At 40.7% G+C, this 61,126-nt stretch overlaps 8 protein-coding genes across 8 annotated transcripts; 7 read left to right on the plus strand and 1 right to left on the minus strand.

The window, feature by feature from the left end:
- Positions 1 to 4,409: 4,409 nt before the first annotated feature.
- LOC117478793 (tripartite motif-containing protein 16-like) lies at positions 4,410 to 6,586 on the plus strand. Its single transcript, XM_034125698.1, has one exon. The coding sequence runs from the start codon at positions 4,410 to 4,412 to the stop codon at positions 6,087 to 6,089; it is 1,680 nt and encodes a 559-aa protein (XP_033981589.1). The 3' UTR covers positions 6,090 to 6,586.
- Positions 6,587 to 18,725: 12,139 nt separating this feature from the next.
- LOC117478791 (tripartite motif-containing protein 16-like) lies at positions 18,726 to 20,707 on the plus strand. The gene has a single exon (XM_034125696.1). The coding sequence runs from the start codon at positions 18,756 to 18,758 to the stop codon at positions 20,451 to 20,453; it is 1,698 nt and encodes a 565-aa protein (XP_033981587.1). The 5' UTR covers positions 18,726 to 18,755; the 3' UTR covers positions 20,454 to 20,707.
- A 785-nt stretch (positions 20,708 to 21,492) lies between these two features.
- On the plus strand, positions 21,493 to 26,416 carry LOC117478800 (serine/threonine-protein kinase Nek6). The gene is made up of 8 exons (XM_034125705.1): positions 21,493 to 21,574; positions 21,763 to 21,825; positions 22,930 to 22,977; positions 23,415 to 23,523; positions 24,171 to 24,278; positions 24,453 to 24,547; positions 24,935 to 25,048; positions 25,244 to 26,416. Exons 1-8 carry the CDS (start codon positions 21,533 to 21,535, stop codon positions 25,352 to 25,354), a joined length of 690 nt encoding a protein of 229 aa, XP_033981596.1. The 5' UTR covers positions 21,493 to 21,532; the 3' UTR covers positions 25,355 to 26,416.
- A 2,370-nt stretch (positions 26,417 to 28,786) lies between these two features.
- On the plus strand, positions 28,787 to 31,114 carry LOC117478794 (tripartite motif-containing protein 16-like). The gene has a single exon (XM_034125699.1). It carries the CDS (start codon positions 28,894 to 28,896, stop codon positions 30,550 to 30,552), a length of 1,659 nt encoding a protein of 552 aa, XP_033981590.1. The 5' UTR covers positions 28,787 to 28,893; the 3' UTR covers positions 30,553 to 31,114.
- A 4,113-nt stretch (positions 31,115 to 35,227) lies between these two features.
- Positions 35,228 to 37,676, minus strand: LOC117478790 (zinc finger BED domain-containing protein 1-like). The gene is made up of 2 exons (XM_034125695.1): positions 36,294 to 37,676; positions 35,228 to 36,091 (listed from the first exon to the last, which is right to left on the minus strand). The coding sequence occupies exons 1-2, from the start codon at positions 37,523 to 37,525 to the stop codon at positions 35,428 to 35,430; spliced, it is 1,896 nt and encodes a 631-aa protein (XP_033981586.1). The 5' UTR covers positions 37,526 to 37,676; the 3' UTR covers positions 35,228 to 35,427.
- Positions 37,677 to 41,600: 3,924 nt separating this feature from the next.
- On the plus strand, positions 41,601 to 43,873 carry LOC117478801 (serine/threonine-protein kinase Nek6-like). The gene is made up of 5 exons (XM_034125706.1): positions 41,601 to 41,615; positions 42,217 to 42,324; positions 42,495 to 42,589; positions 42,976 to 43,089; positions 43,285 to 43,873. The coding sequence occupies exons 1-5, from the start codon at positions 41,606 to 41,608 to the stop codon at positions 43,393 to 43,395; spliced, it is 438 nt and encodes a 145-aa protein (XP_033981597.1). The 5' UTR covers positions 41,601 to 41,605; the 3' UTR covers positions 43,396 to 43,873.
- A 2,888-nt stretch (positions 43,874 to 46,761) lies between these two features.
- LOC117478728 (tripartite motif-containing protein 16-like) lies at positions 46,762 to 48,477 on the plus strand. Its single transcript, XM_034125630.1, has one exon. The coding sequence runs from the start codon at positions 46,762 to 46,764 to the stop codon at positions 48,427 to 48,429; it is 1,668 nt and encodes a 555-aa protein (XP_033981521.1). The 3' UTR covers positions 48,430 to 48,477.
- Positions 48,478 to 58,111: 9,634 nt separating this feature from the next.
- On the plus strand, positions 58,112 to 60,015 carry LOC117478730 (tripartite motif-containing protein 16-like). Its single transcript, XM_034125631.1, has one exon. It carries the CDS (start codon positions 58,112 to 58,114, stop codon positions 59,762 to 59,764), a length of 1,653 nt encoding a protein of 550 aa, XP_033981522.1. The 3' UTR covers positions 59,765 to 60,015.
- The last annotated feature ends 1,111 nt before the right edge of the window (positions 60,016 to 61,126 follow it).

A 61,126-nucleotide genomic window follows, 5' to 3' on the forward strand; every position in this document is an offset into this window, starting at 1 on the left:
GGTGCTATTAATGACCAGAAACACATTATCAACAGTTGTTATATCCCACATGCAGTTCACTGTAAAGCCACTTGGTGGAGGTGTTGGTTCATAAAACATGAACAGTTTTAAGAAAGAAAAAAACAAAGACCAGTTCTGAGAATACAAATATATACTGAATACTGAAATAAATAATATTTTCCACACTGAAGATTATGGAGGTATTGATCAGTCTTCTCATATTTTTAAGCCTCGATTTCTCCTTCCCTCTAATCAAATGGACCCCCCGGGTCCATTTGATTCTATATGTCAAGAGCCCCACCAAAGAAAAAGGCCACCAGCCGCAACTGCTGAAGTCATTTGAGGAACTCTTCTACTTCTTAAACTCACCGTGTGTCCATCATTGTTGCTGAGAGCTGATTGCTCATGTCTTCACTGCACAGAGATCAGCTGTCAATCAAACATGATGGGAGGTGCTTTAACATCTTCTCATGAGTTGTTCTGTGTCGTGTTAAATGATCATATAATCATTTAAAACATATAGTCTTATACTCTGATTGCCTTTTACTCTGTTCAATTGTATTTGTAGTCTTGTATGTGTTTAACAGAGACGTGTGTTCATGATTTAAAAATGTGTTGAATATGGATATGGATGTATTTGTGTGTCGTTGTTTCTCTTGTAAAGTGAGTCTTTAGAGAGAAAGCACCAGAGCTTCTTTCATTGGAGATATTTGATTCTAAAGGTTTTTAATTTGTAACTAAGTCTAAATGTGTTGAATGCATAAATGAAAGTTTGAATAATGCAACACAAAACAAATAAAAGAAAAGTCATAAAAAAGAAAAGCTAACAGGTCGAGTGCCACATTTACACGTCTGTATATATTTTAATCTTGTTAATAAAAGAAATAAGAGGACAAAAGTGAAAATCTCCGTCTCATGCTTTCTCTAACCCTTGTGTTGTGTTCGAAAGCTGTTACCGTTCATGGTGTTCGCGGGTACATTTTGACCCATGATTTATCTCAGTCCAAAACACAAAAAAGAAATGACTATCATCCAATATTGTTTTAACTACAACATAACTAACTTATTATGCATTCATAACCGTACAATCCTGTTGTAATTTAATGTTATGGCCCAAAACACATTACACCACATATTGCACACGTGCATGTGTGAGTTCAGGTTCAAGTGTTAGTGTACGTATTCTTTGAGAAAGGTGGAGTTCCCGTGGGGGGGGGCAGAGGGAGGGGAGACCAGGTGAATGTTGCGAACAATTATTGTTACAGTGGAAGAAGGGGGTGGGGGAGGGGCGTCTAAAGTCAAAGATGAATTTTGATTGGGTCAAATTTGAACCCGAGTGACCCACAACAATTATGTTGGGTCTCCCCAGACCCCAACACCAAATTATACACTTTTCTTTTTAGAGACCTTCAGACTTGGCTAAAATTGTCCAAATCAGTTTTGTAGTGTTTATATATCTCTCGGCCATAGCCTCTTGACAGTCCTAATGTCAGAAATTATAAGAGTCGTATCCGTAATTGAGCTATCTGTTGTGATGTCTGAATGAAGTTTCTGCATTGTAAAACATGTGAGGAGAGAAGGTGAAAACTGTCAATTACTATGACAAGTTTCAACAAATGTACATGTCTGCTTTGCTTTAATATTTTCCTCTGACAACTCCAAGTGTTACATTTTTTTCACTGTATTCCCGCTTCTTTAGTTCCCAGTTGAGATGTTTACCAGGTTTTGTCCTTAAAAAGCAACATATTGACAGATTATGATCCTTGAACGTTGAAGCCCAACTGTTAAGATTTGAATGATATCAGTACAGGTGGCTTTAGCTCAAGGGGTAACTGGATGTCTATCAACCTGAAGGTCAGTGGTTCAATTCCCTCTCATATCTTATGGAACTAACGAGGCTGTGGTAATTGTGCTTTAAAAAACTGAAATGATAAACAGAAGTAAGGTAAAGTTAGAAAGAAATCGATGCTTAGCCTTAAGTCCTGGCTCCAGATGTGCTGGTAGACTTAGGTTTTTCTGGAACAAAACAAAATAGTTTGCTCCCGGGGTACTACTTCCGGTCCGGATGTCTGTTTTGTTTTTTTATTAGTTTTGTATCTGGTTTCATAATTTCATAATGCCCTGAGATGTAATTCATTTAATAATCACTAACTTATCAATACTGATTTTTTCTTTTGAGTGATAAATCAGAATTCTTACTTAAATCTCAGATCTATGAAAACAAATCCTGAATGTTTTCAGTGAAAGTCAGAAATCTGAAATGTTTTTAAACTTTTTTTCAGATTTTCTATTTTTTTTAAAGAAAATCTCAGAAATCTGACTTTTCCTTAAAATATATTTTATTTATTTTCATGAAAACCTTCAGGATTTGTTTTCATAGATCTGAGATTTAAGTAAGAATTCTGATTTATTACTCAAAAGAAAAAATCAGTATTGGGACTGATCAAATCTTTTTTCAGCCAGCGATACCTGTCACGGGGCTTGGTGTGTTTATTTGGTTGGGGCTCGATGTCCACATAATCACTGACTGGGCGGCCATTGGGTTCAGATAAGAGATAAGATAGAACTTTATTGATCTCAATTTGGGACATTGTTGTGTTGCAGCAGCATAAAAGACATGGCATACAATACAAATGAAAACAGACTAGAACTAAACAAGAAAGTAGAAAATATACATGTTGAATTTACAAATGAACAATAACAAAAGCCAAATATAAAGCAAGTTATTATATATACATAAGTATGTGAGGGATGGATTGTTGTTGGTTTTCTTTGTCCACAGGCATCTTCATCTGCCTCTTCTTCACTCATAGCAGTGTCCTCTGATTCCATCTCAAATCACTTCCTCCTTTTTGGATCACATCCTGCACACTGAATCCAGGACCTCTCTTTGCTGCTGGCATTCTGAAATGGAAAAAGTCATTAATAAATATGTATCAATAATACATATGCTTATTATAATGTAATAGATTACCTGAAGGAATAGATAGGCAGGTTGAACAAGTGTTCATTCTGTCTGGCTTAGCCTATTATCACACTAAAAGGAATGCCTACACCCACACATGCAGGTAAACCAGTTCAACAAGTCACACAATGCTGTCTGGATAATGCTAACAGGCTAATTATCATACTAAAAGGGATACATCCAAATGTCCCAAAACATTTCAGAAAGAACTGTTTCTGCCAGAACCAGGGAAGAGTTAAATGTATTTTTGTAACTAATTAACTGATAAGATACAAGTAGAGTTTATAATATAGCTACAGATATAATTTCACATACTGCTATCAGAAATAATGTATTCATTTATTCAATTCTGGTGTTAATTCAACATCTTAACAGAGGACACATTTAGAACTTAGTTATAGTGAATTATCAAAGACATTCTATTTTTCTATTAGTGTTTTATTCCATATAAGAAGGTAGCCAGGGCCGGTCATTAAAGGAGGCGATCCAGGAAGCCTTCGCTCTCTCAGACCTGCTGCTGACTCCAGAGCCTCTTTGTGGTCTCTGAGAGATTTGGTCATTATTCTGTCTTCTTGTTTTTAGTATTGTTAAATGTATGTCAGTTTATGCTGCTATATACTTCTACTACACTACATTTTAGAAGACAGTATTGTACTTTTTACTTCACTGCATTCATTTCACAGCTTTTACTAGTTAGATATAGATTAGTAGATCATTCAAATAAATATAAATCAATTATTAAATACACTTTGACAGATATTTATAGGATAAGATATCCAGCAGCAGGACATCAAGTTATTCAAATGATCTCTACATTTACTAACTGTGATAAAACACATCAATAATCATTATAGTAACCCAGTAACTCAATATATATATACGATTCTGAAAAGGGCCATAATGCATAAGGAGTACTTTTACTTTTGGTACTAAGTATATGTTGATTCCAATGCTTTTGTACTTTTACTTGTAACAGAGTATTTTTACCCCGTAGTATTTCTACTTTTGCTTTAGTAGAATATCTGAGTACTTCTTACACCACTGCCACCATGAGTGTGGAGCTGTGTGCTACAAAAGCCTGAAGTTAAAACAAATATTTTACAGCTGAAGACTGTTTTCAAATGTAGAGCAGGTTGTGAGCGAGGCTCCGTTTGTAAATGAGGAGACAGTTCAGAGTGTCTGCTCCTCCTCCTGGAATGAGTCAGAGTTTGATAAGCCCTCCCTCTTCTTCCTGCTCTCAGACACAGCCAGCTCCACTCTGTACTTCCTGGTTCCTCCCCTTCAGATCCACACTGAGGAGGAGGGGTGTAACCAACATGTGGGTAAAGCACAAGAGCTGATAGGCCACATTCACAGCACACACACATGCTGTTCAGATCACAGCTCACATAGTTTCAGCTCTCAGGATGTGAAACTCAGACACTCGCTGCTACTGAGAGGTGAAATGGCGCAGAAAGGAGTTCAGCTGGACCGGGAATTCTTATCTTGTCCCATCTGTCTGGATCTACTGAAGGATCCGGTGACCACTACCTGTGGACACAGCTACTGCATGAAGTGTATTAAAGGCTTCTGGGACGGAGAGGATGAGAAGAAGATCCACAGCTGCCCTCAGTGTAGGCAGAGCTTCACACCGAGGCCTGTCCTGCTGAAAAACACCATGTTAGCAGCTTTAGTGGAGGAGCTGAAGAAGACTGGACTCCAAGCTGCTCCTGCTGATCTCTGCTATGCTGGAGCTGAAGATGTGGCCTGTGATGTCTGCACTGGGAGGAAACTGAGAGCCTGTAAGTCCTGCCTCATGTGTCTTATATCTTACTGTGAGAAACACCTCCAGCCTCATTATGACGTAGCTCAATTAAAAAAACACAAGCTGGTGGAGCCCTCCAAGAAGCTCCAGGAGAACATCTGCTCTCGTCACGACGAGGTGATGAAGCTGTTCTGCCGCACTGATCAGCAGTGTATCTGTTATATCTGCTCTGTGGAAGAACACAAAGGCCACGACACGGTGTCAGCTGCAGCAGAGAGGACTGAGAGGCAGAGAGAGCTGGAGGGGAGTCGACTAAACGTCCAGCAGAGAATCCAGGACAGAGAGAAGGAGGTGACGCTGCTTCAGCAGGAGGTGGAGGCCGTCAATGGCTCTGCTGATAAAGCAGTGGAGGACAGTGAGAAGATGTTCACTGAGCTCATCCGTCTCATGGAGAAAAGAAGCTCTGATGTGAAGCAGCAGGTCAGATCCCAGCAGAAGAGAGAAGTGAGTCGAGTCAAAGAGCTTCAGGAGAAGCTGGAGCAGGAGATCTCTGAGCTGAAGAGGAGAGACGCTGAGCTGAAGCTGCTGTCTCACACAGAGGATCACAACCAGTTTCTGCACAGCTACCCCTCACTGTCAGCCCTCAGTGAACCTACACACTCATCCAGCATCAACATCCGTCCTCTGAGCTACTTTGAGGACGTGACGGAGGCCCTGTCAGCAGTCAGAGACAAACTACAGGACGTCCTGAGAGAGGAATGGACAAACGTCTCATCGACTGAAGTGGAGGTTTTACTGTTAGCAGCAGAGCCCACCACCAGAGCTGGGTTCTTACAATATTCACAGGAAGTCACTCTGGATCCAAACACAGCAGAGACACGGCTGGTATTATCTGAGGGGAGCAGAAAAGCAACAGTCATGCAACAACAACAGTCTTATTCTAGTCACCCAGACAGATTCACTGGATGTTCTCAGGTCCTGAGTAGAGAGAGTCTGACTGGACGTTGTTACTGGGAGGTGGAGCGGAGAGGGGGAGGAGTTTTTGGGGCAGGAGTTTTTGTAGCAGTCGCATACAAGAATATCATCAGAGCAGGGAATGAATGTGTATTTGGACTCAATGACAAATCTTGGTCCTTATATTGCGTCCACAACAGTTATTCATTTCTTTACAACAATATCAGCACTCCCGTCTCAGGTCCTCCGTCCTCCAGAGTAGGAGTGTACCTGGATCACAGAGCAGGTGTTCTGTCCTTCTACAGCATCATCTCTGAAACCATGACTCTCCTCCACAGAGTGCAGACCACATTCACTCAGCCGCTACATGCTGGAGTTCGGGTTTGTGGTATTGGAGCCACAGCTGAGTTTTTTAAACTGAAATAGCCTGAAGTCATTTGAGGAACTCTTCTACTTCTTAAACTCACCGTGTGTCCATCATTGTTGCTGAGAGCTGATTGCTCATGTCTTCACTGCACAGAGATCAGCTGTCAATCAAACATTATGGGATGTGCTTTAACATCTTCTCACGAGTTGTTCTGTGTCGTGTTAAATGATCATATAATCATTTAAAACATATAGTCTTATACTCTGATTGCCTTTTACTCTGTTCAATTGTATTTGTAGTCTTGTATGTGTTTAACAGAGACGTGTGTTCATGATTTAAAAATGTGTTGAATATGGATATTGATGTATTTGTGTGTCGTTGTTTCTCTTGTAAAGTGAGTCTTTAGAGAGAAAGCACCAGAGCTTCTTTCATTGGAGATATTTGATTCTAAAGGTTTTTAATTTGTAACTAAGTCTAAATGTGTTGAATGCATAAATGAAAGTTTGAATAATGCAACAAAACAAATGAAAAGAAAAGTCATAAAAAAGAAAAGCCAACAGGTCGAGTGCCACATGTCTGTATATTTTGTAATGTTGGGGTTTTTCTTGTTAATAAAAGAACTAAAAGGACAAAAGTGAAAATCTCTGTCTTTTGCTTTTTTTAATTATAAATATATAAATTATTTTTCTGAAACAAGATATTTTCATGTTTTTATACATATTTTATTTATTTGTAGGATTAAGAAAAATCAGATGAAACCAGAGCTGAAAAAGGTGAACTTGTACAATCTGAAAAAGGCATCTCTTGCTAAGATCAATAATGGAGCCTGAGGCTGGTGAGCCGTTTCTCCAGCAGCAGCAGTTTGATGTCAGACCGGTCCGACCGGAACAGGAAGGAACTCCTGCGTCACGTTGGAAACCTTAAAGTCACACAGGGAACATTGAGCTTCTGTTCTTCTGTGGGTTTGTTTTGAGTCTAATGTAAGAGTATAAAGTGAGGTGTGTGTGTGTGTGTGTGTGTGTGTGTGTGTGTGTGTGTGTGTGTGTGTGTGTGTGTGTGTGTGTGTGTGTGTGTGTGTGTGTGTGTGTGTGTGTGTGTGTGTGTGTGTGAAACTCACCTTGTAGGCTACACTCAAAACACTACAACAGATCAGCTGGTCAAATAGTTTAATCCTACAGACGGTGTATGTAAAGGAACTTAATAGGTGGGTGCATTATTTGTAGAAAAGTGACTTTGTACCACTCACTCTAATTGGGGCAGATTTGTTTCTGCAGAAATATAAACACATTTCAAACACATTAAGAAGGCAAATCATTCCACAAATTGACTCTTGACAAGGCACACGTGTTAATTGAAAACCGGGGAGGACCTCATGAAGCTGACTGAGAGAAGCCAAGAGTGTGCAAAGCGTTCATCGAGGCAAAAGGGGGCTACTTTGAAGAATAGAAAATAAAAATCATATTCTGGATTTTTTTAACACTTTTTTGTTAACTAGATAATTCCATATGTGTTCTTTCATAGTTTTGATGTCTTCAGTATTAATTTACAAAGTAGAAAACAATAAACATTAAAGGTCCCATGTCATGCTTCTCTGGTTATTACCCGTCCCCTTGTGTGTTATGAAGGTTTTTCTTCATGTAAACCGTCTGCAGAGTCAAAAACCCTCAAAGTACATCCTGTAGCGAGTAAAACTCTAACACAGTCTATGCTGCCCCAGAACGCCTCGTTGGAGATTTCTCATGTTCCATTGTTTACTTCCTGGGTACTGTGACGTGGGGATACCCAGAGGCCACACCCTCTGCCAGCCTTTCACGAAACAAAGCTTCCCAAACCCTTCCCTTTCAGCGATTCATGCCGGATATGTACAGCGTAGGGCACTGAAGAACGATGCTGTTCCTACTTTGTTTGGACCAGCGGGAGATTCGGGTACACAACCTGTAAGTATTCATTGTTGTTTGTGTATTTATGATGTTTAAAACAAATAAGGTATCTACCACGACTGTTTAAATGGGTAAACGTTTTTCGGGCTGCTAAGTTGGGATGGCGGAGAAATGCTCTCCGCAGACCCATGCTCACAGCGTTATAAACCTTTTTCTTACTCAATATCAAGCCACACTTATTGTTTTTACTTCGGCTGTGAGTGTGTGTGTGCTCAGGATGAGTTTCGCTTGTTCTAGCTGTATTGATATGTATAAATTAGGGCTGTCAAGTTAACGCGTTAAAAAAAAATGAACGCCACTAATTATTTGAACGCGATTAACGCATGTGTATTTTTTGTCCTCGGCCGCCCGCCCCGTAGTTTCAGAGTGCATCAAGTTTAAAATACCATCTACAAGCTGATGCTGACAGCCCCGCTCTTGCCGCCCGCTTGTGGCAGACCACACTTCCACGCTCACCGTCACCGGCAGGCCCGGACTGGCCATCGGGAGGACCGGGAGGGTGTGTGTATGTGTGGGGCGAGCGAGGCACACCTTACGTGTTGTTGTTGTTGTTAGCATCTGGTGCTAGCTAGCTGCGCTAACGGATATAAGGTGCTGTTTCAATGAAAACAGAGGACATTTCGCCGAGCACTTGACTTTATGCAGGTAGCCAGACAGTGGGACATTGTACGAAAAGTCAGCACACTCAGCACGGATAGTGCGCGCAACATGATTGCAGCGTCCAGGCAGCTCCCGTTTGTGCATATATGCCTTGAGCTGCACATAGCTCCAACGATCCATCACAGTGTCTCCACATTCTCTCACTTTTCTACAAATAATGCATCCACCTATGAAGTTCCTTTACATACACCGTCTGTAGGATTAAACTATTTGACCAGCTGATTTGTTGTAGTGTTTGGAGTGTAGCCTACAAGGTGAGTTTCACACACACACACACACACACACACACACACACACACACACACACACACACACACACACACACACACACACACACACACACACACACACACACACACACATACACACACACACACACTTTGTATTGTATTATTGTAGGAGAGAGGTTCCAGGTTGAATTGAGACGAATATTTGTAATGTTCAGGTTGTTGTGTTTAATATTCATGAGAATATTTGTCATTGTTCAAATGATAATAAACAAACATATAAAGCATATTTGTCCACTCATATGTTGATAAGAGTATTAAAAACTTGAAAAATATCCCTCTAAGGTACATTTAGAACAGATAAAAAATGTGCGATTAATTTGCGATTAATCGCGATTAACTATGGACAATCATGCGATTAATCGCGATTAAATATTTTAATCGACTGACAGCCCTAGTATAAATCTATTTTAGAAGACCTCAACAATGGAATTATGATCAGTAGAAATGGCCATGACATGGGCCCTTTAATAAACTGCAGTAGTAGTACTATAAGGAAGTTATATTTTTGGCTAACAAATTTCAGGAAATGTGGGAAACAGCTGTCCCAATGAAAAGTTAGAGATATCTTGAAAATTATAGTTGTAATCGTGAATTAATAAATGATGGCGCTCCATATATGACAGATTTTTGTAGACAAAGGATACTGGCCTATGCTGAAATATCAAAGTCTCTGCAGAGCACGACACATGGCCAAAAAGACTGAGACCAAATGACCTTTGACCCTGACTGACAGTGTTACTTGAGAAAAGCACTAGCCGCGTTCACACCAAGTACTTTGCCGTACTTAGTGCCCTGGCACTCAGTGCCCCGGCACTTATTACCCCAGGGCACTTAGTACAGATCGCGTTCACACCGGAATAAGTTCCCTGAGGGAAGATTACGCAAATGAGCCGCTGACGTCACTTCGTCTTCTTCTGCTTTGGGTTTACTGGCAGGCCGCAAACAACTTCACGGTGTATACTGCCACCCGAAGTCCCCGGAGTTGGGGACTGGCTTCAGTAGAAGCTGCTGGGACTCCCAGCAGCTTCTACTGAAGCCTTCCGAGTAAATCGCCAGAACGCCGACACCTCCTCATCTCCACCGCTCCGATGCATTTTGTGTTGCCATAAGTTAGTCTCTCTGCGTTTGTGCGCTGGGCGAATGCTAATGCTAATAATGCTAATGCGAGGATAATAAAATGGCGGCTCTACAAAACATTTCAGAGTTGTACGGGGCGTGGTTTGCAATTCGCCCAGCCAATCAGAACTGGGGCACTTTTTTCCTCCAGGAAAGTACCATCTCTCAGCAGGCACTAAAAATGGGGGTAAAAGTTCCTTTAAAAAGGGGGAGTGTGTGTATAATGTATTATATCAACATGGCTGTCAAATTCACAATCTACATTTTTCATTTAGGGACTGAAAGAAACCTGCCGCCCCAACTCGGATGTTCAATCTGACCATTGATTGACAGTTTTAGAATTAACCTGCTCCATGTCTATAAGGCACTGTTTGATGAATGTTGACATGTTTCTAAATATTGATTGAATTATAACAGGTAACGCAGATGCAGAAGCAGTGGCCAAGGGGCTTCTGTGAGAGATGTAAGTCCAGAATGGGAATACCAAAGACGTTGACCTGTGATGATGAAACAATTTTGTAATGTGGATATTTTAACAGATATTAGAGTAAGTGGGGTTTGACATGTAGAACGAACATATTACAGTTAAGTTAAGTTAAGTTAAGCTAAAACATAGTAATGTAATGAGACAGAATTTAATTTAGACAACATCCTTCAGCCATAGACTTTATTTTTTAGGTCATTATGGGGATAGAAATTAACACAAGACTAGTTTCACAAGGGCAATTTAAATTCATAATAGAAAGACATTTGATGACAGTATGTTGGAATTCTGTATTCATTTTTTCAGCTTGATAATATCTAAGCACTGACAGGTAGAAGCAGTATTTCCAGGTGCAATCCATGCACTTTGACAGTATCATGATTTTAGTTGTTATTGAATCCATAACATTAGTGTGTTTCTTTACCAGAAAGTGTAGTTCATTATTATATTTAGATTTTAAATAGGATTTCAAGGATTTGATTTAAGAATAACACAGATGCTTGTCAGAAATTCAGATGTTGGAGTTTTATTTTGTTGGCATAGTCCAACTATTAAGATTCTGAAGCTGCACTGGCAAATAGGAGGTCTAAAATGAATTTAGAAAACATTAACATTAGAATTAATAAGCACACCATTTATAATTTACAGAGATTCATAAATTACACCAGAGACGCAGTAAAAAGAAAAATAGATGTAGATTAGATTCACACACAGCTTCGCTCACACAGCAAGGAAGCAACATTATGGTTTTCCACTATATCTGAAGAAACGGTAGAAAAAACTAATTACGTATGATGGTGCCAGAGTAGGGAGGGACTTCCACAGGCCGGCCGAATGCTGATAAAAATAAATAGTTCAACTTAGAAGTTGTCTGTCTTTTCTGGAATTCTGAACCCAACACGCTCCTTCCTGTGTCTGTTTAGCCACGGAGGCTGTCACTGCTCAGGAGGATTTCTGTTAACCTCAACTCATATCTCTCTGCATGAAAATGTAAGCTTTGCTCTAAATACTCTAAATGTTGAATATGGATATGGATGTATTTGTGTGTTGTTTCTCTTGTAAAGTGAGTCTTTAGAGAGAAAGCACCAGAGCTTCTTTCATTGGAGATATTTGATTCTAAAGGTTTTTAATTTGTAACTAAGTCTAAATGTGTTGAATGCATAAATGAAAGTTTGAATTATGCAACAAAACAAATTATAAGAAAAGTCATAAAAAAGAAAAGCTAACAGGTCGAGTGCCACATTTACACGTCTGTATATATTTTAATCTTGTTAATAAAAGAACTAAGAGGACAAAAGTGAAAATCTCCGTCTCATGCTTTCTCTAACCCTTGTGTTGTGTTCGAAAGCTGTTACCGTTCATGGTGTTCACGGGTACATTTTGACCCATGATTTATTTCAGTCCAAAACACACAGAATAAATGACTATCATCCAATATTGTTTTAACTACATGATAACTAACTTATTATGCATTCATAACCGTACAATCCTGTTGTAATTTAATGTTATGGCCCAAAACACATTACACCACATATTGCACACGTGCATGTGTGAGTTCAGGTTCAAGTGTTAGTGCACATATTCTTTGAGAAAGGTGGAGTTCCCGTGGGGGGATGGGGGCAGAGGGAGGGGAGACCAGGTGCATGTTGCGAAAGATTATTGTGACAGTGGATGAAGGGGGCGGGGGAGGGGCGTCTAAAGTCAAAGATGAATTTTGATTGGGCCAAATTTGACCCCGAGTGACCCACAACAATTCTGCTGGGTCTCCCCCAGACCCCAACACCAAATTATACACTTTTTTTTATAGAGACCTTCAGACTTGGCTAAAACTGTCCAAATCAGTTTTGTAGTGTTTATATATCTGTTGTGGAGGATATCATGAAGCCTCGTTCAGATAGAGCGTAGTTATTAAAAAATGAAACTTGAAACGGGTCACGGGAGACCCGAACACAACATATATAAATTATTTTTCTGAAACAAGTTATTTGCCAGAAGGGTTAAAGGTGGATTGTTAAATGCATAAGGACTTGTTAATGAATCATTGATCAGTTTCTCTTAAAGGAAATCACACAGACGTCAGCAGTCTGCTTCAGGACGTCCTTCTGAAATGTCACATGCATGCACCCTTGATGTGGACCATGTGCTTGATGCTAATTATTTGATTTAGGGGATGGGGCTCAATCCTGATCAGAACTTAATTATTACTTTTAAATGATTAGTTAAGATAAGGTTTGAACATAAAGAGTGAGAGTCTGCTTACGTGTTTTTGTTTCTTTGAGTATAATGCAGATTAAAGTCTGACCAATGCTAGTGTTTAGTTGGACTCAAGATTCATAGCAAGCTGAACTTTTTACAGTGTAAGAAAGAAGTCAAAGAATACATTTATTGAATCTTTGTCACTGCAGATCTTTGCGATGATGGATGCCAAGGCCAGTCAGGACTGCATCAAGGAGAGAGATGAAGGTAAAGTTGATCCATCATTGTGTTCAGGGGGTCAGTGAGAGCACCATAACAGGTTTCCAGCATTAAGGGAAACATAGGATAACTAGTGTATGAGCATCACTTTGAGTTCAGCTCTACTTCTTCTTGTGGGAGCTGCTGCATGCTGTGTTAGCATGAAAACATGTGTGTCTCCTGTTTGCCCACTGCAGCAGCTGAATCACCCCAATGTGATCAAATACCTGGACTCTTTCATTGAAGACAACGAGCTCAACATCGTTCTGGAGCTGGAGGATGCTGGAGATCTGTCCCAGATGATAAAGGTCAGATCACAGACTCACCTCAGATCAAACAAGAACAGTGACCCTAACTCAACTCATTTTACATGCAGCATCAAATGTACTGGTTTGAAAGGTTGAGTCTTTTATGCTGATTCAATTTCATGATTCTACTCAAAATATGTGAGATGAGAGCAATACTTTGTTTTGGCCTGGTTCCCATATGCTACACATAGCATCTTCAAGTCTATATATCAATATTCCAATTACTTGTATATAGACTAGTCTTGCACTATTTAACAGAGATGGTCAAACTAAAGTAGAGACATGGCAGAAATCCTACAATGAAGCGGGACATTGAAGTGTTCTCCTGAGAGAGGGTTATCAAGAAAAGAAAGCGAGCGGCCCCATTGAGGGAGTTTACGGAGCAGAGTAAAAGACACAGAAAGACAGAAGCACAATAACAAGTGTATTTAGGTGTTTTGTTTGTAAATAACCGACGGTGTCAAGAGGAAGTAAAGTCCCCTGGTTTGTCCCCTATACTCTAACGCCAGGCAGGCATTTGGTGTGATCACCGTAGCCATATGAGGCCGGAGGGCTTTCCTTTGCTTCCAGCTGTCAGATTGTAAACAAAGTCACGTGACTGGGGGCAGATGACAGCGCTGACAAGGTGTGTTTCCTGCAGCGAGACGCTACAATACTAATTGTGGGCTTATCATGTTGATTCGGCCACAATAGAAAACAAAAAAAACTCTCGCTCTCTCCGGAGGAGCAGGTCAAACAAAAATGGCAAACGGGCTGTTGCCTGGGCAACATTAGCCCGTACCTGTGCACGTCCCTGAATTTAATGTTATGGCCCAAAACACATTACACCACATATTGCACACGTGCATGTGTGAGTTCAGGTTCAAGTGTTAGTGCACATATTCTTTGAGAAAGGTGGAGTTCCCGTGGGGGGAGGGGGGCAGAGGTAGGGGAGACCAGGAAAGATTACTGTTACAGTGGATGAAGGGGGTGGGGGAGGGGTGTCTAAAGTCAAAGATGAATCTTGATTGGGCCAAATTTGACCCCGAGAGACCCAAAACAATTCTGCTGGGTCTCCCCAGACCCCAACACCAAATTAAACATTTTTTTTTTAGAGACCTTCAGACTTGACTAAAATTGTCAAAATCAGTTTTGTAGTGTTTATATATCTGTTGTGGAGGATATCATGAAGCCTCGTTCAGATACAAAAAACTAGAGCGTAGTTATTAAAAAATTAAACTTGAAACGGTTCATGGGAGACCCGAACACAACATATAAACATATATATAAATTATTTGTCTGAAACAAGATATTTTCATGTTTTTATATATATTTTATTTATTTGTAGGATTAAGAAAAATCAGATGAATTCAGATGTTACGTTATTTGTAGCTAATAGCTCTTTTAGTAAACCCTGCTCATGTCTCGTCAGGTTGGTGTAGATTTCTCTTCATCTGCATGTGTTTGGGCACATTGCTGTTCATATGTTTCATCGTTTTTGAAGCTGCAGCACGTTACTCCTATAGGGCCTTTCTCATTTCTCTCATTTCCCCTCCTCGACTCCTCGACTCCTCGCTCCTCCGGTAGTGACCCGGAAATGGATTTCAGCCATGTTGAAGGACATCTCATTTCTCTAAATGCACTTGGAGGACCGAGGATGTGATGCTGTGAAAGTCATTTTGAGGTAATAACGTAAAAGAATATGTTAAACAATGTCTATATTTACTGAACAGTGCCTCATCACACACAATACCTGAACTCTGTGCGGATATAATAAATATATTGCAGACCCAGATTGTTTATACCTTAATTTTTTGTATCTATTGTACTTTTTATTGCAACATGACATTGAGCTGAGTGGTATCATTGTCAAGTGCTGCCTCTTTTGTATTTGTGGTAATATGTCTGGGTAGATTTGGCGGAAGAAGCACACTTCACTTCAGAGCCCTCAAGAGCCAGATGTAAATGTTTATTAGCCTCAAAAATGTTATTGTTTAATTTCCTACGACCAAAAGTGTTTGTAATGAATGCAGGGCTGGAACCCACAACATAACTGGCTATAAGACATCAACACTACCTCTCGGCCATAGCCTCTTGACAGTCCTAATGTCAGAAATTATAAGAGTCATATCCGTAATTGAGCTATCTGTTATGATGTCTGAATGAAGTTTCTGCATTGTAAAACGTGTGAGGAGAGAAGGGGAAAACTGTCAATTACTATCACAAGTTTCAACAAATGTACGTGTCTGCTTTGCTTTAATATTTTCCTCTGACAACTCCCAAGTGTTACATTTTTTACACTGTATTCCCGCTTCTTTAGTTCCCAGTTGAGATGTTTACCAGGTTTTGTCCTTAAAAAGCAACATATTGACAGATTATGATCCTTGAACGTTGAAGCCCAACTGTTAAGATTTGAATGATATCAGTACAGGTGGCTTTAGCTCAAGGGGTAACTGGATGTCTATCAACCTGAAGGTCAGTGGTTCAATTCCCTCTCGTATCTTATGGAACTAACGAGGCTGTGGTTATTGTGCTTTAAAAAACTGAAATTATAAACAGAAGTAAGGTAAAGTTAGAAAGAAATCGATGCTTAGCCTTAAGTCCTGGCTCCAGATGTGCTGGTAGACTTAGGTTCTTCTGGAACAAAACAAAATAGTTTGCTCCCGGAGTACTACTTCCGGTCCGGATGTCTGATGTCTGTTTTGTTTTTTTATTAGTTTTGTATCTGGTTTCATAATTTCATAATGCCCTGAGATGTAATTCATTTAATAATCACTAATTTATCAATACTGATTTTTTCTTTTGAGTGATAAATCAGAATTCCTACTTAAATCTCAGATCTATGAAAACAAATCCTGAAGGTTTTCAGTGAAAGTCAGAAATCTGATAATTTTTTTTAACTTTATTTCAGATTTTCTATTTTTTTTAAAGAAAATCTCAGAAATCTGACTTTTCCTTAAAATATATTTTATTTATTTTCATGAAAACCTTCAGGATTTGTTTTCATAGATCTGAGATTTAAGTAAGAATTCTGATTTATTACTCAAAAGAAAAAATCAGTATTGGGACTGATCAAATCTTTGTTCAGCCAGCGATACCTGTCACGGGGCTTGGTGTGTTTATTTGGTTGGGGCTCGATGTCCACATAATCACTGACTGGGCGGCCATTGGGTTCAGATAAGAGATAAGATAGAACTTTATTGATCTCAATTTGGGACATTGTTGTGTTGCAGCAGCATAAAAGACATGGCATACAATACAAATGAAAAAAGACTAGAAATAAACCAGAAAGTAGAAAATATACATGTTGAATTTACAAATGAACAATAACAAAAGCCAAATATAAAGCAAGTTATTATATATACATAAGTATGTGAGGGATGGATTGTTGTTGGTTTTCTTTGTCCACAGGCATCTTCATCTGCCTCTTCTTCACTCATAGCAGTGTCCTCTGATTCCATCTCAAATCACTTCCTCCTTTTTGGATCACATCCTGCACACTGAATCCAGGACCTCTCTTTGCTGCTGGCATTCTGAAATGGAAAAAGTCATTAATAAATATGTATCAATAATACATATGCTTATTATATTGTAATAGATTACCTGAAGGAATAGATAGGCAGGTTGAACAAGTGTTCATTCTGTCTGGCTTAGCCTATTATCACACTAAAAGGAATGCCTACACCCACACATGCAGGTAAACCAGTTCAACAAGTCACACAATGCTGTCTGGATAATGCTAACAGGCTAATTATCATACTAAAAGGGATACATCCAAATGTCCCAAAACATTTCAGAAAGAACTGTTTCTGCCAGAACCAGGGAAGAGTTAAATGTATTTTTGTAACTAATTAACTGATAAGATACAAGTAGAGTTTATAATATAGCTACAGATATAATTTCACATACTGCTATCAGAAATAATGTATTAATTTATTCTATTCTGGTGTTAATTCAACATCTTAACAGAGGACACATTTAGAACTTAGTTAAAGTGAATTATCAAAGACATTATATTTTTCTATTAGTGTTTTATTTCCATATAAGAAGGTAGCCAGGGCCGGTCATTAAAGGAGGCGATCCAGGAAGCCTTCGCTCTCTCAGACCTGCTGCTGACTCCAGAGCCTCTTTGTGGTCTCTGAGAGATTTGGTCATTATTCTGTCTTCTTGTTTTTAGTATTGTTAAATGTGTGTGTGGTGGGAAGTGGAGGATTTGGGTAAGTTTGGGGTACCCTCTACCTCTCCTCACGTAGGTAAACTCTGATAGACACACTAGGTTAGTAGATTGTTGCACCCTGTAGTTGTTTTGTCTCCTTGTTAGTAGAACAGATCGTGAGGGCTTTTTGTTTGAGTTTTGTTATATTCATTTATTTAATTTGGCACAATCTTCTTTGTCTCCTCACTTAAAGAACATTTGTTGGCATTTTCTTTGGTGTAAATAAATAAACTTGTGTTCACTTTCACCCTGACTGTTGTGTGTTACTGTCTCCATTTCCCCTACACTTTATTAGGGATGGAAAAGACACATGAATGCATAAAGAATGAAATAATCCAGTAATGCAATATATATGATTCTAAAAGGAGACATTACGCACAGTAAGTACTTTTACTTTTGGAACTTTAACACATTTTTTTGATGCCAATACGTCTCAGTTTATGCTGCTATATACTTCTACTGCACTACATTTTAGAAGACAGTATTGTACTTTTTACTTCACTTCATTAATTTCACAGCTTTTACTAGTTAGATATAGATTAGAAGATCATTCAAAATATAAATCAATGATTAAATACACTTTGACAGATATTTATAGGATAAGATATCCAGCAGCAGGACATCAAGTTATTCAAATGATCTCTACATTTACTAACTGTGATAAAACACATCAATAATCATTATAGTAACCCAGTAACTCAATATATATATACGATTCTGAAAAGGGCCATAATGCATAAGGAGTACTTTTACTTTTGGTCCTTTAAGTATATTTTGATACCAATGCTTTTGTACTTTTACTTGTAACAGAGTATTTTTACCCCGTAGTATTTCTACTTTTGCTTTAGTAGAATATCTGAGTACTTCTTACACCACTGCCACCATGAGTGTGGAGCTGTGTGCTACAAAAGCCTGAAGTTAAAACAAATATTTTACAGCTGAAGACTGTTTTCAAATGTAGAGCAGGTTGTGAGCGAGGCTCCGTTTGTAAATGAGGAAACAGGTCAGAGTGTCTGCTCCTCCTCCTGGAATGAGTCAGAGTTTGATAAGCCCTCCCTCTCCTTCCTGCTCTCAGACACAGCCAGCTCCACTCTGTACTTCCTGGCTCCTCCCCTTCAGATCCACACTGAGGAGGATGGGTGTAACCAACATGTGGGTAAAGAACAAGAGCTGATAGGCCACATTCACAGCACACACACATGCTGTTCAGATCACAGCTCACATAGTTTCAGCTCTCAGGAAGTGAAACTCAGACACTCGCTGCTACTGAGAGGTGAAATGGCGCAGAAAGGAGTTCAGCTGGACCAGGAATTCTTATCTTGTCCCATCTGTCTGGATCTACTGAAAGATCCGGTGGCGACTTCCTGTGGACACAGCTACTGCATGAAGTGTATTAAAGGCTTCTGGGACGGAGAGGATGAGAAGAAGATCCACAGCTGCCCTCAGTGTAGGCAGAGCTTCACACCGAGGCCTGTCCTGCTGAAAAACACCATGTTAGCAGCTTTAGTGGAGGAGCTGAAGAAGACTGGACTCCAAGCTGCTCCTGCTGATCTCTGCTATGCTGGAGCTGAAGATGTGGCCTGTGATGTCTGCACTGGGAGGAAACTGAGAGCCTGTAAGTCCTGTCTCGTGTGTCTTATATCTTACTGTGAGAAACACCTCCAGCCTCATTATGACGTAGCTCAATTCAAAACCTTTGAGAAACACAAGCTGGTGGAGCCCTCCAAGAAGCTCCAGGAGAACATCTGCTCTCGTCACGACGAGGTGATGAAGCTGTTCTGCCGCACTGATCAGCAGTGTATCTGTTATATCTGCTCTGTGGACGAACACAAAGGCCACGACACAGTGTTAGCTGCAGCAGAGAGGACTGAGAGGCAGAGAGAGCTGGAGGGGAGTCGACTAAACATCCAGCAGAGAATCCAGGACAGAGAGAAGGAGGTGAAGCTGCTTCAGCAGGAGGTGGAGGCCGTCAATGGCTCTGCTGATAAAGCAGTGGAGGACAGTGAGAAGATGTTCACTGAGCTGATCCGTCTCATGGAGACAAGAAGCTCTGATGTGAAGCAGCAGGTCAGATCCCAGCAGAAGAGAGAAGTGAGTCGAGTCAAAGAGCTTCAGGAGAAGCTGGAGCAGGAGATCTCTGAGCTGAAGAGGAGAGACGCTGAGCTGAAGCTGCTGTCTCACACAGAGGATCACAACCAGTTTCTGCTCAGCTACCCCTCACTGTCAGCCCTCAGTGAACCTACACACTCATCCAGCATCAACATCCGTCCTCTGAGCTACTTTGAGGATGTGACGGCGGCCCTGTCAGCAGTCAGAGACAAACTACAGGACGTCCTGAGAGAGGAATGGACAAACGTCTCACCGACTGAAGTGGATGTTTTACTGCCAGCAGCAGAGCCCACCACCAGAGCTGGGTTCTTACAATATTCACAGGAAGTCACTCTGGATCCAAACACAGCAAACACAGAGCTGTTATTATCTGAGGGGAGCAGAAAAGCAACAAACATGGGACAACAACAGTCTTATTCTAGTCACCCAGACAGATTCACTGGTTATCCTCAGGTCCTGAGTAGAGAGGGTCTGACTGGACGTTGTTACTGGGAGGTGGAGCGGAGAGGGGGAGGAATTTTTGAGGCAGGAGTTAATGTAGCAGTCGCATACAAGAATATCATCAGAGCAGGGAATGAATGTCGATTTGGATTCAATGACAAATCTTGGTCCTTAGATTGTAACCCAAACAGTTATTCATTTCGTTACAACAGTATCAGCACTCCCGTCTCAGGTCCTCTGTCCTCCAGAGTAGGAGTGTACCTGGATCACAGAGCAGGTGTTCTGTCCTTCTACAGCATCATCTCTAAAACCATGACTCTCCTCCACAGAGTGCAGACCACATTCACTCAGCCGCTACACGCTGGAGTTCGGCTTTGTGATGTTTTTAATTTTGGAGCCACAGCTGAGTTTTGTAAACTGAAATAGCCTGAAGTCATTTGAGGAACTCTTCTGCTTCTTAAACTCACCGTGTGTCCATCATTGTTGCTGAGAGCTGATTGCTCATGTCTTCACTGCACAGAGATCAGCTGTCAATCAAACATGATGGGATGTGCTTTAACATCTTCTCACGTGTTGTTCTGTGTCGTGTTAAATGATCATATAATCATTTAAAACATATAGTCTTATACTCTGATTGCCTTTTACTCTGTTCAATTGTATTTGTAGTCTTGTATGTGTTTAACAGAGACGTGTGTTCATGATTTAAAAATGTGTTGAATATGGATATGGATGTATTTGTGTGTTGTTTCTCTTGTAAAGTGAGTCTTTAGAGAGAAAGCACCAGAGCTTCTTTCATTGGAGATATTTGATTCTAAAGGTTTTTAATTTGTAACTAAGTCTCAATGTGTTGAATGCATAAATGAAAGTTTGAATAATGCAACAAAACTAATTAAAAGAAAAGTCATAAAAAAGAAAAGCCAACAGGTCGAGTGCCACATGTCTGTATATTTTATAATGTTTGGGTTTTTCTTGTTAATAAAAGAACTAAAGGGACAAAAGTGAAAATCTCTGTCTTTTGCTTTTTTAAATTATAAATATATATTTAAATTATTTTTCTGAAACAAGTTATTTGCCAGAAGGGTTAAAGGTGGATTGTTAAATGAATAAGGACTTGTTAATGAATCATTTATCAGTTTCTCTTAAAGGAAATCACACAGACGTCAGCAGTCTGCTTCAGGACGTCCTTCTGAAATGTCACATGCATGCACCCTTGATGTGGACCATGTGCTTGATGCTAATTATTTGATTTAGGGGATGGGGCTCAATCCTGATCAGAACTTAATTATTACTTTTAAATGATTAGTTAAGATAAGGTTTGAACATAAAGAGTGAGAGTCTGCTTAAGCTTTTTTGTTTCTTTGAGTATAATTCAGATTAGAGTCTGACCAATGCTAGTGTTTAGTTGGACTCAAGATTCATAGCAAGCTGAACTTTTTACAGTGTAAGAAAGAAGTCAAAGAATACATTTATTGAATCTTTGTCACTGCAGATCTTTGCGATGATGGATGCCAAGGCCAGTCAGGACTGCATCAAGGAGAGAGATGAAGGTAAAGTTGATCCATCATTGTGTTCAGGGGGTCAGTGAGAGCACCATAACAGGTTTCCAGCATTAAGGGAAACATAGGATGACTAGTGTATGAGCATCACTTTGAGTTCAGCTCTACTTCTTCTTGTGGGAGCTGCTGCATGCTGTGTTAGCATGAAAACATGTGTGTCTCCTGTTTGCCCACTGCAGCAGCTGAATCACCCCAATGTGATCAAATACCTGGACTCTTTCATTGAAGACAACGAGCTCAACATCGTTCTGTTTTAGGTCCACTTTTATTCTCCATCAACATCAATAGTTTAGGTGAAAATGTCGATGGAGCAACCTTACATTTTTATGCGGACGATACCGTTATGTACTGTGCACGTCCCTCCATTAAGGAGGCTGTTGTTGAATTGCAAGCTGCTTTTAACATTATTCAGACTCAGCTCTCTGAACTAAAGCTTCTTTTAAATGTTGATAAAACCAAGGTAATGCTCTTTTCAAAAGCCAAAAAGACACCAGAGCCTGTTTTAGATATTTTAACTACGCAAGGAATAAAACTTGAAGTGGTTACCTGTTACAAATACCTTGGTATCTGGCTTGATGATTGTCTCACTTTTAAACGTCATGTCAATAACCTGCTTAAAAAACTGAGGGTTAGACTAGGTTTCTTCTACAGGAACAAGTCCTGTTTCTCGCTCGAGGCCAGAAAAAGGCTAGTCACTGTGACCTTTTTACCTGTGCTGGACTATGGTGATCTGATCTATATGAATGCACCTGCCAATTGCCTGGTCAAGTTAGATGCTGCGTATCACAGTGCTCTGAGATTTGTGACAAACTGTAAAGCATTAACCCATCACTGTACCCTGTATGCAAGGGCTGGTCTGCCTTCACTAACTGCACGGAGGCTCAGTCACTGGTACATTTTTATATATAAAGCCATGTTAGGGAAACTTCCATCCTACATCTGCTCCCTGATCTCACGGCGAATTGTAAGTGGCTACTGCCTGAGATCGCATGCTGTGGTTTTATTAAATGTGCCAACTGCTAGGACTGTCTTAGGGAAAATAGCATTTAGATGCGCAGCTCCACTGTCCTGGAATAGTCTGCAATTAAAATGGAAACTGAGCAATCTGGTGCCACTCAATGTTTTTAAAGCTCGGTTGGATGCTACTGAATCGGAAGCTGTTGGTACCTGTGCATGTGGATAGTATGTAAATTGTAATCCCTGTAATGCTAATGTATGATGTCCTTTTGTTGTTCTGTTTATGTTTTTAATGTTTCATGTGGAACCTACTTGAGCAGGTCTCCCTTGAAAAAGAGATCATGATCTCAATGGGATACAACCTGAATAAATAAAGGTTTGAAATGAACATCGTTCTGGAGCTGGAGGATGCTGGAGATCTGTCCCAGATGATAAAGGTCAGATCACAGACTCACCTCAGATCAAACAAGAACAGTGACCCTAACTCAACTCATTTTACACGCAGCATCAAACGTACTTGTTAGATTTGATTACTAGTATTTTATCAAGATTCATTTTTCATGATTCTACTCAAAATATATGAGATGAGAGCAACACTTTGTTTTGGCCTGGTTCCCATATGCTACACATAGCATCTTCAAGTCTATATATCAATATTCCAATTACTTGTATATAGACTAGTCTTGCACTATTTCTATTATATTCTATTTGTACTACTTGCACTATTGTATCTGTTTTATTGTGTTGCTCTGCTGGAGGAGTCTGTGACCTAAGAGAACTGTAGCTATGCACACATGACAATAAAAGCCTTGAATCTTGAATCTAGCATTGTCACTTTCTATGGACTAACATTGCTTCCTTTTTATCTTTAAAGTACTTCAAGAAGAAGAGGCGCCTCATCCCAGAGAGAACTATCTGGAAGTATTTTGTGCAGCTCTGCAGCGCCCTGGAGCACATGCACTCACGCAGAGTAATGCACCGTGGTAAGCAGCTACTGACCCATTTACTCACCCTCGTCACATTTCATCAAAGAGTGGTGCAGGAATGAGTCTTCCAACCCGTAAAGGAGGTAGCATTTGAACACTTCTGGTTGAAGGACGGCCTCACCTTAGTATGTTTCTGACAGGACAAGAAACCAACTCCACTATTTGTGGTTCTTTACTTGCACTTGCATTGATCTCCTTTGTTACGCTGCCCCCTGGTGGAGAGCCTTAGACACTGAGGGGTCAGACTTATATTTGTCGCAATAAATGCACAAGCTGCTCGAATGAAAGCCATCAGAAAACCTCATTATGGATCATCAGCAATTGCATATTGGTATCAGCGGCTAAAAACTTGATCTATTTATTCGTACTTTTGTTCTTATTGTACAATCAATATTTAAACACAGGAAGGAATGTGTACTTGACATAGTGTACATTTCTCTACAGCGTGCAATGATTTTATCAGCTTTGCCATTACATTTCAATGTGTGTGTGTGTGTGTGTGTGTGTGTGTGTGTGTGTGTGTGTGTGTGTGTGTGTGTGTGTGTGTGTGTGTGTGTGTGTGTGTGTGTGTGTGTGTGTGTGTGTGTGTGTGTGTGTGTGTGTGTGTGTGTGTGTGTGTGTGTGTGTGTGTGTGTGTGTGTCAGATATAAAGCCAGCCAACGTGTTCATCACGGCCACAGGTGAGGTGAAGCTGGGTGACCTGGGATTAGGACGCTTCTTCAGCTCCAAAACCACGGCGGCACACTCCTTAGGTAAGGAACAGACAGAACATGTAAATACAGAACATGCATACATACATATTCATATACATGGATTCGATACACAGAATACATTTAAAAAACAGCATTAGATCTGTGTGTTTTCTGTGATCGTCTCACAGCAATGATCAATTGATTTCCTGAACATCTTAACTCTCTTTCTCCCAGTGGGGACTCCTTACTACATGTCGCCGGAGAGGATCCACGAGAACGGATACAATTTTAAGTCTGATATCTGGTCTCTGGGATGTCTTCTGTATGAGGTAAGCTCACATACACTGTTACTTGTTTTTTTAAAGATTTGTACACCTTTTCCAACGTGATATTCAAGCACTTTGAACCCTAACCCTTTTACACTACAGCTGAGGTTAATACATATTCACATATAGTACGTATGGCCTGCTTTAGACGATGATGGAAAGGGAGCTCTTCAGGTATAATGAAATGTAGTGGGCCTAGCATCAGTCCCAGGAAAGTCACAATACATGCAGGGCAGCTTGCAGTCTTCAAGCTCCTTTTCAATCCCCCAAAGAGTGGACGTCTGCGCTCTGTCAGCAGCGACTGATCGATCACCTCTTCTTCATCGTGTTGGTTTAAAGTCTTCACCAGGAATGTCTCTCATCCAGCCTGTCTTCCACTTGTTTCTGCAGATGGCAGCGCTGCAGAGTCCGTTTTATGGGGACAAGATGAACCTGCTCTCCCTCTGCCAGAAGATCGAGAAGTGTGATTACCCCCCCCTCCCTCCGGACCATCACTCTGAGAAGGTAGATGAGGAATCATTAATACAGACAACAAATGCAATTTCTCCTCCTTGATCAAATGTTACTTGGCTGTAGGAAATCAATGAACCTAAAGGGCCGATTACCACATTGTTGTTGTGTCTTTTCGTGGGATTTGTTGACCAAGAAACTGCAGAATATCCGTCTCCTTTAAGCTAATGAAGCCCTTCTTTCCTACAGCTGAGGGAGCTGGTCAGCATGTGCATCAACCCGGAGCCAGACCAGCGGCCGGACATCGTCTTCGTGCTGCAGATCGCCAAACAGATGCACGTTTGGACCTCCAGCACCTGAGCCCCCCCCCTCCTTCTTCTCAATCTGAGGACTGTCTCATGTGCACAGGAGCACCATGGCAGCTTCACCCCCTCTCCTCTCCTGTCATGGAGGATGTGAAGAGCCCAGTAGTGGTGCAGCACTCGTTCAAAGTGGACTTTTCTGAAAGCAAAGGAGACTTTTCTGCAGCTCAGGATGAAGAGCTGTCTCAGTCTGATCAGATTTCTTCGAGGGTGCATTCCATACAGACGGGGACTTTGAGTATTGATCGTCTGTCGTTGTAATCTATTTTATATTGTCAATTTAAGTACATTCTGTAGGGGTCAAATGAGCCATCGGTAACTGTGTATTAGCCATTACTGAGTCACATTTGTGATTTGTCTTCACATTTGTCGTTTACATGCAGTGTGTATTAGCCCAGTGTGACTGCTTCCTTATTATATCACTTCTCTGGGCCTGGTCTTGTTCAAATATATTTTATTTATTTTCATGAAAACCTTCAGGATTTGTTTTCATAGATCTGAGATTTAAGTAAGAATTCTGATTTATTACTCAAAAGAAAAAATCAGTATTGGGACTGATCAAATCTTTGTTCAGCCAGCGATACCTGTCACGGGGCTTGGTGTGTTTATTTGGTTGGGGCTCGATGTCCACATAATCACTGACTGGGCGGCCATTGGGTTCAGATAAGAGATAAGATAGAACTTTATTGATCTCAATTTGGGACATTGTTGTGTTGCAGCAGCATAAAAGACATGGCATACAATACAAATGAAAAAAGACTAGAAATAAACAAGAAAGTAGAAAATATACATGTTGAATTTACAAATGAACAATAACAAAAGCCAAATATAAAGCAAGTTATTATATATACATAAGTATGTGAGGGATGGATTGTTGTTGCTTTTCTTTGTCCACAGGCATCTTCATCTGCCTCTTCTTCACTCATAGCAGTGTCCTCTGATTCCATCTCAAATCACTTCCTCCTTTTTGGATCACATCCTGCACACTGAATCCAGGACCTCTCTTTGCTGCTGGCATTCTGAAATGGAAAAAGTCATTAATAAATATGTATCAATAATACATATGCTTATTATATTGTAATAGATTACCTGAAGGAATAGATAGGCAGGTTGAACAAGTGTTCATTCTGTCTGGCTTAGCCTATTATCACACTAAAAGGAATGCCTACACCCACACATGCAGGTAAACCAGTTCAACAAGTCACACAATGCTGTCTGGATAATGCTAACAGGCTAATTATCATACTAAAAGGGATACATCCAAATGTCCCAAAACATGTCAGAAAGAACTGTTTCTGCCAGAACCAGGGAAGAGTTAAATGTATTTTTGTAACTAATTAACTGATAAGATACAAGTAGAGTTTATAATATAGCTACAGATATAATTTCACATACTGCTATCAGAAATAATGTATTAATTTATTCAATTCTGGTGTTAATTCAACATCTTAACAGAGGACACATTTAGAACTTAGTTATAGTGAATTATCAAAGACATTATATTTTTCTATTAGTGTTTTATTTCCATATAAGAAGGTAGCCAGGGCCGGTCATTAAAGGAGGCGATCCAGGAAGCCTTCGCTCTCTCAGACCTGCTGCTGACTCCAGAGCCTCTTTGTGGTCTCTGAGAGATTTGGTCATTATTCTGTCTTCTTGTTTTTAGTATTGTTAAATGTGTGTGTGGTGGGAAGTGGAGGATTTGGGTAAGTTTGGGGTACCCTCTACCTCTCCTCACGTAGGTAAACTCTGATAGACACACTAGGTTAGTAGATTGTTGCACCCTGTAGTTGTTTTGTCTCCTTGTTAGTAGAACAGATAGTGAGGGCTTTTTGTTAGAGTTTTTTTATATTCATTTATTTAATTTGGCACAATCTTCTTTGTCTCCTCACTTAAAGAACATTTGTTGGCATTTTCTTTGGTGTAAATAAATAAACTTGTGTTCACTTTCACCCTGACTGTTGTGTGTGACTGTCTCCATTTCCCCTACACTTTATTAGGGATGGAAAAGACACATGAATGCATAAAGAATGAAATAATCCAGTAATGCAATATATATGATTCTAAAAGGAGACATTACGCACAGTAAGTACTTTTACTTTTGGTACTTTAACTATTTTTTTGATGCCAATACGTCTCAGTTTATGCTGCTATATACTTCTACTGCACTACATTTTAGAAGACAGTATTGTACTTTTTAATCCACTGCATTCATTTCACAGCTTTTACTAGTTAGATATAGATTAGTAGATCATTCAAAATATAAATCAATGATTAAATACACTTTGACAGATATTTATAGGATAAGATATCCAGCAGCAGGACATCAAGTTATTCAAATGATCTCTACATTTACTAACTGTGATAAAACACATCAATAATCATTATAGTAACCCAGTAACTCAATATATATATACGATTCTGAAAAGGGCCATAATGCATAAGGAGTACTTTTAGTTTTGGTACTTTAAGTATATGTTGATACCAATGCTTTTGTACTTTTACTTGTAACAGAGTATTTTTACCCCGTAGTATTTCTACTTTTGCTTTAGTAGAATATCTGAGTACTTCTTACACCACTGCCACCATGAGTGTGGAGCTATGTGCTTCAAAAGCCTGAAGTTAAAACACATATTTTACAGCTGAAGACTGTTTTCAAGGTTCAAGGTTCAAGGGTTTTATTTGTCATACGAACATAGCTACAGTGTAGTTATGACTATGACAATCTTAGGTCAAAGGTTCCTCCAACAGTGCAACACAATAAAACAGATAAACAGACAAATGTAGAGCAGGTTGTGAGCGAGGCTCCGTTTGTAAATGAGGAAACAGGTCAGAGTGTCTGCTCCTCCTGGAATGACTCAGAGTTTGATAAGCCCTCCCTCTTCTTCCTGCTCTCAGAGGGTGTTTCTCAATGTCGAGGACGCTTCCTTGGTAGGACATGTCTTCCGAGTCAGGTCCATCAGAGGCTAGGCAAGCATCCTTCCTGGCATTCGGAGAACGAAGAATGGAACAGGCTAGCAAGTGTGCAGGTGTGCGTCATATGACAGGCCCCGCCTTACATTTTCCACCAAAGATTTTGGAAATTGGTCTGTGCGCAAAGCATTGTGGGGATTTTAAGACCGCGGAGGATACACTGGTGCATCCTCCAAATTTCCCGCAACGAAGGATTCAGTCCTCGGTAGAATTCCAAGGATCCTGGACATTGGAACAGTCCTTCGGCGGGATTCGATGACGTAGCATCCTTGTAATAGTGGCTATGGAGGAGCCTTCCTCGACATTGAGAAACACCCAGACACAATGAGTCAGAGTTTGATAAGCCCTCCCTCTCCTTCCTGCTCTCAGACACAGCCAGCTCCACTCTGTACTTCCTGGCTCCTCCCCTTCAGATCCACACTGAGGAGGATGGGTGTAACCAAGGGTAAAGTCCAAGAGCTGATAGGCCACATTCACTGCAAACACACATCCTGTTCAGATCACAGCTCTCATAGTTTCAGCTCTCAGGAAGTGAAACTCAGACACTCGCTGCTACTGAGAGGTGAAATGGCGCAGAAAGGAGTTCAGCTGGACCGGGAAACCTTCTCTTGTGCGATCTGTCTGGATCTACTGAAGGATCCGGTGACTATTCCCTGTGGACACAGCTACTGCATGGACTGTATTAAACACCACTGGGATGGAGAGTTAATCCACAGCTGCCCTCAGTGTAGGCAGAGCTTCACACCGAGGCCTGTCCTGCTGAAAAGCACCATGTTAGCAGCTTTAGTGGAGGAGCTGAAGAAGACTGGACTCCAAGCTGCTCCTGCTGATCACTGCTATGCTGGAGCTGAAGATGTGGCCTGTGATGTCTGCACTGGGAGGAAACTGAGAGCCTGTAAGTCCTGTCTTATGTGTCTTATATCTTACTGTGAGAAACACCTCCAGCCTCATTATGACGTAGCTCAATTAAAGAAACACAAGCTGGTGGAGCCCTCCAAGAAGCTCCAGGAGAACATCTGCTCTCATCACGACGAGGTGATGAAGCTGTTCTGCCGCACTGATCAGCAGTGTATCTGTTATATCTGCTCTGTGGACGAACACAAAGGCCACGACACAGTGTTAGCTGCAGCAGAGAGGACTGAGAGGCAGAGAGAGCTGGAGGGGAGTCGACTAAACATCCAGCAGAGAATCCAGGACAGAGAGAAGGAGGTGAAGCTGCTTCAGCAGGAGGTGGAGGCCGTCAATGGCTCTGCTGATAAAGCAGTGGAGGACAGTGAGAAGATGTTCACTGAGCTGATCCGTCTCATGGAGAAAAGAAGCTCTGATGTGAAGCAGCAGGTCAGATCCCAGCAGAAGAGAGAAGTGAGTCGAGTCAAAGAGCTTCAGGAGAAGCTGGAGCAGGAGATCTCTGAGCTGAAGAGGAGAGACGCTGAGCTGAAGCTGCTGTCTCACACAGAGGATCACAACCAGTTTCTGCACAGCTACCCCTCACTGTCAGCCCTCAGTGAACCTACACACTCATCCAGCATCAACATCCGTCCTCTGAGCTACTTTGAGGACGTGACGGCGGCCCTGTCAGCAGTCAGAGACAAACTACAGGACGTCCTGAGAGAGGAATGGACAAACGTCTCACCGACTGAAGTGGATGTTTTACTGTCAGCAGCAGAGCCCACCACCAGAGCTGGGTTCTTACAATATTCACAGGAAGTCACTCTGGATCCAAACACAGCAGAGACACGGCTGGTATTATCTGAGGGGAGCAGAAAAGCAACATGCATGAAACAACCACAACCTTATTCTAGTCACCCAGACAGATTCACTGGTTATTATCCTCAGGTCCTGAGTAGAGAGAGTCTGACTGGACGTTGTTACTGGGAGGTGGAGCGGAGAGGGGGAAGAGTTTTTGTAGCAGTCGCATACAAGAATATCAGCAGAGCAGGGAATGAATGTGGATTTGGAAACAATGTCAAATCTTGGTCCTTAGATTGTAACCAAAACAGATATTCATTTCGTTACAACAGTATCAGCACTCCCGTCTCAGGTCCTCTGTCCTCCAGAGTAGGAGTGTACCTGGATCACAGAGCAGGTGTTCTGTCCTTCTACAGCATCGTCTCTGAAACCATGACTCTCCTCCACAGAGTGCAGACCACATTCACTCAGCCGCTACATGCTGGAGTTTGGTTTTGTGAACATGGAGCCACAGCTGAGTTTTGTAAACTGAAATAGCCTGAAGTCATTTGAGGAACTCTTCTACTTCTTAAACTCACTGTGTCTCCATCATTGTTGCTGAGAGCTGATTGCTCATGTCTTCACTGCACAGAGATCAGCTGTCAATCAAACATGATGGGAGGTGCTTTAACATCTTCTCATGAGTTGTTCTGTGTCGTGTTAAATTATCACATAATCATTTAAAACATATAGTCTTATACTCTGATTGCCTTTTACTCTGTTCAATTGTATTTGTAGTCTTGTATGTGTTTAACAGAGACGTGTGTTCATGATTTAAAAATGTGTTGAATATGGATATTGATGTATTTGTGTGTTGTTGTTTCTCTTGTAAAGTGAGTCTTTAGAGAGAAAGCACCAGAGCTTCTTTCATTGGAGATATTTGATTCTAAAGGTTTTTAATTTGTAACTAAGTCTAAATGTGTTGAATGCATAAATGAAAGTTTGAATAATGCAACAAAACGGAAAAAACGAAAAGTCATAAATAAGAAAAGCCAACAGGTCGAGTGCCACATGTCTGTATATTTTGTAATGTTTGGGTTTTTCTTGTTAATAAAAGAACTAAAAGGATAAAAGTGAAAATCTCTGTCTTTTGCTTTTTTTAATTATAAATATATAAATTATTTTTCTGAAACAAGATATTTTCATGTTTTTATATATATTTTATTTATTTGTAGGATTAAGAAAAATCAGATGAAACCAGAGCTGAAAAAGCTGCACTTGTACAATCTGAAAAAGGCATCTCTTGCTAAGATCAATAATGGAGCCTGAGGCTGGTGAGCCGTTTCTCCAGCAGCAGCAGTTTGATGTCAGACCGGTCCGACCGGAACAGGAAGGAACTCCTGCGTCACGTTGGAAACCTTAAAGTCACACAGGGAACATTGAGCTTCTGTTCTTCTGTGGGTTTGTTTTGAGTCTAATGTAAGAGTATAAAGCGAGGTGTGTGTGTGTGTGTGTGTGTGTGTGTGTGTGTGTGTGTGTGTGTGTGTGTGTGTGTGTGTGTGTGTGTGTGTGTGTGTGTGTGTGTGTGTGTGTGAGACAACACTCAGGTATGAGATCGAGATTGTATCAGCAGAAAGACAGCAGGTGTGTGTGTGTGTGTGTGTGTGTGTGTGTGTGTGTGTGTGTGTGTGTGTGTGTGTGTGTGTGTGTGTGTGTGTGCGTGCGTGCGTGCGTGCGTGCGTGCGTGCGTGTGTGTGTGTGCAACCCTGTCTCCTAGAAATTACGTTCCCACAAAACTAAACTGCATTCTCAAATACGTTTCGCAAGAAACGTATTTCCTTCCACGTTACGTTTGTTATGAACATATCTTAAATACGTTTATTTTCTACATATCTTCTAGAAACCTATTTTCTCCCACATGACGTTTGTTATGAACGTATCTTAAATACGTTTGCTTTCTACCTATATTTGCCATTTCTTTTCTAGCTTATAATAATGATAATAGTAATTTATTAATATCATTTTAGAGCAAACTTATTTTCGCGCTGGCTGGCGGCTGACTTTTCAGTTGACCAAATCCGTTATTATGCTGGTTAATGGTTAATAATCACAATATTGTTTGTAGTCGTTTCATACAGCATTCTCAATTACGTTTAACAAGAAACGTATTTTGTCCCACGTTACGTTTGTTCTGAACATATCTTAAATACGTTTGCTTTCTACCTATCTTTGACATTTCTTTTCTAGCTTATAATAATGATAATAGTCATTTATTAATATCATTTTAGAGCACACATTTGAAATCGACGATCGGGCTTGATATCCTATGGTTAAATTAAAATCAGTAGGCGAGGCTGTAATTTCGCCAGCTGCGAGGCAGAAAATAATAGTTCTAACATGCCAAAAAGCTGCTGTGTCGTTTATTGCACCTCAAACATTAAAACAAATCCAGAGTTACGTGTTTCTGTACTTCCTCTAAGAAGAAAGGACAGTATACAACAGAAGAGCTCTGTGGCTTCAGGCTTGATCGCCGTTCAAATGACAGCTGGTTTCCCCAAAAGTGGGCAGGGCTGTAAAGTGACGTAGGAAAGATCATCAGCTCGCTGATTGGATGTTTTAGCCGCAATGCACGTCGGGATATGGTGTTAATGCGATATGAAATCCGAAAAAATAATCAGAGTTTAGGATGGCCGAAGACACTACACTACCCATAATCCCCAGCTATCGTTTGGGACTACAGTCCCGTTGACAAACCCCGTGATTAATCTTCAAGCTCTGGGATTGGATGTTGGAGTGGCAGTGCGCCAAGGTTACGCCGAGCGCCAAACAGCTCTTTGAAATGGAACGAAACCACGGCAGACTTTCCAAAACTGGACTCGAACGCCCCCCCAGAACTACAAATGCTGGCTATTGTGTTTCGCAACATGTTCTATGGCGTCTCTACTGGGAATTGTAGTTTTAAAAGACGTTTTCGTTTTTCCCAAAATTAGAAGTTGACAGTATTAAACTGTGTACAGCCCTGGAGGTTTAGGGGATAGGAAACAAATTGGTGTGTACAAATGTAAAACATGTAATTAATAAATGGGTGAAAATCGCTTGTGTCCATAATGGGAAGCATTAATATATACCCACATGCCAGCTCATTGTTACTTTGGAATTCTACTCCACTACAATTCAGAGGTTAACCTGGTATTTTTACTCCACTACATTTATTTTAGTTACTTTGCAGATTCTGATTAATGATGTGAAATATAAACAACCCTTAAAGCAGACTTTAGTTACACCTGAGTAAAATTCAGGGAAAGGTGATTGTCAAGTGCCAACAATCAGGAGAGATATTAGTTGGTGCTTGAGAAGACTAAACATTTATCTGCAGATCTCTATAAAGTATATTCATTACTCGTTATTCTCTACTAATAGTTCATTAAAAACTGTATATAATAGCTATTTTGCACATCCCTTTCAAGATTTTCTAAGGTTTATTGACATATCATATACACAACTATGTTGAAGTTATGCAATTAATGAAAAACTTGGGTCACAGGTTCCTCAACAGTGCATTACAAGACATCTATCAATATGTGTGTATTCCTCCACCATTAAACTCAAATTCTGCACATGTCTTATACTATCTACATACATAAGAGTATAATTAATATATATATAATATCAGTTAAAATAAGTGCTTCAACACAGTTAACATTGCAGGAAAGCAATATATTAGACGTTAAGTACTTTGTCAGGCTTAATATTTATCTGTAGATAGATACCCCCAAAGCTTTTTTCTTATTTGAAAGAAAACCTAAAGTATTCTTTAATGTGTTAATAAAGGTTAATTAGTTTGTCTGTTTTGCACATCCTCATATTAATATCTTTGTACATCAGGCACTAAACTGTTTTATTGTAGAGATCACTTACAGTATCTTCTTGATTTTTTATATTCTATATTTCTATCATTGACCTTCTACTTTCCCCCTATGAAAGTATGTACTCTTAATATTTTATTCATCAAATAACATTATTCAACAAAAATAATTAAATAACGTGCTTTAACCACTAGGCGGTGCACACAAGGTACACACAGTATACTAATAATAACTTTGTATTACTAGTGTAGGACACTTATGTATGTATAACATCTGAAGATGTGTAGTTGTATTCATGTTTTTACATAATTGTACAGGATATTGCTATATTATTTCTCATGTTTACTTCTACACATTAATATCTGATTTGTAAAACATCAAAGACAGAAAGGTATATCCGTCATTTAATCGTAAGCTATTGAAATTGTGATTCCAGAGATGTGTCTCCCATCACCCAAATCCCCTGACTATTCTCTGAACTCAGTATTTACATTCTTATATTCAAAGAAAATCAGTAATATCTTTAAAAACTACAAGTCCTTTTCTATCAGCTGTGCACCGTTATGGTGTAAATATAACCTATCTACCAATTGGATCAAATATAAAAGTCAGCCGTATTAGTATTGATACTGCAAGGAGACGTATTTTGTGAAAAGAAATGTAAGATGTTGTTTAATTGTTGATATATTTATGATCCACGTCACGTATTCAGTTTCGGCGGCAGTTCTTCCTGTTTGTCCAGAAGTCTTCTCATCAGGGCTCTATAAATAAAGAACTATGGCAGATGTGTAATATTTAATGCAGCCGAACCGTGTATTACAATGCCGTTATGTGATGACTTTCAAAGAGAAAAGCAAGAACACTCGGAATAAAGTATTATTATTATTTTTTTTAATGGTTTCGGATTTCACATCGCATAAACACCATATCCCAACGTGCATTGCGGCTAAAACATCCAATCAGCGAGCTGAGGATCTTTCCTACTAGTGATGGGATTTATGGCTCTTGAAGGGAGCCGGATCTTATGGCTCCTTTCCTTTCAAAGAGCCGTTCAAAAGAGCCGTTCTAAAGAGCCGTTTTGTTAAAGGGGGCAGGGTTACTAGATTTATCTGCGAAATAATCACCAGGATAATGATTGACTGTATTGCCATTTGCCAGACCTAATGTCAATAATCTGCATTGTAAACACGACACAAGGTGGCGCCATATCCATGTCATTCATGTCAGTGAATGTATTACTTTGAATTTACCCTCTGTATGTGTTAAGTAAATAAAGTTGCCTTGCCTTGAATGAAATTCACGCAACTCTTAATATTAGAACACTTTTTATTGGCAATATACAATTTACAATAAACTTTTGTGCAAAACATATTTTATTGCAAATCGAACAACACCAAAAACATTTAGGAATAAATAGGAAAACTACTTCTGAACAATATTTAAAGTATTATAAAAACAGAGTAAAATAAAATAGAGAAAAATCTGTGAGCTGCTTTGTCAAAAACAGGAGATGAGCTGCTCCTGGCCTATGGCCTGCTTGCTGCTTGAGCATGCATTATGCCATCATCTATGGCAAATTTGCATTAAGGAAAACAAGTTCCCTCACTTTTGAGGGCTTAAGGCGATTTCTCCTCTCTGATACTATTTGTCCAGTCTTCGAGAATATTCTCTCTGACGGAACTGACGTTGCCACAATGCAAAGCCTTTCAGCCATGAGCTTGGTGAGCCTGGGGTATAAGGTGGCTCGACTTTCCCACCACTTAAGAGGATCTGAGGATTTTGGAAGAAGAGGCTCCTCTAGGTAAGACCGCACCTCCATGATGGCATCTGCTGTGGGATTCCTTGTTGACACTGCACCAGCGACACGGTCATGGAAATACCTCCAAACAACTGATCCTTCTGCAGCACTGCCTGCTCCTTCCTGTTGATCTGGTTGCTGGCTGGGTTCGCTGCTGCTGAGAGTGACTCTTCCTGCTGCAGTTGCTATTCTCTGGAAAGCCTCATCTGCAGCTCTGGCATCCCCGAATGCCACCTTTTTGAATCTTGGGTCAAGTGCCGTAGCATCTCCAAGGGTGTGGTTATATTCCATTCTGAGGAATCTACTTGCCATGTTTGCACATAGCGAGTTCCCCAAATCTGATGCTTGTTGTGTTGTTGCACTTCCCTGGCGGCTGACTGTGACTTTCTGCAGTCCCTTTGCCAGCAATATTACCATTGAGGCGGTCACGTAGCTAGTGAGAAAAAAACAAGGAATATTGAGACAATTATGTGTTAAGTGTTACCAACAATGACACACTATACTATATACACTGGTATCTATATCATTTATATAATACAAATAAAATAGTCTCAAACATTCATAATTTGTTATCTGGTATTTTTGCATGCATGCTATAGAAAGCTTCAGCTGACCAACTCTAACTAATAACACACCTTTCTGCACTGATCTCAACAGTGACTTCTTGAAAGGGCTCCAGGATAGTGCACACCTCCTGCAGTATGCTCCATTCTTCTTGGGATAGAGGGCTGACTGATGCATTTGTGATGGCCAGGGTGGAGATAATGGCATCCTTGGATTTCAGAAAACTCTTCAACATGTCATATGTAGAGTTCCATCTTGTGATGCAGTCCTGTTTGAGTCGTAGCTCTGCCATCCCCATTTGGTTTTGAGTGGCCTTCAGTTTTTCTGCACCCACTGTGCTCCTGTGAAAGTATTCCACCACCTCTTTCACTTTATCCAGAATGGGTTTTAGGCCTTTGAGGGAATCTCTGGCAATCAAATTGATAGTATGTGCCATGCATGGAAGGTGGGTCCATTTTGCTATTTGTATAGCCTTTGTAATGTTAGCAGCATTGTCAGTTACGCAGCAAACCACTTTACCTTCCACTTTCCAATCTTTTGCAACATTGAGAAGCTTTTTGGCCAGATTGTCTGCTGTGTGCCGTTCACTAAATTCAAAACAGTCCAATAGGCAGGAGGACATCTTGAAATCTTCAATGAAGTGGCATGTTACTGCCATAAATGAGGTTGTAGCCCTTGATGTCCAACAGTCTACGGTTAAGCAAACTGCTGACAGTTTAGACACCTTTTCCTTCAGTGATGCTGCTTCTCTCTGATACATGTTTGCAATTGTCTGGGATACTGTCTTCCTTGATGGAAGACTGTAGGAAGGGTTGAGAGCATTGCTGTATCGCTTGAATCCTTTGTCTTCCACAATACTGAATGGCTGGAAGTCAGTTGCAATCATTTTAACAAGCTCTTCATCTATCTTACCTTGTCTCATTGGGGTTATGACAGGTGCTACATAACTGTGGAGATGAGTCTGTTTTGTTTTAGGTATTGTGCCAGTGGTTCTATGAGAGCTTGGTGCCTGGCCAGGCACTAATGTAGGCCTATTGGTAGTTTCAGATGATGACTGACTTGATGTGGTCGGGGTTTCAGCAGAAGCACTGGCGCCGTCTCCGTCATTATTATTGGAACCTTGTTGTCTCAGCTCGGCCACTTGCACCGTCGGATGCTGTGTTTTTAAGTGGCGATGAAGATTATTGGTTGACCCTGCTTTAAATGATATTTTTCCTTTACAAATGGTGCACTCCGCTTTATCACTGCCTGGATTTTGTTTAAAGTGCATCCAAATGCTGCTGCGTTTTCGCGTTTGGCTCATTATCTATCCGCAAAACACGTGGGACGTCTATCTGTCCTATACCACCACTTGTTATGGCTTGGCTTCTCTCTCGCGTGTATTCCGTTAAGACCCACCCCATCTCACTCCTCGTGCTGAAACCTACCAATCAGAGTAGGGGCGGGTCTTCACAGAATACGTTTAGGGAACAAAATCAAGCTTTTTAAAAGGCGAGTGGATTTTGACAGGCAGTGAGTGCGGACCAACGATTGAACGATAAAAAGAACGGCTCTCACCAAGTACGACTCGGTTCCCCTCGTTCGTACCAAAGAGCCGTTCAAAAGAATCGGCTCGTTCGCGACCGACACATCACTATTTCCTACGTCTGTTTCCGGTATTGTTCCTGTAATGAGAGTTCACATTTATGCTACATTGAAGGGTGGAATTGACTACACATCTTCAGAAACATAATTTGCTTCAGATATATACTGTAACTCATAGCAATATTGTAACCATTAAGAAAAGCCAACTGCATTAAAAACCCAGTTAACAAACACAAGGTAAAGTATTTTTCCTTCAGTAATGAAGATGTAATTCCAATGTAGACACCTGGGGTCGCTGTTCAGTCTGTTACGCTGAGCCATGCATTGTCTGGAACGTAAAAGGGACGAAGAAGACAAAGTGAAGTGACGTACTTCTGGTTCAATGTGAAAACATTCCCAGTTATGCCGCGTTTCCACTACACAGCCTCGCTCGGCCCCGCTCGGCCTCCTTTGGCCGCGCCCGGCCTCGTTAGGACCAGCTCACTTTGGGCGCGTTTCCATTACAGTTTAGGAACCGGGTCAGTATCTATAGTAACAGTGTAGGCGGAGCGACGCTGCTTAAAACTGCCGTGACGTCATCTTCAATGCGACACAACAATGGAGATGTGAAAGCGATCGTTTGCTTGTTTTTTGCTGTGTGGTTTATTATCACAAGAAATAGACAAGAGTTGTTTCGAAAGAGGCGACGTATAGCAAGACGAGGTATAGAAGAAGCTGACGCGAGAGTTCGGGCAGTCCTCCTACGCCGCAGAGACTACAGGACGACTCGAATCACTACTAACTACAATGCTACTTGGTAAGCTAACGTTCGCTAACTAGCAATGTGTTTAGGCTCACGCTCCCTATACGACCAAAGTATTTCAAGTATTTAATTAATTGTAGCTACCACTTTTACGTATTAAAATATGTATGCTTTTGTTTGTGTATTTCAGAAGTTACCGACCGAGCTACCGAGTGGTGGAATGTGATTGTTCCATCTTTCACACACTCAGTGGGTGGAGAACTTCAGGATGCCTGAGGAAAACCTACGTGTAATACCTAAATATTCATTGTATTGTATTGAACATAAATACATCTTTTCTTTTTCACATACATGTGTTTGTCAAATTATTTAAACCAAAAAAATGTTATCAGAATTGACTATTTAGTAAATATTTGAATTTCAAGCACCAGTACTGCCCCCATAATAATAATCTAATAAATTAAGCAAATATCAAAGCAAACTATAAACATAAATACAAAAGTGTAAAACACAACAGAACTATATTCATAAATGCAAGTGTAAAAAATTGTTAACATGGATGGAGGCTAAAGTATCCACAGCATAAAATAATATGATTATGATGGTTTGTCTGAAAGACACAGCCTCAAGGTTCAAGGTTTTTTATTTTGTCATACGAACATAGCTAGTGTAGTTATGACAATGAACATCTTAGGTCACAGGCTCCTCCAACAGTGCAACACAATAACCCAGATCAACAGAAATATAGTGCAAGTAAATATTAAGCGCTGTGCACCGCTCTCTTTGTATAGGTGTTTTCTTTTGTTCTCTTCTCTTTGAAATATATAAGCAATGTGTTTGAGTCTAGCACAACGAGGGTATTACAATTGAGTAATTTTTCTACATGTATTTATCATGTATTCTTAATACCATTATGTAATGTTATGTTTTAGAGGAGGACCTCAAGCTAGCAAACTCAATTTCAAACAGTATGCAGAGTTGTCCTGCTAAAGAGTTAAAATGTATTATTTAACCAAGTATTTATTCTCTTATTTGCTTTAATTGCAACAGATGATAAAGGTTTCACTGTGATAAGTATTCTCTTAAATCCATAAACCCCTGTACAGTGCTTTGTGGACGATGGTGTTTATGATATTTCTGACTGCAGAGGGACGCCTAGATGATGCCATCTTTCTGTGCGATCGCTGGTGGGTGCAATTATTTATCAACAAGCAATAAGATAAGACATGGCATTGATTCTGCTGGGCCAGTTGCCGTTCCTGCAGGGCCAGATCCTCTCCTCCTCGGTTTGTGCTGTTGATGCAGAGGACGTTGTGTCCTCCTCGCTGTTCCTCCTCGCTAGTCCCAATGTAATCATCTAGAACAGAAACATGACTTGTAAATTCCACAAACTACTGCAGCACAATACTATAAATAGCAACAACAACTATAGAAAAGACAAACTGAACGTAAACAATGGCACATATGGTGTTAGCAAACAATAGCTCTCGCTAATGCTATCTGCCTAGCTAGCCTTCGGGGCTCCATCGGGGTTGTCGAACATAAATGTAAGGATAAAATAGACTTATTTGTTAGAAGTGAGCTTTAAAACAGATAGGGACACAAAGCAGGGACACAAAGCAGGGACACAAAGCTTTCAAGCAAATAACACAGCGTTAGCAAAAACGTACCATGCAGACTCCAGTAACGCCGTTGGAGAGTCCAGTGTCTGTGTAGAGACCTCCTGAAAGACTTTGATATTGCGAGTTGTCCCGTCGAGCACCCGCTGGACCTTATCATCTGCAATATAATGGACGTCGTCACTTCCTCGACCGACCATGGTGTGCTTTTCTTTGCCATTGTTGTAGCTCCTCCGTTAACAAAAATGCTGTTTGTAAATATGGATTATCTCGCGCGCAGATTGTGACGATTCTCTCCGACCAATCAGCAGCCGAGAGCGTTGACGTCACAAACACAGCCCGGTTGCCTCTGGCCCTGGCCCCACGATTTTATGAGGCCAGAAAAACTGAGAATTAGGACCAGCCGGCCGGTACTAGGCCAAGTGGAAACGCAACCACAAACGGGCCGCTGACGTCACAGCCCTCTTAAACCGGGCTGCGCGCTGTAGTGGAAACGCGGCATTAAACCATAGATATATATAAAAACATATGTTTATATATATCTATGAGTTAAACAACATAAACAAATCGCTTAATAAAAAGATAAAACACTGGCATGTAATTTACGTTTGGATTAAATAGAATGGTTTTGAATAATAGATGAGAGTAAAATCTACGTCACAGCCCCACCCACTTTTGGGGAAACCAACGCTGTCATTTGAACGGCGATCAAGCCTGAAGCCACAGAGCTCTTCTGCTGTCCTTAGAGGAAGTTTGAGGTGTTTGAGGTGCAATAAACGACACAGCAGCTTTTTGGCATGTTAAAACTCTGCCTCGCAGCTGGCGAAATTACAGCCTCGCCTACTGATTTTAATTTAACCATAGGATATCAAGCCCGATCGTCGATTTCAAATGTGTGCTCTAAAATGATATTAATAAATGACTATTATCATTATTATAAGCTAGAAAAGAAATGTCAAAGATAGGTAGAAAGCAAACGTATTTAAGATATGTTCAGAACAAACGTAACGTGGGACAAAAGACGTTTCTTGTTAAACGTAATTGAGAATGCTGTATGAAACGACTACAAACAATATTGTGATTATTAACCATTAACCAGCATAATAACGGATTTGGTCAACTGAAAAGTCAGCCGCCAGCCAGCGCGAAAATAAGTTTGCTCTAAAATGATATTAATAAATGACTATTATCATTATTATAAGCTAGAAAAGAAATGGCAAATATAGGTAGAAAGCAAACGTATTTAAGATACGTTCATAACAAACGTCATGTGAGAGAAAATAGGTTTCTAGAAGATATGTAGAAAATAAACGTATTTAAGATATGTTCAGAACAAACGTAACGTGGGACAAAAGACGTTTCTTGCGAAACGTATTTGAGAATGCAGTTTAGTTTTGTGGGAACGTAATTTCTAGGAGACAGGGTTGCACGCAGAGTAATGCACCGTGGTAAGCAGCTCCTGACCCATTTACTCACCCTCGTCACATTTCATAAAAGAGTGGTGCAGGGATGAGTCTTCCAACCCGTAAAGGAGGTAGCATTTGAACTCTTCTGGTTGAAGGACGGCCTCACCTTAGTATGTTTCTGACAGGACAAGAAACCAACACAACTATTTGTGGTTCTTTAATTGCACTTGCATTGATCTCCTTTGTTACGCTGCCCCCTGGTGGAGAGCCTTAGACACTGAGGGGTCAGATTTATATTTGCCGCAATAAATGTACAAGCTGCTCGAATGAAAGCCATCAGAAAACCTCATTATGGATCATCAGCAATTGCATATTGGTATCAGCGGCTAAAAACTTGATCTATTTATTCGTACTTTTGTTCTTATTGTACAATCGATATTTAAACACAGGAAGGAATGTGTACTTGACATAGTGTACATTTCTCTACAGCCTGCAATGATTTTATCAGCTTTGCCGTAAAATGTCAGTGTGTGTGTGTGTGTGTGTGTGTGTGTGTGTGTGTGTGTGTGTGTGTGTGTGTGTGTGTGTGTGTGTGTGTGTGTGTGTGTGTGTGTGTGTGTGTGTGTGTGTGTGTGTGTGTCAGATATAAAGCCAGCCAACGTGTTCATCACAGCCACAGGTGAGGTGAAGCTGGGTGACCTGGGATTAGGACGCTTCTTCAGCTCCAAAACCACGGCGGCACACTCCTTAGGTAAGGAACGAACATACATGTAAATACAGAACATGCATACATACATATTCATATACATGGATTCGATACAGAATACATTTAAAAACAGCATTAAATCTGTGTGTTTTCTGTGATCGTCTCACAGCAATGATCAATTGATTTCCTGAACATCTTAACTCTCTTTCTCCCAGTGGGGACTCCTTACTACATGTCGCCGGAGAGGATCCACGAGAACGGATACAATTTGAAGTCTGATATCTGGTCTCTGGGATGTCTTCTGTATGAGGTAAGCTCACATACACTGTTACTTGTTTTTTAAAGATTGTTACACCTTTTCCAACGTGATATTCAAGCACTTTGAACCCTAACCCTTTTACACTACAGCTGAGGTTAATACATATTCACATATAGTACGTATGGCCTGCTTTAGACGAGGATGGAAAGGGAGCTCTTCAGGTATAATGAAATGTAGTGGGCCTAGCATCAGTCCCAGGAAAGTCACAATACATGCAGGGCAGCTTGCAGTCTTCAAGCTCCTTTTCAATCCTCCAAAGAGTGGACGTCTGCGCTCTGTCAGCAGCGACTGATCGATCACCTCTTCTTCATCGTGTTGGTTTAAAGTCTTCATCAGGAATGTCTCTCATCCAGCCTGTCTTCCACTTGTTTCTGCAGATGGCAGCGCTGCAGAGTCCGTTTTATGGGGACAAGATGAACCTGCTCTCCCTCTGCCAGAAGATCGAGAAGTGTGATTACCCCCCCCTCCCTCCGGACCATCACTCTGAGAAGGTAGATGAGGAATCATTATTACAGACAACAAATGCAATTTCTCCTCCTTGATCAAATGTTACTTGGCTGTAGGAAATGAATGAACCTAAAGGACCGATTACCACATTGTTGTTGTGTCTTTTCGTGGGATTTGTTGACCAAGAAACTACAGAATATCCGTCTCCTTTAAGCTAATGAAGCCCTTCTTTCCTACAGCTGAGGGAGCTGGTCAGCATGTGCATCAACCCGGAGCCAGACCAGCGGCCGGACATCGTCTTCGTGCTGCAGATCGCCAAACAGATGCACGTTTGGACCTCCAGCACCTGAGCCCCCCCCCCCCTCCTTCTTCTCAATCTGAGGACTGTCTCATGTGCACAGGAGCACCATGGCAGCTTCACCCCCTCTCCTCTCCTGTCATGGAGGATGTGAAGAGCCCAGTAGTGGTGCAGCACTCGTTCAAAGTGGACTTTTCTGAAAGCAAAGGAGACTTTTCTGCAGCTCAGGATGAAGAGCTGTCTCACTCTGATCAGATTTCTTCGAGGGTGCATTCCATACAGACGGGGACTTTGAGTATTGATCATCTGTCGTTGTAATCTATTTTATATTGTCAATTGAAGTACATTCTGTAGGGGTCAAATGAGCCATCGGTAACTGTGTATTAGCCATTACTGAGTCACATTTGTGATTTGTCTTCACATTTGTCGTTTACATGCAGTGTGTATTAGCCCAGTGTGACTGCTTCCTTATTATATCACTTCTCTGGGCCTGGTCTTGTTCAAATATATTTTATTTATTTTCATGAAAACCTTCAGGATTTGTTTTCATAGATCTGAGATTTCAGTAAGAATTCTGATTTATTACTCAAAAGAAAAAATCAGTATTGGGACTGATCAAATCTTTGTTCAGCCAGCGATACCTGTCACGGGGCTTGGTGTGTTTATTTGGTTGGGGCTCGATGTCCACATAATCACTGACTGGGCGGCCATTGGGTTCAGATAAGAGATAAGATAGAACTTTATTGATCTCAATTTGGGACATTGTTGTGTTGCAGCAGCATAAAAGACATGGCATACAATACAAATGAAAAAAGACTAGAAATCAACAAGAAAGTAGAAAATATACATGTTGAATTTACAAATGAACAATAACAAAAGCCAAATATAAAGCAAGTTATTATATATACATAAGTATGTGAGGGATGGATTGTTGTTGGTTTTCTTTGTCCACAGGCATCTTCATCTGCCTCTTCTTCACTCATAGCAGTGTCCTCTGATTCCATCTCAAATCACTTTCTCCTTTTTGGATCACATCCTGCACACTGAATCCAGGACCTCTCTTTGCTGCTGGCATTCTGAAATGGAAAAAGTCATTAATAAATATGTATCAATAATACATATGCTTATTATATTGTAATAGATTACCTGAAGGAATAGATAGGCAGGTTGAACAAGTGTTCATTCTGTCTGGCTTAGCCTATTATCACACTAAAAGGAATGCCTACACCCACACATGCAGGTAAACCAGTTCAACAAGTCACACAATGCTGTCTGGATAATGCTAACAGGCTAATTATCATACTAAAAGGGATACATCCAAATGTCTCAAAACATTTCAGAAAGAACTGTTTCTGCCAGAACCAGGGAAGAGTTAAATGTATTTTTGTAACTAATTAACTGATAAGATACAAGTAGAGTTTATAATATAGCTACAGATATAATTTCACATACTGCTATCAGAAATAATGTATTAATTTATTCAATTCTGGTGTTAATTCAACATCTTAACAGAGGACACATTTAGAACTTAGTTATAGTGAATTATCAAAGACATTCTATTTTTCTATTAGTGTTTTATTCCATATAAGAAGGTAGCCAGGGCCGGTCATTAAAGGAGGCGATCCAGGAAGCCTTCGCTCTCTCAGACCTGCTGCTGACTCCAGAGCCTCTTTGTGGTCTCTGAGAGATTTGGTCATTATTCTGTCTTCTTGTTTTTAGTATTGTTAAATGTGTGTGTGGTGGGAAGTGGAGGATTTGGGTAAGTTTGGGGTACACTCTACCTCTCCTCACGCAGTTAAACTCTGATAGACCCCGTCCACACGGAGATGATATCAGTGGAATCCGCTAAGGTTCGTCCACACGAGGCCAACACGGAAACGCCCACACGGAGCCCGAATCCGATAGCCCTGTGATAACGGCTCCCAAGGTGGGTAGATCTGCGGACGCAACGCTCTGGGGGGCCAAACGGCTCCGTGTGTACGCCCCATACGATCATTTCCTGATAACGATGACGCCATAGCCCGCCTCCCCCACCTCTCCTGCTCACCCCCGCGTCACCCACGTCATTGCTGATGTGTTTCGCCAACAACAACAACAACAACAACAATGGCGGATCACAGGGTTGCTTTCGTGCTCCAGACGCTACTGACCATGCTACAGATGTTAGTGCAAAACCTACAGCTCCTCTACCACAACCATCAGCAACAAGTGGACATGGAGAACTACATGAACTACATGTTGCTAAATCCACCGCGGAGAATAAACAGAAAGGCAACCAGGCAACCATGGCAACCATGCTCGGGGGGTCTTATTCGCTGTTTTTGGTGTATTTTGTGGCGGAAGTACAGCGCCACTTACAGGCCCGGCATATGTACTACAGCGTCTCCAGCGGGTCGAGCGGTCTCGTGTGGACGGAAGGCTTGATATCGAATTCGGTTCATTTTCGTTTGCGTTCCCGTGTAACTGGGGCCTCACAGAACAGATAGTGAGGGCTCTTTGTTTGAGTTCTGTTATATTCATTTATTTAATTTGGCACAATCTTCTTTGTCTCCTCACTTAAAGAACATTTGTTGGCATTTTCTTTGATGTAAATAAATAAACTTCACCCTGACTGTTATTGGTTGTTGTGTGCTACTGTCTCCATTTCCCCTACACTTTATTTGGGATGTAACAATAGATTAGTAGATCATTCAAAAATATAAATCAATGATTAAATACACTTTGACAGATATTTATAGGATAAGATATCCAGCAGCAGGACATCAAGTTATTCAAATGATCTCTACATTTACTAACTGTGATAAAACACATCAATAATCATTATAGTAACCCAGTAACTCAATATATATATACGATTCTGAAAAGGGCCATAATGCATAAGGAGTACTTTTACTTTTGGTACTTTAAGTATATTGTGATACCAATGCTTTTGTACTTTTACTTGTTACACAGTATTTTTACCCCGTAGTATTTCTACTTTTGCTTTAGTAGAATATCGGAGTACTTCTTACACCACTGCCACCATGAGTGTGGAGCTGTGTGCTACAAAAGCCTGAATTTAAAAGAAATATTTTACAGCTGAAGACTGTTTTCAAATGTAGAGCAGGTTGTGAGCGAGGCTCCGTTTGTAAATGAGGAAACAGGTCAGAGTGTCTGCTCCTCCTCCTGGAGTGAGTCAGAGTTTGATAAGCCCTCCCTCTTCTTCCTGCTCTCAGACACAGCCAGCTCCACTCTGTACTTCCTGGCTCCTCCCCTTCAGATCCACACTGAGGAGGAGGGGTGTAACCAACATGTGGGTAAAGCACAAGAGCTGATAGGCCACATTCACTGCACACACACATCCTGTTCAGATCACAGCTCACATAGTTTCAGCTCTCAGGAAGTGAAACTCAGACACTCGCTGCTACTGAGAGGTGAAATGGCGCAGAAAGGAGTTCAGCTGGACCGGGAAACCTTCTCTTGTGCGATCTGTCTGGATCTACTGAAGGATCCGGTCACTATTCCCTGTGGACACAGCTACTGCATGAAGTGTATTAAACACCACTGGGATGGAGAGCTAATCCACAGCTGCCCTCAGTGTAGGCAGAGCTTCACACCGAGGCCTGTCCTGCTGAAAAACACCATGTTAGCAGCTTTAGTGGAGGAGCTGAAGAAGACTGGACTCCAAGCTGCTCCTGCTGATCTCTGCTATGCTGGAGCTGAAGATGTGGCCTGTGATGTCTGCACTGGGAGGAAACTGAGAGCCTGTAAGTCCTGTCTTATGTGTCTTGTATCTTACTGTGAGAAACACCTCCAGCGTCATTATGACGTAGCTCAATTAAAGAAACACAAGCTAGTGGAGCCCTCCAAGAAGCTCCAGGAGAACATCTGCTCTCGTCACGACGAGGTGATGAAGCTGTTCTGCCGCACTGATCAGCAGTGTATCTGTTATATCTGCTCTGTGGACGAACACAAAGGCCACGACACAGTGTTAGCTGCAGCAGAGAGGACTGAGAGGCAGAGAGAGCTGGAGGGGAGTCGACTAAACATCCAGCAGAGAATCCAGGACAGAGAGAAGGAGGTGAAGCTGCTTCAGCAGGAGGTGGAGGCCGTCAATGGCTCTGCTGATAAAGCAGTGGAGGACAGTGAGAAGATGTTCACTGAGCTGATCCGTCTCATGGAGAAAAGAAGCTCTGATGTGAAGCAGCAGGTCAGATCCCAGCAGAAGAGAGAAGTGAGTCGAGTCAAAGAGCTTCAGGAGAAGCTGGAGCAGGAGATCTCTGAGCTGAAGAGAAGAGACGCTGAGCTGAAGCTGCTGTCTCACACAGAGGATCACAACCAGTTTCTGCACAGCTACCCCTCACTGTCAGCCCTCAGTGAACCTACACACTCATCCAGCATCAACATCCATCCTCTGAGCTACTTTGAGGACGTGACGGCGGCCTTTTCAGCAGTCAGAGACAAACTACAGGACGTCCTGAGAGAAGAATGGACAAACGTCTCACCGACTGAAGTGGATGTTTTACTGTCAGCAGCAGAGCCCACCACCAGAGCTGGGTTCTTACAATATTCACAGGAAGTCACTCTGGATCCAAACACAGCAGAGACATGGCTGGTATTATCTGAGGGGAGCAGAAAAACAACACACATGGGACAACAACAGTCTTATTCTAGTCACCCAGACAGATTCAATGGATGTGCTCAGGTCCTGAGTAGAGAGAGTCTGACTGGACGTTGTTACTGGGAGGTGGAGGGGAGAGCGGGAGTATTTTTTGTGAGAAGAGTTTTTGTAGCAGTCGCATACAAGAATATCAGCAGAGCAGGGAATGAATGTCGATTTGGATTCAATGACAAATCTTGGTCCTTAGATTGTAACCAAAACAGTTATACATTTCGTTACAACAGTATCAGCACTCCCGTCTCAGGTCCTCCGTCCTCCAGAGTAGGAGTGTACCTGGATCACAGAGCAGGTGTTCTGTCCTTCTACAGCATCGTCTCTGAAACCATGACTCTCCTCCACAGAGTGCAGACCACATTCACTCAGCCGCTACATGCTGGACTTTGGGTTAATTATGGAGCCACAGCTGAGTTTTGTAAACTGAAATAGCCCTGAAGTCATTTGAGGAACTCTTCTACTTCTTAAACTCACCGTGTGTCCATCATTGTTGCTGAGAGCTGATTGCTCATGTCTTCACTGCACAGAGATCAGCTGTCAATCAAACATGATGGGATGTGCTTTAACATCTTCTCATGAGTTGTTCTGTGTCGTGTTAAATGATCATATAATCATTTAAAACATATAGTCTTATACTCTGATTGCCTTTTACTCTGTTCAATTGTATTTGTAGTCTTGTATGTGTTTAACAGAGACGTGTGTTCATGATTTAAAAATGTGTTGAATATGGATATTGATGTATTTGTGTGTTGTTTCTCTTGTAAAGTGAGTCTTTAGAGAGAAAGCACCAGAGCTTCTTTCATTGGAGATATTTGATTCTAAAGGTTTTTAATTTGTAACTAAGTCTAAATGTGTTGAATGCATAAATGAAAGTTTGAATAATGCAACAAAACAAATCAAAAGAAAAGTCATAAAAAAGAAAAGCCAACAGGTCGAGTGCCACATGTCTGTATATTTTGTAATGTTTGGGTTTTTCTTGTTAATAAAAGAACTAAAAGGACAAAAGTGAAAATCTCAGTCTTTTCTTTTTTTTAATTATAAATATATAAATTATTTTTCTGAAACAAGATATTTTCATGTTTTTATATATATTTTATTTATTTGTAGGATTAAGAAAAATCAGATGAAACCAGAGCTGAAAAAGGTGAACTTGTACAATCTGAAAAAGGCATCTCTTGCTAAGATCAATAATGGAGCCTGAGGCTGGTGAGCCGTTTCTCCAGCAGCAGCAGTTTGATGTCAGACCGGTCCGACCGGAACAGGAAGGAACTCCTGCGTCACGTTGGAAACCTTAAAGTCACACAGGGAACATTGAGCTTCTGTTCTTCTGTGGGTTTGTTTTGAGTCTAATGTAAGAGTATAAAGCGAGAAGTGTGTGTGTGTGTGTGTGTGTGTGTGTGTGTGTGTGTGTGTGTGTGTGTGTGTGTGTGTGTGTGTGTGTGTGTGTGTGTGTGTGTGTGTGTGTGTGTGTGTGTGTGTGTGTGTGTGTGTGTGTGTGTGTGTGTGTGTGTGTGTGTGTGTGTGTGTGTGTGTGAAGGAACTTAACCCTTTCACGAATAATGACAACCTCAGTCAGGATTTATTTGACCAAGTGTTTTTATTGCTCTGGGGGCATGAACAACAATATGTGGACAGTATGCGTTTATGTTTGAACTGAAGAAATTTGTATTTAACACAAATATTGATAAAATAATAAATAAAGATGTGCAAACTTAAAATGATATATGTAAATATAAAGAAAATCTGCATACATATCCAAAACACCATTTAGGAATACTCTATTTCACTTTCCTGTATAGAACACATGGAAAGAGTAACCTCCACACACCGCTGGCATGTAGACTCTCCGTTACAGTCTCTGTTATAGCTATGAACTTTTAAGAACTGATAACTGTGACACAACAAGATCCTTCATTGGGGATGCTATCTACTATGGTAATTGGCAAAGCACCCAGGGCACAAGGCCACGAGACACTGCATGCAGATGTACTTGGTTCTTCGTGTGCATGCAGCATCGTTACATTAATTACATAATTACATTATAATAACATAAGTATATTGATTTACGGCCCAAAAAGATATTGCAGATGAAGTATTTTCAAGAACAACAGTAGCAGTAAAAGTATGAATTGTAGTTTAAATATAGCCAGTGATGCATGACGTCCACATTAGTGGACAGATGATTAATCATAATTTCCTCCCAACATAAAATCAATACTTTGACAATTTATGAATTATATGATTCCTTAGTTGTTACTTGATGTCACCAACATTTTTATACCTGGCAAGATATGGACGAGTGACTGGGGCTGCTTCTCACTTCTCTTATTTTTCATTTCCTCGCTCCTCGGTCTCGGTATAACCGGAAGTTGATTTGTCTGCGCCATCTTGAGTAGCGTCCTATAGAGAGGCGAAGTCCCGCCCATCTACTTCCGCCCCATGGGACCTTATTTCGGAAAAATTATGTATTGAAGTCAATGGGGAGAGAAAGATTATCTCTCGATCCCGTTTGAATTGTGCCACGAATTACACATATGATGTTTGTCAATCTTAAAAAATCATTTCCATGTCAAAAAAGTCACAGTTTGTCGTAAAACTGTTGAAATATAAGACTATGAAAAATACGCAACTAGAAAGACTACAAATCCCAGAATCCCGGTCCCGCATGCTGGCTCTTAGGAACCGACTAACTCCCCTTGTGTGTATGTACAGCTCTCAACATGCCCAGACTTGGAGTGATGTTCACCTCTTTTAATACTTTCCGCCTCATTCTGAAAGAAAGAAGTGAAATGTGCCAACGTGACGGCCGTCTTGGTGTGTGGTGCGAGACGGGAGATGTAGTTCATTGAGCGGTTTCACACAAAAAAAAGTGTTACTTCACAGTTTTACGACACATTTTAAATGTTTTGACTTGCAAAATTATCTTTTAAATTGACAAACATCATGTGTGTAATTTGTGGCTCAATTCAAACGGGATCGAAAGATAATCTTTCTCTCTCCATTGACTTCAATACATACTTTTTCCGAAATAAGGTCCCATGGAGGTCCCCCGGAAAGGGAGGGACTTCGCCTCTCTATTGCCCTTTACAGACGTGGAGGAAGTCGGGGGTCTTAAATCTGTCAACACTGTCACAGAGGTCAGAGGTGACAGGAAGTGAGGTTGTGTGTGTGTGTGTGTGTGTGTGTGTGTGTGTGTGTGTGTGTGTGTGTGTGTGTGTGTGTGTGTGTGTGTGTGTGTGTGTGTGTGTGTGTGTGTGTGTGTGTTATTATTACATTGTGTGGCCATGCATCAGACAGCCCAGTCACGCCGTGGGGTCCAATTTTTGTGTGGGGTCCAAAACCCTGGACCCCAGAAATTTTACCTCATATTCTTTAAAATGAAGAAGTTTTCAGGGTTGTCCCCAAAAATCACTTTTACCGACTTAGTGTGTATAAGTGTGCTAACGGGAGGTAACTCAGTATCGGCCACTACTGGCCAAGGCAGGTACTGCATCCCACACACACATTCCATTCTCCACACACACTTTGCTGAACTGCGCATGTGCAAGCAGCCATCTTCCAACATCTTTAGCTGTTTGATTAGCTGGTAGCACTTAGCTCCTTAGCTTAGTGTCTTTAATAAAATACAGAATGAAAAACACAAATGTATACATTTTTGGTGAGTTTGACTCGTGTTGTCACAATAACAAGCCATGAATCATTAATCATTAATTAGGTAAATGACATAAATATAAAAGGATTTGAGAGATTACAGTGCAATACAGACTACAGCTGCTGTTAGCATAAATGCTAACTTAACATTGAAAATGCCATACACAAGCTAAACTTTAGCATACATGCTAACTTTACATTGAAAACGGCTTAGACAAGCTAACCGTTAGCATAAATGCTAACTTAACATTGAAAACGTCATAGACAAGCTAACAGTTAGCAAAATGCTAATAAATTATGTTCTAAGAGTACTCAGATCTTGTGCTTGTACATAGAAGTACTCAGATATTGTACTTTTCACATGTTTCATACCTGATGAGTTTGCATCCCTGTATATATATGTATAAAATAATACAAATCTAAATGTTCTTAATAAATAGCCTTGTCTTAAAGCTCCCATGTCATGCTTTTCCGGTTATTACCCGTCCCCTTGTGTGTTATGAAGGTTTTTATGCATGTAAACGGTGTGCAGAGTCAAAACCCTGAAAGTACACCCTGTAGCGAGTAAAACTCTAACACAGAAAATACCTCCCCAAAACGCCTCGTTGGAGATACGTCACTGCCCATTTGAGTCTTCCATTTAGTTCTGGGTACCGCCTGATGTCATGCGGTACCCGGAACGAAATGGACCAATCCCGAAGAGCTATGGCCACACCAGCAGCGGCGTGTTCCTCCAGAGGTTCGAAGAACCGGCATTTCACAGACGAAAGCTTCCAAAACATTGCCCAGTTTGAGGCCGGATATGCACAGCTTGTTTGGACCGTTTGGAGCAGGGGAAGATCCGGGTACACAACCTGTAAGTTTGCATTGTTATTTGTGTATTTATCAAACAAGACTGTTTAAATGTGTAAACTGTGTTGGACTGCTAAGCCATTGACACAGTGCTAACTGTGCTAACTAAGTTGCTAGCGTTTCCATATATCAACTCTAATATCAGCAGATGGCCTTGCATACATGTATCTCATAGCAGGAGAATGTCTGCATTCACACACAAAATACCTATTGACAGTATACTCCGGGTGATTTGCCATGCGGTCAGTCGCGAAACGTAATTACATTATAGCTGGCGTAGCGTGTATGCTACCGATCTAACCCACGGAGCTAGACCTAGGTTTGGTCGGAAAAACATTTTTGTTATGCTACGTTGCTAGCGTTTAAATATATCAACTACAATGTCAGCAGATGGCCTTACATGTTTGTCATGGCAGGAGAATGTCTGCAGTCACACACACGGAATACTCATACAGTATACTCCGGGTGATTTACCGTACATTGTGACAGTACATGTACATACTGCATGTATAGCTAACGAGGCTAGCTGTATGCTAGCGCAAAACAATGTATTCATGCAAGTTACATTGTATGACCGAACGTAGCAGAATATCCGTATACGATTGCAATTATAAACACGTTATTGCTAGCCTAATATGAACCACTAGCTTTTGTTCATAGTAGTTTTATTACACTGCATTATAGTTGCCGTTCCTCCAAGCTAACGTTCATATCGTGTTAGCTACCAAGGTAAACAAAGCTAGGTTAGCATATTAGCAGGCAAGCTGTTCATTACACTCCTACCACAACTACTACTAACGAATCTAAAACAACTAAGTTTCTCTAATATTTTGTGATTTGCATTTGATTTTGTCCAGCCAGATCCTGGCGGACAATCCATGACGGGGACGGGACTTCTACTACTACTGAGGCCTCGTGCTAAAAGGCACCGGCTGCGCCCAGGCAAGATGCGGGGAGGAATGGATGATATACCGTATATTTATGTTCATTTTGTACATTTCTAAAAATAAAGTTTAATGGAAATACTTAGTAGGCCTATCCTTTCTTCCCTGAATTATTTGCTCCTATAACATATTATTCATATATAGCAAACCATGATTTGATTTCTCATCAAACAGTAGTAGTTTATTACAGGTAAAATAACTTACTCTTTGTTATGACCGGCTCGTAGGCCACAACGGAAAGGCAAGGAGACATACACGAGTTTACAAAACCACGGCACATTTATTGTGGTAAATGCAGAGATAGGTGGTCGGGGAGAGAATCGCCGGGCCGCTGGGATTAATAGCACCGGCTACGGAGGTGTCCGTGATCGCGCTGATTACCCTCTTCAGCTCCACCCCACCGTAAGACCTGCAACACACCTGCACAAAGGCCCTGGGGCCGTCACACTCTTCTATAACAACAGTTGTAGGTTCAGTTCGGTTAGTTAGCGTATAAAATATCAGCTGTACCGACGCCATTATGACAATGATGTTCCCCGAAAAAAGCGGGCGGAGCCTCTCTGGTGGTTGACTAATCAGAACAGAGTGGCCGAGCTGACCAATCGGAGCACACTAGGCTCACAGGGAGGGGGGGGCAAGAGCTCCAACGAGTCGTTTAGTGGAGAGAGTGAATACTGCTGAATACACATGCTTGACAGAGATGCTGTATGCGAAACCAATGTGAGTTTGGAAAATTGCACAGTATAAATCTATTTTAGTATACCTCAACAATGTAATTATGATCAGTGGAAATGGCCATGACATGGGCCCTTTAAGCTAAAACATAGTAATGTAATGAGACAGAATTTAATTTAGACAACATCCTGCAGCCATAGACTTTATTTTTTAGGTATTTAAGGCATTTGATGACATTATGTTGGAATTCTGTATTCATTTTTTCAGCTTGATAATATCTAAGCACTGACAGGTAGAAGCAGTATTGCCAGGTGCAATCCATGCACTTTGACAGTATCATGATTTTAGTTGTTATTGAATCCATAACATTAGTGTGTGTCTTTACCAGAAAGAGTAGTTCATTATTATATTTAGATTTTAAATAGGATTTCAAGGATTTGATTTAAGAATAACACAGATGCTTGTCAGAAATGCAGATGTTGGAGTTTTATTTTGTTGGCACAGTCCAACTATTAAGATTCTGAAGCTGCACTGGCAAATAGGAGGTCTAAAATGAATGTAGAAAACATTAACATTAGAAATAATAAGCACACCATTTATAATTTACAGAGATTCATAAATTACACCAGAGACGCAGTAAAAAGAAAAATAGACGTAGATTAGATTCACACCCAGCTTCGCTCACACAGCTAGGAAGCAACATTATGGTTTTCCACTATATCTGAAGAAACGGTAGAAAAAACTAATGACGTATGATGGTGCCAGAGTAGGGAGGGACTTCCACAGGCCGGCCGAATGCTGATAAAAATAAATAGTTAAACTTAGAAGTTGTCTGTCTTTTCTGGAATTCTGAACCCAACACGCTCCTTCCTGTGTCTGTTTAGCCACGGAGGCTGTCACTGCTCAGGAGGATTTCTGTTAACCTCAACTCATATCTCTCTGCATGGAAATGGAAGCTTTGAGACGTGTGTTCATGATTTAAAAATGTGTTGAATATGGATATTGATGTATTTGTGTGTTGTTGTTTCTCTTGTAAAGTGAGTCTTTAGAGAGAAAGCACCAGAGCTTCTTTCATTGGAGATATTTGATTCTAAAGGTTTTTAATTTGTAACTAAGTCTAAATGTGTTGAATGCATAAATGAAAGTTTGAATAATGGTGTTCGCGGGTACATTTTGACCCATGATTTATTTCAGTCCAAAACACAAAAAATAAATGGCTATCATCCAATATTGTTTTAACTACATCATAACTAACTTATTATGCATTCATAACCGTACAATCCTGTTGTAATTTAATGTTATGGCCCAAAACACATTACACCACATATTGCACACGTGCATGTGTGAGTTCAGGTTCAAGTGTTAGTGTACATATTCTTTGAGAAAGGTTGAGTTCCCGTGGGGGAGGGGGGCAGAGGGAGGGGAGACCAGGTGCATGTTGCGAACAATTATTGTTACAGTGGATGAAGGGGGTGGGGGAGGGGCGTCTAAAGTCAAAGATGAATCTTGATTGGGCCAAATTTGACACCGAGTGACCCACAACAATTCTGCTGGGTCTCCCCAGACCCCAACACCAAATTATACACTTTTTTTTTTGGAGACCTTCAGACTTGGTTAAATGGTCCAAATCAGTTTTGTAGTGTTTATATATCTGTTGTGGAGGATATCATGAAGCCTCGTTCAGATACAAAAAACTAGAGCGTAGTTATTAAAAAATTAAACTTGAAACGGGTCACGGGAGACCCGAACACAACATATAAATAATTTTTCTGAAACAAGATATTTTCATGTTTTTATATATATTTTATTTATTTGTAGGATTAAGAAAAATCAGATGAATTCAGATTTTATGTTATGTTATTTGTAGCTAATGTAGCTCTTTTAGTAAAGCCTGCTCATGTCTCGTCAGGTTGGTGTAGATTTCTCTCCATCTGCATGTGTTTGGGCACATTGCTGTTAATATGTTTCATCGTTTTTGAAGCTGCAGCACGTTACTCCTATAGGGCCTTTCTCATTTCTCTCATTTCCCCTCCTCGACTCCTCGACTCCTCGACTCCTCGACTCCTCGGTCCTCCGGTAGTGACCCGGAAATGGATTTCAGCCATGTTGAAGGACATCTCATTTCTCTAAATGCACTTGGAGGACCGAGGATGTGATGCTGGGAAAGTCATTTTGAGGTAATAACGTAAAAGAATATGTTAAACAATGTCTATATTTACTGAGCAGTGCCTCATCTCACACAATACCTGAACCCTGTGCGGATATAATAAATATATTGCAGACCCAGATTGTTTATGCCATCATTTTTTGTATCTATTGTACTTTTTATTGCGACATGACATTGAGCTGAGTGGTGTCATTGTCAAGTGCTGCCTCTTTTGTATTTGTGGTAAGTGAATATAAATTAAAGGTTTAAACAATAGATGCAAAAGAAGCTTCTTTATCAATCGATTTTGAAGTTGAAGTTAATAGAAGTCATCAGTCCTGCTATCCACATCCTTATTCAGTCAAATACTATGGAGGACGGAACATGACATAAGTATAAATAAATAAATGCATAAATAAATGTATGAATGAATAAATAAATGTGGAAATAAATAAATGTGGAAAAATATGAATGAATAAATAAATACATAACATTTGAGAATAAAACAGAACACACACTATTATAAAATCTTTAACATATTTCTACATTTAAACAAAAATAATTTGCTCCCGACCCGGGGTACTACTTCCGGTCCGGATGCCTGAGTCACTTGTGTTTGTTTTTTAATTAGTTTTGTATCTGGTTTAATAATTTCATAATGCCCTGAGGTTTAATTAATTTAATAAACACTAATTTGATGTGCCCTTTTCAGATTGATTTGATAAATAATAATACAATTAAATAAAAAAAGAACGAACGAAACGTAACATCCGGTACGGTAGCCGGTTTGTCCAAAAAGTCACCCGACATGAACACGGAGCGAAATTCACAGTAGCTTCATTGTATTTTTTTATATTCATGTATTTAATTTGGCACAATCTTCTTTGTCTCCTCACTTAAAGAACATTTGTTGGCATTTTCTTTGATGTAAATAAATAAACTTGTGTTCACTTTCACCCTGACTCTCTCAATGTTATTGGTTGTTGTGTGTTACTGTCTCCATTTCCCCTACACTTTATTAGGGATGGAAAAGACACATGAATGCATAAAGAATGAAATAATCCAGTAATGCAATATATATGATTCTAAAATGAGACATTACGCACAGTAAGTACTTTTACTTTTGGTACTTTAACTATTATTTTTATGCCAATACGTCTCAGTTTATGCTGCTATATACTTCTACTGCACTACATTTTAGAAGACAGTATTGTACTTTTTAATCCACTGCATTCATTTCACAGCTTTTACTAGTTAGATATAGATTAGTAGATCATTCAAAATATAAATCAATTATTAAATACACTTTGACAGATATTTATAGGATAAGATATCCAGCAGCAGGACATCAAGTTATTCAAATGATCTCTACATTTACTAACTGTGATAAAACACATCAATAATCATTATAGTAACCCAGTAACTCAATATATATATATACGATTCTGAAAAGGGCCATAATGCATAAAGAGTACTTTTGTATATTTTGATACCAATGCTTTTGTAATTTTACTAAATGTCAAATGTAGAGCAGGTTGTGAGCGAGGCTCCGTTTGTAAATGAGGAAACAGGTCAGAGTGTCTGCTCCTCCTCCTGGAATGACTCAGAGTTTGATAAGCCCTCCCTCTCCTTCCTGCTCTCAGACACAGCCAGCTCCACTCTGTACTTCCTGGTTCCTCCCCTTCAGATCCACACTGAGGAGGAGGGGTGTAACCAACATGTGGGTAAAGCACAAGAGCTGATAGGCCACATTCACAGCACACACACATGCTGTTCAGATCACAGCTCACATAGTTTCAGCTCTCAGGAAGTGAAACTCAGACACTCGCTGCTACTGAGAGGTGAAATGGCGCAGAAAGGAGTTCAGCTGGACCGGGAAACCTTATCTTGTTCCATCTGTCTGGATCTACTGAAGGATCCGGTGACTATTCCCTGTGGACACAGCTACTGCATGGACTGTATTAAACACCACTGGGATGGAGAGCTAATCCACAGCTGCCCTCAGTGTAGGCAGAGCTTCACACCGAGGCCTGTCCTGCTGAAAAACACCATGTTAGCAGCTTTAGTGGAGGAGCTGAAGAAGACTGGACTCCAAGCTGCTCCTGCTGATCTCTGCTATGCTGGAGCTGAAGATGTGGCCTGTGTTGTCTGCACTGGGAGGAAACTGAGAGCCTGTAAGTCCTGCCTCGTGTGTCTTATATCTTACTGTGAGAAACACCTCCAGCTTCATTATGACGTAGCTCAATTAAAGAAACACAAGCTGGTGGAGCCCTCCAAGAAGCTCCAGGAGAACATCTGCTCTCGTCACCACGAGGTGATGAAGCTGTTCTGCCGCACTGATCAGCAGTGTATCTGTTATATCTGCTCTGTGGACGAACACAAAGGCCACGACACAGTGTCAGCTGCAGCAGAGAGGACTGAGAGGCAGAGAGAGCTGGAGGGGAGTCGACTAAACATCCAGCAGAGAATCCAGGACAGAGAGAAGGAGGTGAAGCAGCTTCAGCAGGAGGTGGAGGCCGTCAATGGCTCTGCTGATAAAGCAGTGGAGGACAGTGAGAAGATGTTCACTGAGCTGATCCGTCTCATGGAGAAAAGAAACTCTGATGTGAAGCAGCAGGTCAGATCCCAGCAGAAGAGAGAAGTGAGTCGAGTCAAAGAGCTTCAGGAGAAGCTGGAGCAGGAGATCTCTGAGCTGAAGAGGAGAGACGCTGAGCTGAAGCTGCTGTCTCACACAGAGGATCACAACCAGTTTCTGCACAGCTACCCCTCACTGCCAGCCCTCAGTGAACCTACACACTCATCCAGCATCAACATCCGTCCTCTGAGATACTTTGAGGACGTGACGGCGGCCCTGTCAGCAGTCAGAGACAAACTACAGGACGTCCTGAGAGAGGAATGGACAAACGTCTCACCGACTGAAGTGGATGTTTTACTGTCAGCAGCAGAGCCCACCACCAGAGCTGGGTTCTTACAATATTCACAGGAAGTCACTCTGGATCCAAACACAGCAGAGACACGGCTGGTATTATCTGAGGGGAGCAGAAAAGCAACACGCATGGGACAACATCAGTCTTATTCTAGTCACCCAGAGAGATTCACTGGATGGTCTCAGGTCCTGAGTAGAGAGAGTCTGACTGGACGTTGTTACTGGGAGGTGGAGTGGAGAGGGGAAAGAGTTTTTGTAGCAGTTGCATACAAGAATATCAGCAGAGCAGGGGATGAAAGTGGATTTGGATTCAATGACAAATCTTGGTCCTTAGATTGTAACCAAAACAGTTATACATTTCGTTACAACAGTATTGAAACTCCCGTCTCAGGTCCTCTGTCCTCCAGAGTAGGAGTGTACCTGGATCACAGAGCAGGTGTTCTGTCCTTCTACAGCATCATCTCTGAAACCATGACTCTCCTCCACAGAGTGCAGACCACATTCACTCAGCCGCTACATGCTGGAGTTTGGCTTTGTTATGAAGCCACAGCTGAGTTTTGTAAACTGAAATAGCCTGAAGTCATTTGAGGAACTCTTCTACTTCTTAAACTCACTGTGTCTCCATCATTGTTGCTGAGAGCTGATTGCTCATGTCTTCACTGCACAGAGATCAGCTGTCAATCAAACATGATGGGAGGCGCTTTAACATCTTCTCACGAGTTGTTCTGTGTCGTGTTAAATGATCATATAATCATTTAAAACATATAGTCTTATACTCTGATTGCCTTTTACTCTGTTCAATTGTATTTGTAGTCTTGTATGTGTTTAACCTGTTACGCACCATCCCCCCGGTACCGGGCGGATAAACGCGTCATTTGCAGGAAACAACGTCTAAGGAATCTTAATATTTAATAAAACTATGAATGTTTTATATCCATGTAACGGGGAGAAACTCAGCTAACTGATCTTTTTAATTTTTTTTCTCTAAAAAAACCCCACAATGCTAACACTCAGCCTCTGAATTAGCCACGAACGAAAAAATGTAACCTAAAACGGCACTTAAACTCACAATAACTCCCTTATTACTTATCCTAGATGCACAGCCAACCACTCGTTTTGGGTGTCCTGGAGACACAGAATCTGTGTAAAAAACCTCAACACTCAGTGATAAACATTTGCAACGCTATAAACGAAAGCGTACATCATAACATGTGGAGCTAAGTAGCTAGAAACGCTAACATGGCTTACCTTGGTCAAAACTGGTCTTCAATGGCATTAAAACGATAAAAAAACGATGCTGCAGTTAATCCATAGGTTCATCCAATGTATCTGTGTCCTCTTTGAAATTATTTCTGATAATCCATAAGCAATAAAACTGCTTTTTCGTTTCCAAATGCCAGAGCTAGAAATAGCTTCACTCTGCTGCACATTTACATGCGCGCAGCCCCCACCTTTTCTCTTCACAATGTGTGTGTGTGGGAGCCTCCCCCTTCGATTCTATTGGCTTTAACGATCAGAAAGAGGTGTCAACCATCAAAATCGAGCAAGGGGGGCCAGAGATATGGGAAAAAAACCATTTTCACCCAAATCACCTCAAAGGTGGGGTGGTTTTGGCTAAACCTCTCTAAAAAGGTCAAATGTCACTTGTTTTGCATCAATCTTGATACAGGGTACTTATTATATGTTGTACTTTGGATTCCTAAAGCTTTTAGTCTACTAACCCATCATCCAAGGGTAGTTTTCACTATCTGTAAAAAATAATTTTTGGACGGACACTATAATTTACAGTTTTTTACTATGTAAAATCTGAATTTTCTTTAAAATAAAAAACATTTATATTGATTCTGACACTTCTACATCCAACTCACATATGTAACCTTGCTTTGATAAAAGAAATTATTCATATAACCCTTTTAGAAGTTAAGTTGTAGTCAT

This window comes from Trematomus bernacchii, unplaced genomic scaffold, assembly GCF_902827165.1.
Source record: "Trematomus bernacchii unplaced genomic scaffold, fTreBer1.1, whole genome shotgun sequence".
In the NCBI taxonomy this organism is placed as follows: domain Eukaryota; kingdom Metazoa; phylum Chordata; class Actinopteri; order Perciformes; family Nototheniidae; genus Trematomus; species Trematomus bernacchii.

Excerpts from the sequence above, each read along its gene's own strand:
- LOC117478793 (XM_034125698.1), top strand. The coding sequence starts at position 4,410 with ATGGCGCAGAAAGGAGTTCAGCTGGACCGGGAATTCTTATCTTGTCCC.
- LOC117478791 (XM_034125696.1), top strand. The coding sequence starts at position 18,756 with ATGGCGCAGAAAGGAGTTCAGCTGGACCAGGAATTCTTATCTTGTCCC.
- LOC117478800 (XM_034125705.1), top strand. The coding sequence starts at position 21,533 with ATGCCAAGGCCAGTCAGGACTGCATCAAGGAGAGAGATGAAG. Across the intron at positions 24,279-24,452 it reads CACGGCGGCACACTCCTTAG|TGGGGACTCCTTACTACATG; the intron begins GTAAGGAACAGA and ends TCTTTCTCCCAG. Across the intron at positions 25,049-25,243 it reads CGGACCATCACTCTGAGAAG|CTGAGGGAGCTGGTCAGCAT; the intron begins GTAGATGAGGAA and ends TCTTTCCTACAG.
- LOC117478794 (XM_034125699.1), top strand. The coding sequence starts at position 28,894 with ATGGCGCAGAAAGGAGTTCAGCTGGACCGGGAAACCTTCTCTTGTGCG.
- LOC117478790 (XM_034125695.1), bottom strand. The coding sequence starts at position 37,525 with ATGAGCCAAACGCGAAAACGCAGCAGCATTTGGATGCACTTTAAACAA. Across the intron at positions 36,092-36,293 it reads GTTGAGATCAGTGCAGAAAG|CTACGTGACCGCCTCAATGG; the intron begins GTGTGTTATTAG and ends TTTTCTCACTAG.
- LOC117478801 (XM_034125706.1), top strand. Across the intron at positions 42,590-42,975 it reads TGGGATGTCTTCTGTATGAG|ATGGCAGCGCTGCAGAGTCC; the intron begins GTAAGCTCACAT and ends TTGTTTCTGCAG. Across the intron at positions 43,090-43,284 it reads CGGACCATCACTCTGAGAAG|CTGAGGGAGCTGGTCAGCAT; the intron begins GTAGATGAGGAA and ends TCTTTCCTACAG.
- LOC117478728 (XM_034125630.1), top strand. The coding sequence starts at position 46,762 with ATGGCGCAGAAAGGAGTTCAGCTGGACCGGGAAACCTTCTCTTGTGCG.
- LOC117478730 (XM_034125631.1), top strand. The coding sequence starts at position 58,112 with ATGGCGCAGAAAGGAGTTCAGCTGGACCGGGAAACCTTATCTTGTTCC.